General features: G+C 42.4%; 2 protein-coding genes across 3 annotated transcripts in view; one reads left to right on the top strand and one right to left on the bottom strand.

Annotated features, from left to right (window-relative positions):
• Positions 1 to 270, bottom strand: part of LOC145357580 (uncharacterized) — a 14,026-nt gene extending 13,756 nt beyond the window's left edge. Inside the window, exons 1-2 of the mRNA XM_080211056.1 lie at positions 192 to 270; positions 19 to 115 (exon numbers count right to left, since the gene is read on the bottom strand). Of these exons, the coding sequence (XP_080067182.1) occupies positions 19 to 115; positions 192 to 203 (109 nt within the window). The 5' untranslated portion in view covers positions 204 to 270. The remainder of the gene's footprint in view (positions 1 to 18; positions 116 to 191) is intronic.
• Positions 271 to 34,437: 34,167 nt separating this feature from the next.
• pimreg (PICALM interacting mitotic regulator) lies at positions 34,438 to 60,459 on the top strand. Of its 2 annotated transcripts, XM_080210640.1 has the most exons (5): positions 34,438 to 34,704; positions 42,399 to 42,694; positions 45,375 to 45,470; positions 57,259 to 57,305; positions 58,076 to 58,157. In XM_080210640.1, the coding sequence occupies exons 1-4, from the start codon at positions 34,438 to 34,440 to the stop codon at positions 57,287 to 57,289; spliced, it is 690 nt and encodes a 229-aa protein (XP_080066766.1). In that variant the 3' UTR covers positions 57,290 to 57,305; positions 58,076 to 58,157. The 2 variants fall into 2 exon arrangements, with proteins under 2 accessions (XP_080066766.1, XP_080066765.1); XM_080210639.1 differs by lacking the exon at positions 57,259 to 57,305 and having other exon boundaries at positions 58,076 to 60,459.
• Positions 60,460 to 61,097: the final 638 nt, after the last annotated feature.

The raw sequence follows: 61,097 nt of genomic DNA on the forward strand, positions 1-61,097 counted from the left end.
AAACATCACATCGCCTACCTTCAAGTAACCGAATGTCAATGGGCAGGTCAAACCGTATTGTACGTTTAGAAAAACCTGCACCTGAAGAATTCTCAAAGCCTTCCCGCTGATTGGTCTGGAAAGAAAGAAGTTAAATATATCTGGTTGAAAAATATAAATGTTTTCATGCAAAGTTTACAAACTATTTTTACCTGTTTTGGCATTGGAAGTGAAATGCAGCTCTTGCAACAAAGCTCATTTGAGATTTCAATCTAATGTGTCAACTTGGACGCAAGTCAAAGGTTGTGAACAATGGTTTAAGAATTTATTCCACCTGCTTGTTACTACTTGTTTAAATGATGTTGAGGCCACACCTTCAATGTAGTCTGAGAACAGAAATTACATGGGTGTTTTAAAATAACTAATTACACTTCCTTTATAATGTCACCAGTTCAAGTTAAAACCAATTGCAATTATCCTGTGATGAGGTGAAACTAAAATAGTGGAACTAATGGAAGTTGAAAAGAAAATTATTAATCATTTGCGCTTTTGATTAGGGATGGCATGGCTTTGTGGTAAATTGGGTTCCTGGCTGGGATTCTCTGATGTCGAATACCCCATCACTGCTGCCAGAATGTGGCACTCAAATTGGTCAACACATTTAGTCCATTCAGTGCATCGGGACCAGAAAATCCCAACTGCAATCGAGGTCAGAGAATTGTGGTCCCTATGTCAATACATTTAAAGAGGAGTAACATGCATTAAAAAGTGTAAAGCAAGTTTGTATTTTTATTGCATCTTCTCATATCTCTTTCAAATGACTTGTTCAGTGTACATTTGTCGGAATTGCTTTGAAATACAATCTGGGGTTTTTGCAGGGAAATGTGTTGACCAATTTGAGCAGAGCAAAGTTTGACAGAAGCCGTGGAAGTGAATGATGAGTTTTGAGAGAACCAGAGCACCAGAAGAACCTTGTAGTCTTGGAGTACTGCAATGGAAACTTTAATATTCACCAGAAACATCATTTAGATGCGGGTTTAATGTCCCAACAACAAGACAGTGCCTCAAAAACATAAGAAATCCAGTACTCCTTTAACACTGGCACAGTGGTTAGTGCTGCTGCCTCACAGTACAAGGGACCTGGGTTCAATTCCTGGCTGTCTACATGGAGTTAATATTTTCTCTCCATTCTGTGTGGGTTTCCTCTGGGTACTCTGGTTTCCTCCCACAGTCTGAAAAACATGCCGGGTAGGTTTATTGGCCATGCTAAATTTTCCCTCAGTGTACCCGAACAGGTGCCAGAGTGTGGTGACTAGGGGATTTTCACAATAACTTCATTGCAGTGTTAATATAAGTCTACTTCTGACACTAATAAATAAACTTTAAACACTGCACAAGAGTGTAAGACTTGCAGAGAGGTTAGCAAACCTTATTTTTGTGTGGGAGTGAAAGTCAGTCAGTGTCATTTTTTCACATTGATAACATACAAAAAGGACATAATGGTAATCTGTAAAGAGTTATGCTTTCAGGTTAGCAATTTGAAGACAAATAAAGTTCTGTCAAACATTTGACAAAGTGTTATTCTGACTTGTTAGAAACTCCAAGGGGAGATCAAATTCTTCCTGACAGTAACTTTATCAAGAACAACATCATGGCCTAGGTTTTTCCACGTAAGTGCACGGCCAAATTCTATCAAGCCAACTGAACAGAAACTTTCAAAAACAAGAAACAGGACATATATTACAAAGTGCCAGCCCTGGCTCAGTTGGTGGAACTCTTGCATCTGAGTCACAAGCTTCTCAGGTCAAATCCCATTCTAGGGTTTGAGCACAATAATCTAGACTTCAAGTGCAGTACTGAAGGAGTGCTGCACTGTTGGAGGTGCTGTCTTTCAGACAAGATGCTAATCCAGGGCCCCATCTGCTTCTAGGGTGGAGATGAACAATCCCATGGCTGCATCTTAAAGAAGAACAGGGGATTTATCGTGGGCTCTTGGTCAATATCCCTCAATCAACATCACAAAATAAATTGACTGGTTATTTTACATTCTGTTTATATATAAATTGCCTGATATATTTCCTACATTACAAGTGATGATATTTCAAAAGTACTTTGTTGGTTATTAAAGCACTTTAAGGTGTGCAGTGGTCATGTAAAGTGCTATATAAATACAGCTTTCTTTCTTTGAAAAGAAAATGTTTACAAAGCCAAGAGAAAAGAGCAGAGGAATGGGACTATTTGCATAATGCTTACAAAGAGCTGGAACAGGTATGATGGACCGAATGGCTTCCTTCCTGTGCTGCATTACTCTGCGAATCCCTGTCTCTAAATTGAACCCTACATATTTCTCCTGCACCACCAGTTCGATTCCTAGGTGTATATCTCTTTATCGTCCTCTTTATAAACCATGGCTCTGAAGGAAATCAGCTCATTGCCCTGTGGTTGCATTTGCTGAGTAGTTTAACCCAATGTGATGTTTAGAACGATAAGGTGATATTCAGTCTGCAGCAGTGGGATGAACAACAAAAACTAGAGAAGGAAAAACAGAGGATAGAAATCAGTTTTGGCCACCTCCCTCTCTCTTCTTCCATCCTCCAGCTTGCGAGTCGGAAATTCTTCTAAGATATTTGCAAGCAATTTTCTTAAATCAGTGGGTTGTGATTCATTTACACTGTTGTACCTGCCTTTTCAGAGGAGATTCTGGCTTTGCAGTGGCCTTCAGTAAACTGGAAATACTGCCAGAATCTCACCCAATATATACAGCGCAGACCAACCAGGAAAATGGATCAAGATGGGTGGCAGGGTAGCACAGTGGTTAGCACTGCTGCCTCACAGCATCAGGGACGTGGATTCAATTCCGGCCTCGGGTCACTGTCTGTGAAGAGTTTGCACTTTCTCCCCGTGTCTGCGTAGGTTTCCTCCCACAGTCCAAAGATGTGCGGGTTAGGTTGATTGGCCATGCTAAATTGACTCTAATGTCAGGGTGATTAGCAGGGTAAATATGTGGGGTTACGGGAATAGGGCCTGGGTGGGATTGTGGTCAATGCAGATTCGATGGGCCAAATGGCCTCCTTCTGCACTGTAGGGGATCTGTGGTGGGGGAGAGGGGGAGGAAGCTGGCAGGAAAAAAACATCATCCCCCATCTCTGACAGTGACAGCACCCAGTGGAACATCCAGCTCAAGTTGTGCTAATGTTATTAGCTGCATGTTCCCATCCTGTATATTTCTTCTTTCAACGAAGCATGATATTAATAAAACAGATGATTCGCTCAATTATAAAACTCTAATTACTGAATCAGTTGATACTGCATCTCAGTAAAACAAATTAGCTGTGATTAGTGATGTGACAGTGATTTTTACTTCATAAGCTAACAAGGAAGCATAGCTTATGAGCGTGGTAAGTACAAGTGGAGCATTTATTAATGTCGAGCCAACATGGATAGTCTGGAGGATAATTGAAGTTTGGGAGCAAAGGCCAGGCTTGTCAGTCTGCCCTCAGGTTGACGCGAAGCATTCATTATAAACTTAATAACAAATCCTTTTTGTAGCGGATTTCGGAGTATAAAAACAGCTTTATGAAGGTGGCATTTTTAAAACCCTTCAAAGACTCGCATTCCATTAACATCTTCAGAAGCTGCCATCAATAACAAAGAGGTTAGATCATTCTAATGTTACGATCATTAAATGTGATTCACTGCCAAAATGTGTCTACAAGGCAATGTTAAAATGCTGAAGATTTGAGGATTTTAACTCTGTTTCTTAATTTGTTTTCAAATGGCTATAGAATTAACACAACACCGTGTTAGTGTTATTTCTGCTGATTATCCGTAACACACCTCAGTTAACATTTGCTAATTTCTTTTCTCTTAGCGTCAGAATGAGTTTGATTGATAATACTTCGCAGATTTGTCATATGTTCAAACATCTGTGACTCCTTTTATCAATGTGTGTGAACTTTATATGAGACAGAAATAAACAGGAACACAAGGAACGTATATGACTTTGGAGCAGGAGTAGGCCATTCGGCCCTTCAAGCCCACTCTGTCATTCAACATGGTCGTGGCTGACCTGGTTGTGGTTTCAAATCCATTTTACTGTCTGTCCACCCTCCCCCCCCCAACCCCACCCTTCCTACCAGACCCCACCCCCTTGCCCCCGTCCCCGCCATCACACATGACTCCCTCCCTTTTCGATCAAAAATCTATCCAATTTTGCCTTGAATAAATTTGATGATCAAGTTGCTACACTCTGAGCATGACAATTACACATACCGATGACCCTCTGAGGGAAAATAATTCTCCTAATCCCTGATTTAGAAGGGAGACCTCTCATTCTTAAACTGAGTCCCCCTATAATTCTGGTCTCCAGGACTAGAAGCACAATCCTCCTCATATCCACCCTATCATGTCCCCTCAGGGGTCTCACATCTAGATCTTGCAATGTTTTAATAAGATCACCTCTCATTCTTTGGAACTTCAGCAGGTGTAGACCTAACCTGTTCAACCTTTCTTCATAAAGTAAGTCCTTCAACCTTGAAATGAGTTGAATGACTCTCCTCTGAACCGTTTCTAATGCAATTCTATCCTTTATATATATGAGTAGACGAAAACTGTACACCATGCTCTAGATGTTGTCTTACCTGTACAGTAAACCTTCTCTATTTTGATATTCCATGCCCCTTGCAATAAGCCCCAACATCCCATTTGCCTTCCTAATCACTTCTATATCTGTCAGCTAACTTTGTGATGTTAATGTACCCAGACACCCAGAATGCTCTATCCATACTAAGTTCTGCAATTACTCTCAAATTAAATAGTATACTATTTTTCTATTCTTCCTGCCAAAGTGGACAAGGTCACATTTTCCCACAATATACTTCATCTACCAATTTTTCTGTCCATTCGCTTAACCTGTCTATATCTCTTTGCAGACCCTCTCCCTTCTCTTGACAATTTCCTTTCCTATCTCTTTTGGGGCCATTAGATAATTTAGCTACTGTACATTCAGTTTCTTCACAACAAAAGTTTGATATAGATTGTAAGTAGTTGTAATAGCCTTTATGTAATCAGGTGATCTAAGTTTTGCAGCAAGAAGCTTAACCTTATGATGATGGCACAGTGGTTAGCTCTGCTGCCTCACAGTTCCAAGGACCCAGGTTTGAGTCCCGGCTTAGGTCACTGTCTGTGTAGAGTTTGCACGTTCTCCCCGTGTCTGTGTTGGTTTCCTCCGGGTGCTGCGATTTCCTCCCACAGTCCAAAGATGTGCAGGTGCATTAGCCATGCTAAATTCTCCCTCAGTGTCCCTGAACAGGTACCAGAGTGTGGCAACTAAGGGATTTTCACAGTAACTTCATCACAGTGTGAATGTACTCCTATTTGTGACTAATAAATAAACTTCACGTTACTGTAAAACAATCAGCTCCAGTCTAGGGAAAACAATGCTGACTTCTTTACATTGTGAAGATTTAAGTTTTTAAGTTCCTGGTTATTGGAAATTCCAGTTCTTGTGCATATTCACTTCCACCTTTTTGTTAAAATTCATTCATGGGATGTGAACTCGAGGCCAGCATTTACTGCCCACCACTATTTGCTCGTGAGAAGGCGGTGGTGAGCCACAACATTGGATACAATTGAATGATTTGCTAAGCCATTGCATAAGGCCACTAAAGTCAATAATATTGCTGTGGGTCTGGAGTAACATATAAACCAGATTGGGTAAGGATGGCAGAATTTTCTTCACTAAAGAATACTCGGCAATCAGTTGGACTTTTACACTGATTTAGCAATTTTATTGTCATAGCTTTTTTGATTTTAATTTTATGTAACTGGATTTAAATTGCAATTCTCCAATCTTCTGGTACCTCCCCTGAGTCTAGGGAAGGCTGAAAGATTATGGCCAGAGTACCTTTTATGATTTTAGGATATCTCAAAGCACCTCACAGCCAAGAAATATTTCTGAAGGACAGTCACTGTTGTAATGTAAAAATCGTAACAGTCATTTTGTCCACAGCAAGCTCCCACAAACTGCAATATGACAATGACCACCTAATCTTCAGATGAGTTTTGGATGTTGGGTGAGGAATAAATATTGGACAGGACACTGGAGAGAACTCCTCTGTTTTTGTTTTCAAAATACTTCAATAGGATATTTTTTAGTCCACTTGCAAGTCATAATGCACCTTTGATAGTCACAGAGTCCTACAGTGCAGAAGGAGGCACTTGGCCCTTTGAGTCTGCACCAACCACAGGCACTATCTCCATAATCCCATGCATTTTCCCTAGCTAGTTCCCCTGACAGTAAGAGGCAATTTAGCATGGCCTAACCTGCACATCTTTGGACTGTGGGAGGAAACTGGAGCACCTGGAGGAAACCTGCGCAGACACGGGAAAATATACAAACTCAACACAGACAGCGACACGAGCCTAGAATTGAACCTGGGTCCCTGGTGCAGTGAGGCAGTAGCGCTAACCATTGTACCACCGTACTTCAATCCTACACGAAATGTTGATAATTAAGTCTCAAAAACCATTCAAAAATTCTTTTGGTGAATTTGACATAGCAAAAATCCTGTAATGCTCTGCTGTAGATGGATACAAGAGCAAAGTGGATCCATTTCTGGACTAGTAATCCAGGAACCCTACACTAATGATCTGTAGGCATCAAATTGCCACTAAAATCAACACTGCCTGTGTTGAGTTTGTACATTCTCCCCATTTCTGCTCAGGTTTCCTCCAGGTGCTCCAGTTTCCTCCCACAGTCCAAAGATGTGCGGGTGAGGTGGAACGGTCATGCTAAATTGCCCCTCATCAACACCCTGTACAATTGCAACAAAACCTCTCTACTTTTAAACTCCAACCCCTTTGCTATAAAAGCCAAAATGCCATTTGCCTTCTTAACTACTTGTTTTTAAAGTTTATATAAAAGTGTCACAAGTAGGCTTACATTAACACTGCAATCAAGTTACTGTGAAAATCCCCTAGTCGCCACACTCCAACACCTGTTTGGGTACATTGTAGGAGAAGTTAGTATCTCCAATGCATATAACCAGCGCATCTTTTGGACTGTGAGAGGAAACCGGAGCACTTGGAGGAAACACATGCGGACCCAAGGAGAAGTGCAAACTCCGTACAAACAATGACCTAAGACGGGATCGAACCCGGATCCATGATCCTGTGAGACAGCAGTGCTGACCACTATGCCACCATGCCACCCAGGTTGGACCTGCCTGCTAACTTTTTGTGATTCATGCATTAAAATACCTAGATCCCTCTGTACTTCACTTACCTACAGTCTTTCTCCATTTAGATAATTATTTCCCTTTTGATTCCTCCTATCAAAGTTCATGACCTCACATTTACCCACATTAAACCCCATTTGCCAGATTTTTGCCTAGTCACCTGATCTATCTATATCCAAGAATGGCTCCAGGGATGAAAAACTTAAGTTATGAGGATGGACCCACAACTCCCACAAAATGCATTTAAACAAGAAAAATTTCCGCTTTCTAAATGTAGGTAAATCAGAATCTATAAAACAAAATTGGAACTGATTACAGGGCCTATATTGTCCACCATGGTGTAAAAGATTGGGTGACAAAAATTGGTTGGTCCAAATTTACTTTGGTATGGGGAGGCAATGGCATAGTGGTATTGTTGCTGGACTAGTAATCCAGAGACTCTGGTCAATGCTCTAAGTGCCCATATTCGAATCCTATTATAGCAGATGATGAAATTTGAATTCAGTAAAAAATTCAGAATTAAATGTCTAATAATGGCCACAAAACCATTGTTGATTGTCGTAAAAACTCATCTGGTTCACTGATGTCTTTTAGGGAAGGAAATCTATCGTCCTTACCTGGTCTGGCCTACATGTGACTCTGGACCCCCAGCAACATGGTTGATTCTTAATTGTCCTCAGGGGTGGGTCATAAATATTGGCCCAGCCAGGAATGCCCACATCCCATGAATGAATTTAAAAAATGTAAAATCTAGCAGTATCCTGAACATAGGAGTGGGAATTAATAATGGACAATGAAGACACAAGGTTTTGCATTATGATACTTCCAATGTGGGAAATCATGAAGGTTCCACACTATGTTTGAATGAAATGAGTGTTGCCTAGATCATTTTAGCCTGGATTTATCATCCATTTCTGCACTATTGTTCTTCATTCTGAATATGCGTGAGGTGTCAGTTTCTCATGTAAGCAACGTGCTATCAAAGTTTGAGATCGCACATCAACTGGCTCAAAAACAGCTTCTTCCCTGCTGCCAATAGACTTTTGAATGGACCTATATTATATTAAGTTATATTAAGTTGATCTTTCTGTGCACCCTATCTGTCACTGTAACTCCACACTCTGTACCCTCTCCTTTCCTTCTCCCCATCGTGCTCTATGAGCGGTATGCTTTGTCTGTACAGTAAGCAAGAGACAATACTTTTCACCCTATCTCAGTGCATGTGGCAATAATAAATCAAATCAAATCAAGCTTTAAAAATGCCAGTTTCTTGACGACAAAGAAATTGATTTTACCCTTTTTAGTTCTATCACTTCCAGCGGACTGGCAATATCTGTCACTGGCACGTCCTTGATGCTTTCTAAAAAGTCAGACAAAAAGGTACATTATGCAGATTCACTGGTGAAGCACAGAGGGAGCTGAGTTATTCCACTCCTGCAGACAATCTCCAAGCTTCTATGTAACAAAGTCACGTGTTAAATAGATATTTCTTGCAATGCAAAACATACTGCTAATTTTACTCTCTTCCGCTGTATAATCTGACATCAATCGGGAAAACTGTGTTAAAATATATATATATGTATACTTATTACTTCATGTTAGCCCATATAATTGCAGCATAAACAGCACTTTAATATACGTCACCAGTGATGTATGTAGCCCCCTCATCAACACTGCAGCTGGCCATCTCCGGAATATTAAAATTGAAGACCTTACCAGCTTCAAATTTTCTTTTATCAATGAGCCATACAAAGAGAAAAAAATTATGGAATACGTTTTAAATTTTTCCATTTATATGTTAAGAGATTTTGCTCTTGGCTGTTCAATTCCATATGGTGCGGCCATCAGTGAGGGCATGAATTCAGCAGACGTATAGCTGCAATAGTAAAGAGTGAGCAACGTAAAATAAGGAATCCATACATTTTGTGTTCAATCTGATCTGTAAATGTAATGCATGCTGAATAAAACACGGCTAAATATCCTAACTGTTCTCTTGATTCACAATGAGGGGGAGATAAAAGAGAATTGAGATGACATCTTTTTTTAACCACTGTATTGGAAAAGATTGACATTTAATCTTATTTGAGAGTTTTTAAAACATCATTTTAGCTGTCATAATGATGCATTTATCCCAATTAAAATTTCCCCACGATTTCCCCTCAGATGAATGTTATCTAAATGGGAAATTGGACAGTGAAAGATGGAAATTCTTTGGTGCCAATCACTTGCCAGTTATTCATTTATGATAATGTTCCATCCATTCCATGGGTCATTTTTCAGCATTCCCAGGCCTGTTTCAGTGTTCAAGCCATTAATTAATTTGTGGAGAAGTCTAATTAAACATCCAAGAGCTTGGGGAAATGTTATATTATGATGAGTTCTAGGATATTAGGCACTTGTGTCTGATTCTTCTTCCCAGAATAGTTTTTTCCTGAAATTTTGCGACTTCATAAAGTTTGGGTTAGTTTTTATTTTGTTTTTCAAAAGCAGGGATGAAGTTCAGGGACAAAAATAAATAAAAATTGGAATCAGACTGAATTCATTGAAATGCTACGGATGCCTATAAAAGTCCAATTTTAAAAGATGCATTTTGAGAGGTGAGGGCCGAATTCTCCGACCTCACCTTTGACTGGGGCTCTCTGGCCCCCCTGCAGTGAATGGAAAATTGGCTGAGCTCCAAATTCTCCACTCTTTCCAATAATGGTGAGTTATGAAGGATGAGGGGGGGATGGGCTGGAGGAGATCTCATTGAAGCTTACAGAATACTGAAAGGCCTAGATAGAATGGACATGGGGAAGATGTTTCCAGTAGTAGGAGAGACGAGGATCCGAGGGCACAGCCTCAGAGTAAAGGGATGACCCTTTAGAACGGAGATGAGGAGCAATTTCTTCAGCCAGAGGGTGGTGAATCTATGGGATTCATTGGCACAGAGGAGGCTAGGTCATTGAGTGTACTTAAGACAGAGATAGGGGTTCTTGATTGGTAAGGCAATCAAAGGTTATGGGGGAAAAGCAGGAGAATGGGATTGAGAAACTTATCAGCCATGGTGAATGACAAACCAGGCTCGATGGGCCGAATGGCCTAATTCTGCTCCAAAATCTTATTGTCTTATGGGGCGTGAACAGCCAGAGAATTCTGGCCCAATCTGAACTGAACGTCATCTGGCCCAAAATAAGCGCAATACTGCGGATGCTGGAAAATCTCAGCAGGTCTGGCAGCAACTGTAAGGAGGAATGGATCAAACGGGTCAACGTAACCTCACTACAAAAAATAACGCTTATGACCTTGTTACATATGCAGACTCCTTGGGAAGAACTAGAATAGAAATCCTTGCTTGATATAAGTCTGAATTGCTGTACAATTCCTAACGTACTGCACTGATCTAGATTTAATAATAGTTCAGTTCTACCTTTTTTAACCGTTATATTACCTTCAAGAGGGAACTTTTCTGAGCCATGTTTCAGCAGTAAGTTAGTAGGCAAGTGTCCAGCTTCACAAATATCTTGGAACAGCCAGTTATAGACATCCTGAACACACGAAAAAAGGAGTGTGACCTTCTTTCCAGCTGCAGTCACATTTCATTAATGTCCCACGACATCCTTTAAAATGGGTAATAAATCATTGAGAGTGAATCACATCAGTCAATTTTCCGACAGTGTAAGAAACCCAAAAATAGTGTTGAAATACTTAAGGACCTTAACGGTGGCCAGTCTAACAAGCAGTAATGGTGCCCTCTTATGGCAGATAGCTGAAATAGTCAACACTCATGAACACGTCAATGAAGCAACGGTTACAAATTTCACTTATTTTTTTAAATGAATTTTGCACTTTTGATGGAAATATTGTTTCATTTTACTTTGTGTAAGGAAGCCAATCTGAGAGACTTTGCATAACTTTTCAGTCTCATGACAAATTTCACCGTTTTATAAATATCATTGTCTCTGATGTTAAAATACAACCTCGTCCTCGTCCTCTGTGCTCTGTATCTTTATATTCACAATGTGGAGATGCCGGTATTGGACTGGGATGGGCACAGTAAAAAGTCTCACAATGTCAGGTTAAAATCCAACAGGTTTATTTGGAATCAGGAGCTTTGGGAACGCTGCCTGACGAAGGAGCAGCTCTCCAAAAGCTCCTGATTCCAAATGAACCTGTTGGACTTTAACCTGGTGTTGTGAGGCTTCCTTATATTCAATATCATACTTCGATATCCAATGTATTGCTCATTGTAGGCACAGTGGCACAATGGTTATACTGCTGCCTCAAAGCTCCAGGGACGGGGTTCAATTCCGGGTGACTCCCTCTCTGAAGTTTGCACATTTTCCCCGTGTCTGCATGGGTTTCCTCTGGGTGCTCCAGTTACCGCCCACAATCCAAAATGTGCAAGTTAGGTGGATTGGCCATGCTAAATTGTCCCTTAGAGTCCCAAGATAGGAAGGTTTGATGGGATTAGCCATGGGAAGTGTGTGGAATTTCAGAGATGGAGCAGGGGAGAGGGCCTGGGTAAGATGCTCTGTCAGAGGGTTGCTGCAGACTTGATGGGCCAAATGGCCTCATCTGCACTGTCGGGATTCAATGATTCTAGGATGGTGAGGTCGAAGGATGGGTTGTCTAATGCCATGTACAGTACAGCATAAGATACAGTTGATCAGCTATGAAAAAAGTTAGAAAGGAATTTGGGTGCCATTTCTAATTGTCTATCAGTAAATTAGAGAAATTTCTCATTCAAGAACATCTGCCGAGCGGTCAGACAGTTTCATGGAAGCCACAAAGACAAGTTGGACAGTGCACATTCATGACGGATGGACTTATTGGTGTCCTGTGCAGTAGCATTGAGCTGTCGACAAGAGCAATGTGTTACTCAGGATAAAAAGAACTGCCCCTTAATTGCTCAGAACAACTGAAATTCCAACAGGAAAACTCGCGGGTTAGGGTGATTGGCCATGCTAAATTGCCCCTTAGTGCCGGGGGTATTAGCAGTGTAAATATGTGGGGTTATGGGGATAGGGCTTGGGTAGGATTGTTATCAGTGCAGGCTTGATGGGCCAAATGGCTTCCTTCTGCACTGTAGGGAATCTGTGAAAACGCAAGTAAATATTGAAACAGTGAACGTAGTGACATTTCTCACCCACATCTTAGAATAAAGAGCAGGCCTCACCAGAAGTGAATTGTAACATGGATTCCCTAATTAGTTTGAGTAGGTTTTCTCTAAGAATTATGTATTTTATATTTTAGAACTTTAGTATTTAAACTTATGAAGTAAATACATGGGGTTATAGGTATAGATCAGAGCAGTGGGTCAGAGAGTCAGTGCAGACTTGATGGGCCGAAAGGCCTCTTTCTGCAGTGTGGGGATTCTATGGTTCTCTAAGGTTCAATGCTTCAAAAATTGTATTTTAAGCATTTTGATTGTTTAGTTTTGAGGTACTTGTTGGTTCAATAACGTTACCTTTGTAAAGAAAACTGAATAGCTTGGTTTTGTGGTGAAAGCTATTTACTGATTGGTGGCTCTCCCCACCTTTCCGGGATATGAACTCGGCTTTTGATTGGTTCATTTGCATCATGCGATTCTTGAGCCAAGCCTGATTTTCTCCCCCTTCTGAAACATGGGGAGGGATTTTCTAGCAGCACTCGCCCCAAAATCTGAAAATCCCACTCCAAGGTCAACAGACCTCTGTATGGTCTGCCCCCCCACCTCCCTTCTCACCCGCCCGCTACAATTCCCATGGTGAGCGGGATGGGAAAACTCACCCCCATGGTGCTGAATTTTACAGTCCTAGTGGGGTAGTGGGCTGGGAGGATGTATCACTGGGAACCATGCCATTGAAGTTGTGTCTGGTGCCTATCCACTCATCCTGCTGTTGCCTCACCTCCAATGTGATTTTCCCGGTAGAAGAAGGAGGTAATGAGAAACCCACTCACCTCTGGGTCAATTGAGGTCCTGAAGTGGCCAAGCCATTTCATAAAATCCAAACAGCGCAGAAGGAAGCCATTTGGCCCAATGAGCCTGCACCAACAATAATTCCACCCAGGCCCTATCCCCATCACTCCACATGTTTACCCTGCTAAATCCCCTGACGCTAAAAGGCAATTCAGCATGGCCAATCCACCTAACCCATACATCGTTGGACTGGAGGAAACCAGAGTGTCAGAGGAAACCCATGCAGACACAGGGAGAACGTGCAAACTCCACACAGGCAGTCACCCAAGCCGGGAATCGAACCCGAGTCCCTGGCACTGTGAGGCAGAAATGCTAACTACTGCACCTCAGCCCAATATCTCAAAGATTCTACCCATAGCATCAGGAGGCTGGCAACAGGTTTCCATTCTAGGAGGTGTCATTGAGTTGGTAATGGGTTGGGACGTCCCTCCTTTGCAACTCATGTATCTAGTGGAGCCTCCGCTATGGTTAACCAACTGTCATGTGCCACCTACCCCCCCATCTTTGGCTATCTGTACCCCAGCCCTTATCCCCCTTACAGGGGCCTACCATCCATGCCCCAGTAAGACCTGGCTTTAATTTAAAGTGCAGGCGCCATAGCAGCACACCTTCTTTGGGACTGGCTTTAATCCCAACAGCTGTTAAATGGTTGTGGACTGAGCTGGTCAGGCAGAGGCAGCCTCACTCCTGAATTTTACTCCTCCCTGCTAACCCAGGCTGGCCAGCAGCCATTTAACATTCCAAGGAGCAGGTAGTTGCTTGGTGGCAAGACTTCCAGCCCTCACTCTGGAGGACGTTCCACCTTGGAAGAGGTCCCTCCTCAGGGGTGCTAAATTAAATGGTAGCTCTTGTAGTGCCAGCTATGCAATTGGGAGTGATTGTCACTGCTGGAACTACAAGCCACCCTCAAGCTTGTAGGTTCCAGAACCAGGGTGGAGGCAAGTGTGGGAGGTCTCACAGTGGGTTGTGAGAGGAAATTCTTCTGGGTGGGAGTGGGATGTGAAGTGGAGGGAGGGTGGGAGTCTTGATGGGAGGCCAGGGAGGCGGGAGTACCTGTAGGGCAGGGAAGATCTTTAGAGTCTTGCCCAGTGTGGGAAGGGGCCCATTGAGGGAGTTTGCCTCGCTCTTCCTCTGAGGCCTGAGCCAGGACGACTTGGTGGGCCATCCCCCATTCCTGACCCTCTCCTGTCCACTTCAAAATTGAGACTGGGTTCAAACCAGCCTTTAAGAGGTCATTAATTGACCACCATAGGCCTCAGTTTCCCCCTGTAAATGTGGAGACAGGTCGAGGGCATTAGGAATTTTCCAGGCCCTCGCCTGCAAACCAGTCAGTGGTGAGGCTGCAAAATGCCACCCCATATCTTGGTAAGTATCTGAAAGATTTCCATCATTTTCTGCATCTGTTTTCAGCTCCTGCACTTTTTTAAAAATTTGTTCGTGGGACATGGGCGCTGCTGACTGGCCAGCATTTATTGCCCTGAGTTGCCCTTGTTCAGAGAGCAGTTGAAACTCAACCACATTGCTGTGGGTCTAGAGTCACATACAGTCCAAACTGGGTAAGGACAGCAGATTTCCTTCCCTAAAAGACATTATTGAACCAGATGGATTTTTACAACAATCGACTGATTTCATGGTCATCAGTAGATTCTTCATTTCAGATATCTTCTATCAAATTCAAATTCCACCAACTGCCGTGGCGGGATTTGAACCCGCCTCGACAGAACTTTAGCTGAGCAATAATACCACTAGGTCATTACCTTTCCTCTGAGTCAGTACTTTGAATACCATAAGAAGTGGGGGAAGATAGTCAAATAGTCTGTTCAAAAGGAAAAATCTGCCCTTACTATTGGATGTCATATTCCATATAGCTCTAGTTAAAGTTGAATTAATGCACAGTATCATAGGCGATTAACTCGTGTGTGGGAGAAAACATTGGAACGTAAGGAAATTTACAGATTCTAATTACTGTTAAAACTAACACTTTACACATCACACTGTACACACCAGTCTGTACCTCCAGAGTGTTACAATCCATAAAGACTTTGCTATACTCCTTGCCACTGAAATGAGCAATGATTTTCATTGTTCCTTTCTGGATTTCTTCGGGATCACTGTTGTTTCTCTTTGTTTGAAGTGCAATCTGTTTTCAAGTGGGTGAAAAGAAAAATAATCACATTCCGTTCACTCAATTCATCTTATAACCTGTTCAATGCAACATGACATCAAATCCTGGCCTGTACTGTGTGCTTGAATGTCAACCACCTTGTATGTTTTACAGTGACATTCTGAAGCATGATATTTTTGTACTTGTGGCTCTGGCTAATTGACAACATAGGTGCTGAATTAAGAGGGTACACAACTCCTTACCTTATTGAACCGAATCCTCAGCTTTGCCATCTTTTCAGCTATAGATCTGAAACCAGACAAAGGAATGCATATCAAGCAGAAACATACAAGCTGCTATTTTATTCTTCATCCCCAATAAATCTGACGCATTAGGGAAATCTAAAATGCTAATTCACACAGTAAGAAAATCGTGCTGAAATCTTTATGGTAGCATTCTTGATAATAAGGACATAAGAACACAAGAAGTAGGAGAAGGGATAAGCCATTCCCCCCATTTCTTATGGTACTTACAGTAGTGACCCAGGGGAGAGGCGATAGCCTAATGGTATTATCACTGGACTATTAGTCCAGAAACTCAGCTAATGTTTTGGGGACCTGGATTCAAATCTAGCCATGAAACATTGTCAATTGTCAGGAAAGCCCATCTGGTTCACTATGTTCTTTAGGAAAGGAAATCTGCCATCCTTACCTGGTCTGGCCCACATGTGACTCCAGAGCCGCAGCAATGTGGCTGACTCTTAACTTCCCTCCAAGGGCAACTAAGGATAGACAATAAATGCTATGACATGGAGGTGTCAGTGTTGGACTTGGGTAAGCACAGTAAGAAGCCTCACAACACTAGGTTATAGTCCAACACATTTATTTGGCAGCTTTTGCAGTCTCGCTCCTTCTTCATTACAAGATATCTTGTAAGTTGAGCTTGTGTCTGTATATGCCCTGTTTATACAAAGAACAAAGAACAATAACAGCCCGGGAAACAGGCCCTTCGGCCCAACGAGCCCGCGCCGCCATCTCAACACCACCAGTCCCCCTCTCCACCCACGACCCTTGTCTAATGTTTTATGGCCATCCAGATTGAGGGAAACTGATTTAGGGACAATTTATTACTGCCAATCAGCCTAACAGCACATCTTTGGGTGTGGGAGGAAACCGGAGCACCCGGAGAAAACCCACACAAGCGCGGGGAGAATGCGCAAACTCCCACAGACACCGGCCCAAATCCATGTGTCTGCACAGCAATCAGTGATAGTCACTGAGCTGTCATCTTGCCCAGTATCTGGTCCAGTTTAGGCACACACTAACGACATGAAGCACTAGGCCAATCTCGAACAACCAAGAGCAGCCCAAGTACGACCCATCGTGTGTATGCCCCTCGTTGGACACAAGGCAGACCGACTTAAAACCTGTGAATGAAAAGGGAAAAAAATTATTATTGTACCATATCCATTTACCTTACCAGGGATGCCCCAATGCTAATGACCCTTATTTAAAACAATCTTCTATATCCACCCATCTCCAACTCAGTCATGTGCCTGTCTAAGTTACTCTTAAATGACTCTAGCGTGTTTGCCTCCACCACCTTACTTGGCAGAGCATTCCATACCCCCACTACCCTCTGTGTGAAAAACCTCCCTCTGTTATCTGTGTTATACCTCTCCCCCCTCACCTTAAGCCCATGGCCCCTTGTCCTATGTGTGTCTATCATAGGAAATAGCTTACCTCTGTTTACTCTATCTATACCCGTCATAATCTTATATACCTCTATTAGATCCCCCCTCAGTCACCGTCTTTCAAGGGAAAAGAGCCCCAATTTCTTCAATCTATCCTCATACCACAGTCCTTCCATACCAGACAACATCCTGGTAAACCTCCTCTGCACTCTCTCCAGAGTCTCCACATCCTTCCGGTAGTAAGGCGACCAGAGTCGCCTTGGAGGGCAGAACACAAGTCCTCACTTTCCCGATGAAGGTGCGAGATTCCGAAAGCTTGTGCTGCCAGATAAAACTGTTGGACAATAAGTGCTAGCCAGCCAGGGGTGCCCATTTCCCATGAATGAATTTTTAAAAAACTGATGTGGCATGTTTGGAAGTATTTCTATGTAACCAACCATCCAATATATTGAAGATCTCAGAGTTTCTTCAGATTTTCTTTTCTTTCTTTGGAGTTAGATCTTAGCAGTTAAACAATTTGATTATTCACTCAGGATGGAATATGGGAATAGATGCAAGAGTATAGCTTGTATGGGGAGAAGCAACACAAATAAGGAGTGATGTGCAGTAGGTTTGACTTCCTAATTGACTCCCACTGACGACCAAATAATTATTATAAGACAACCCTTCAGAGTTTAATGAACACAAAGTAACCCTCCTACATAAGTAGGAAAAAGTGTGAAAGAGCACTGTTGCATTGGTGCACGTTTGTTTTTGGTTGTGGCAGAATGGGTATCCTTGCACCAGCTCCCAGCACCGCTAGGAACCAAGTCCCCATTATCCTGATGACATAACCCACTCACGGGACCATTTTGTCAGCAGTGATGATGCAGGAAGGCATTTCGCTTATCAAACTAAATGAATGCCAATGTGAAGGTACTTAAAAACATACCTGATTATTAAACAATTCATTGTGCAACTGTGGACATCAGGCGTAGCTGTGAGATTCCCATTGCGCAATAGGATTTGCCCCCATAGTAGGATAGAATTTCTCAATTTTGATATATGGGTTAAGAACCATTTGGTTGAAATAGCTGAGGGTGATCAGCAAGGAGAAACACGAGCAGTAGAAGAGAAATAAAACTGACATTTAAAGCTGGCACAAAAGAGTAAGACCTTCTATTGAATGTTCCGGTTTGATCACAATAAAATGTAACATTTACTTGTGAAGGAAAGGTCACATAATCATTACAGCAATGTGCACCTTTCAAAAAAAAACATAGATAACAAAGACACCTATGTCAGATTCCTGTTCATGAACTACTGCTCAGCCTTTAACACCATTATTCCTATGAGACTCATCTCCAAACTCCATGGCCTGGGACTCTACCCCTCCCTCTATAACTGGATCCTAGACTTACTAACCCACAGACCACAATCAGTAAGGATAGGCAACAATACCTCCTCCACAATCATCCTCAACACTGATGCTCTGCAAGGCTGTGTCCTCAGCTCCTTACTATACTGTTTATAGACCTATGACTGTGTGGCCAAATACCCCTTAAACTTGATTTTCAAGTTTGCTGATGGCCCCACTGTCTTGGGTCGGATCTCAAACAATGAGACAGAGTACAGGAAAGAGATAGAGAATCTTGTGAACTGGTATGATGACAATAATCTTCCCCTCAATGTCAACAAAACAAAGAAGATAGTTATCGACTTCAGGAAGCACAGTGGAGGACATGGCCCCTGTCTACATCAATAGGGATGAAGTAGAAATAGTCGAGAGCTCCAAGTTTTTAGGTGTCCAGTTCACTGACAACGTGTCCTTTTCCCTCCACGTGCACACAATACTTAAGAAAGCTCACCAACACCTCTACTTTCTCAGGAGACTAAGGAAATTTGGCATGTTCACTACAACTCTTCCCAACTTCTACAAATGCACCATAGAAAGTATTCTTTCTGGTTTTGTCACAGCTTGGTATGGCTCCTGTTCTGTCCAAGACCACAAAAAACTACAAAGGGTCGTGAATGAAGCCCGGTCCATCACTCAAACCAGCCTCCCAACCACTGATACTGTCTACACTTCTTGCTGCCTGGGAAAAGCAGCCAGCATAAAAGGACCCCATACACCCCGGACATTCTCTCTTCTATCTTTTTCTATAGGGAAAAAGATACAAAAGTCTGAGATCACATACCAACCAACTTAAATATAGCTTTTTCCCTGCTGCCATCAGACTTTTGAATGGACCTACCTTGCATTAATTTGATCTTTCCCTGCACCCTAGCTATGACTGTAACACTACATACTGCATTCTCTCCTTTCCTTGTCTATGTATGGTATGCTTTGGCTGTATAGCGTACAAGAAACAATACTTTTCGCTGTACATTAATACATGTGACAACAATAAATCAAATCAAATCAAATCAAAGTACTTCTTTAGCTGAAAAGTACTTTGGGATTCCCTAAGGTCAGGAAAGGTGCTATATAAATGCAGTTCTTTCATTTAGTTTCAGTACAGCTGGAATTGACAAATCTCAAAGTCCATTTTCACTCCGGCTATTGCAACCTCAATTTCAATTAATGATATGTAATGAGTGACCATTATAGAATTTAATAGCTGGACACAATCAAAAATGGCAACTTAAGAAGGGTAATAATTCTTCAGAGGCAGAAGTCCCTTCACCAAAATTCCTTTAATTACCATTCCAACAGCCGTACACAGAGCGCTATCAGTCAACGGTCTACCTTCAGGAGTGCCAGAGGAACTGACAGTCCCAGTTAGATACAAGGAAAAGGCTCCCTGATTGGCCCATCAATTGACTCTTTAATCAGGGACATCTTTTTGTGTCCAACCAAATAAACAAAATCAAATTAATCTGGGGACAACTCAAAAGGGGCAGTTCCCTAAAAGGAGAGGAACCACCTGAAACAAAAAACAAAGCAGAAAGGAAACTTAAAACATCAAAATAAAATGTGATTAAGGTTGGGGAGGGAGGTGGGTGTCAATAATACTGCCCAGTCCCTGTGGTGCTCAGTGGCACAGAAGGACTCCTTAACCAGGGAGTTCCTATTCCAACAGGCCAATCTCAATTGTCTGATTGAAATCATTACAAGAAGCTCACTCGTTTCAATTTTCTTGACTAACTCCTGGTAATTCCAAAACAAATCATGATTTTGTCTACAAAAAGAAGCAATTATCTTTTGATATGAGCAATGTGCAGAGATGTTAACGCAGATTTCATGACCTTTTTTAATGTTGCTCTGATAAAATCAATAGAACTACCAGATTAAAACCAGATGTTTGAGGGGACGTGGATTAGTTATTTAAAGCCTGCCAAATGTTGCTCTCAATCATTCTGCATCGAATTTTATAATATAGAAACAGGCCAAATGGCCCGACTGGTCCACACGTTAGTGCTTGTGCTCCATACAAATCTCTTCCACACTCCATTTCATCAAACCTTATCAGCATACCCTCCTAAATATTTCTGTCAACATCCTGAGGGTTACTGTTGACCAGAAACTGTACGTGATGAGTCATACAAATACTGTGGCTGCCAAAGCAGTTCAGAGGCTGAGAATTCTGTGGTAAGTATCTCACCTTCTGACTCCCCAAAGCCTGTCCACCATCGACAAGGCACAAGTCAGGAGTGCGATGTAATTGTTTTCCCTTGCCTGGATGGGTACATCTCCAACAACACTCAAGGAGATTGACGCCATCTGGGACAAAGCAGCCCATTTGAGGCACTCCATCCACAAACATTCACTTCCTCCACCAATGATGCACAGTAGCAGCAGTGTGTACCATCTACAAGATGCTCTTCAGGAACTCACCAAGGTTCCTTAGGCAGCACCTTCCAAACCCATGACCAGTACCATCTGGAAGGACAAGGGCAGCAAATACTTGGGAATGCCATCACCTGGAAATTCCCCTCCAAGTCACTCACCATCCTGAGTTGGAACAATATCATTTTCCCTTCACTATCGCTGTGTGGATCCAATCAGTTAGGGTGATTGGCCATGCTCAGTTGCCCCTTAGTGTCAGGGGGACTAGCAGGGTAAATACATGGGGTTACGGAGATAGGGCCTGGGTGGGATTGTTGTCAGTGCAAGCTTGTTAGACTGAATGGCCTCTTTCTGCACTGTAGAGATTCTATGATTATTTTATTCTATTGGTCAAAATCCTGGGATTTCCTCCCTCGCAGCAATGTGCATGTACCTACACAACATGAACTGCAACCGTTCGAGAAGGAAGCTCATCACCACCTTCTCAAGGGCAATTAGGAATGGGCAATAAATACTGACCTGGCTCGTGACTCCCACATCCCACAAGTGAATAAGATAGATATTTGTGAATAGTAGAATAAATAATGTGCAAAGTGGATAATAGTAAAAGCGGTAGGTTTAACAACAGCACCTGACCTTATCGATTTTCAGAAGTGCCTTTCGATAAGCCATATGAGAACTAACAGAAAGCCAGACCTTCCTCGTAACGTAGAATTCACACTTGACTCATTAAACAGTGTTCAAATCATGCTTTCCTTTTTGATTTACCTTGTGGCTGGGTCCATCTCCTCAACATCAGTGTTCTTCTCCATCTATCACACTGCAGCGAACAGACACAGAGTAGAATGCGGTGGAACATTACATTACACAATCTATTTACAAGGACATTGAGGAGTGCAACTAACACAGAGGTCTAATCTCACGTGTTACAATATATTAAGAGCATCATATGACTTTCACCTGCATTCTGGTTTGTAAGGTATTCCATTTATTACATCTTAATTATATGTATTTCATTACATCTAAAAGTATCTACCTTCATCAGCGAGGTTAAACAGGAATCTGTTTCATTAGAAGTTTTTTTAACTGGCCAGCCATGTGTCAGTGAGCAAAAGAACTCTGTATGTGGTACAGAAAGACAAAGAAGTGATTTATTTGTAAGACTCATGTAACTTTATTATTTTAGCATGTATGTAATTTCGTTATTTTAGTCCATATGTGATTGTTTAACGGTTAAGCCATAAGTTTTACAACCTTTGAGTTATGCGAGGTAGATAATTGCATGTTTCAAGTTGCCTATTGAAATTTACAGTGAAATCTTTACCATATGCAATAGCCATAGAAACATGAAGTTACAGCATAGACGTACAACATAAGGAGACTGAGCTGATTACAGCTCTGCAATGGCAGCTAGTTCCAGCTTAATATCCCATCTCCTTCTATGTTCTTCAGTTGTAAATATTAGCAGGGCTGTAGCGTCAGCATGGGGCGACCGGGATAGGTTGTTGGTGATCCAGACACCTAAAAGCTTGAAGCTCTCGACCAGTTCTACTTCATCCCTTGATGCAGACAGGTCATATTCTCCACTCCTTCCTGAAGTCGATAACAATCTCCTTCATTTTGTTGATATTTATCTAATTCCCTGGTAACAGAATCCCCAAAACTTCCTCTCACTGAAATTAATAGAAGTAAAGCCCAGCAGGTTCCCAGCAGATCCTCCTTCACCCCTTCTGCCACCCAGGGAGTGAAGACCTAACTCTACACAGCAACTCTTACTATTACAGCAGACAAGCATAGAACTTTTAGTCAACTGCCCTTTACCACAAGATAGAATCAAATGAGGTGTCAACCTTTCAAATATTAATTAAATTAATTAATTTAGTTAATTACTTTTAGGTCCCACATCTAAGGAGGGATGGGCTGGCCTTACAGAGAACAGTAAGAAGTCTCACAACACCCGATTAAAGTCCGACAGGTTTATCTGGTAGCACAAGCTTTCGGAGCATTGCTCCTTCTTCAGCTGAGTGAAGTATTGTGTTCACAAACTGACCTTGGGTTACATTAGATTGGTCAGATTGAGATTGACTAGGTCATTCCCTTGTGAAAATGGCCTCTTTTTCCACAATATAATATGTTCCTATATTGGCCATAAACAGGCCTTTTCCAATCACCAAATTTAGACCCAACCTCTACATTCCCCATAACTGTCATGTATTTCCAAAATGAAGGCCCCTCATGTCTCCAAGCCACCTCCTCCGCCTTGGTGAAAGTATCCACTGAACCTTCTGATTTCTATTACCCCACTTTAAAAATGATTTTATGAAGGATTGATTTCGCTCTGTGATTTGCATCCTCGAAATCAAAATCAAATCCTTCCGGGGCTGCTGGGAGCAGTGGCTGTCAGTGACCTATCCGAGGTTTTAGCCACTGATTCACTGTGGGACATCACTCAGTTTGGTCATACCTCACTAGCCCTGACTCACGTACCTTAAGGCAGTGTGTTATGGCTATTGAAAAACATGGAGTCATACAGAGAAATATTGAAATTTAAAGAGGACTACAGTTGTATTTTTTTTAGAAATAGACAAGGGACACCGAATATGGCTGATGAATGCATCATTAACCATTGACACGAGTAGCTGCAGGGGTTCTCCATGGAATAACAGGATAACTTTGCTGTGCTCCCAGACAATTTAAGGTACTTGTAAAACATATTCTGAGGCTGATTACCATCTCTGGAAGACATAATAACTATCTCATCTGAAGATCCCTGCCTATAATGACTAGTAAATACCGAGTGGAATACACAACTGGGGTTTAAAAGCTGGGCTGCCCGTTTGCTGAGGGTAGGTTCTTCTGGTTTTCTTCTGAACCTTTCTCTCTCTCGCTGGGTGGGTGGTGGGTTGGGTGAGGTAGGGAGGGGAGGGGGAGTTGCCAGTGTGCATGTATATTTATGGACGAGCTTGTATACGTGTGCTGAGGAACAGCAGTTTGAAGCTACTACACACACTGAAGGCAATATAATTACTGGGAAAAGGAACTGAAATCTCGATTGGATTTCGGAACAGTTGAATTGCAGAATTAACTATTCATCTGCAGAAGCCAACTTTACAGAAAAAAAATTCCATTGACTGCAACTCACCTTCATCCACTCCTCACAACTCAAGAACTTCTGTATGTAACTTTTTCTTTACATTTATTTTTAATCACATGAATATAGATGCATGTGTTTTACCATTCTCTCCTTATCTTTATTTTGGTAGTTAATAACTTACTCTATCTTAACTCAAGAAAGCGTGGTTAAATTGACTCCTGTTTAAAGAAAACTATTCTGCCTGGAAAAGGTATCCAAGGGAAAAGAGCCTTGTAAAATTAAATCTTTGTTGCTATCAGCAGAGGGTGGGCTAAACAACAACAGTGCCAGTCATCCCCCGGTCACCCAGGATTGTGATAAGTAGGCGGGATATCCCAGTCAAACACACATCGAAGGGTCTTACTCAGGTCAATAACTTCTGGGGAATCCCACCTGAGACTGATCGTAACCCCACAAATGGACAATGTAGACAAAGAGAGTTCTCATCTGGCAAGGTAGGAGCATAGGAATTAGGAGCAGAAGTAGGCAAATTCAGCCATTCAAGCCTTTGCCACCACACAATCAGATCATGGCTGATCTCTCCCTGCTCTCAAATCCACCTCCCTACTGTTCGCCATATCCCTATAACCCATTTTTTAATAGAAAATGCTGAATGTTGTCCTCGGGGATCAGAATGCGCACTTCTCATCTTTTTGGTCTACATTAATTATTGGAAATATGTACACAGGGAATAATGTCAAACTTTGCAGATGACATGAAACTTGGGAATAGCAAATGGGACAGGAACATGGGAACATGGGAATTAGGAGTAGCAGTAGGCAAATTCAGCCCTTCAAGCCTGCTCCACATTCGATCAGATCATGATTGATCTCTTCCTGGTCTCAAATCCATCTCCCTACCTGTTCCCCATATCCCTTGAATCTGCTTTTTTTTTACCAGAAATATATCTATCCTTTTTGAAACCATTTAATGAATCAGACTCCACCGCGCTATGGGGCAGCAAGTTCCACAAATTCACCATCCTCTGCAAGAAGTAGTTCCTCCTCATTGCAGTGTTAGATCTATTGCCTTTCAACCTATACCTGTGACCTCTTGTTCTAAATTGTCCCTTAAGAGGAAACATTTGATCTACGTTTATTCCATTAATCCCTTTTAGTATTTTATAAACCTCAATCAGATCCCCTCTCATTTAGTCAATGTCTCAATTAGATTCCCTTGTTGAACTCCAGGGCTTACAGAATCTCTGTCATCAATAGTCCCAATGCCAATCACTTGATGGGATGTTGCTCATGGTGGTCCCAATGTGCAAATTAGAAACCTCGCCTCCTTAGGTCCATCCAGATTGTCACACATGGCTGAGCTTGATATCATTGAAATATTTTATAACATTCCCCTTCCTATCAAATGCAGGTGTATTTGGTGCAATATTTTGCAGCCCTTGGGAGTATCAGGTACCAGGACTCAAGAGCCAGGTGATTATTAATGGTGTTTGAATCTGTGGCATATTTTTCCTCTTTCATCGGGCATATTTCCCTGCCCATTCCCTGGTTTTTATTCTGCTGTTTGGTGCTAGGGCTGGAACTTGCAAACCACTGTGCCACCCTGCATCTATCGAGAAAACAAGTAAGTAGATAATTAGCCTTAATCTACAAAGCACTATAGATATTGTGTGACTGTCCTTTGTGGAGTCTCAAGTAGGTTTGGAACAGGATTCCAGATGTAACAGGAATGAGTGACAATGCGAGGTAATAGTAAAAAATAATGGAAAAATGATCATTATAACAAGGATCTAACAATTAAAATTGATTATACAAAAAGAAAGAAGCAAAAAGAAAGAATAACTTTATTGAAAAATATCACATTCTATACAATATATTTGCAGAGAAAAAAAGACAAATTAAGAAAAAACCACAACAGCTCCCTGAAATGGAAAATGCCAAATTAGCTGTTCCAAAGCAGGAGCCTAAATTGCTGAAAATCCTCTCTAGTACATACATTAGCAACTGTGAATAACCTTACACGGGGTAGGGTTGGGTAGGGGGGACATGGTGGCAGGACCCTTTGGTCAGTTATGTTCATGTCTCTTCCTCCATAGTCTTCAATGGTCGATCAATCCATTCCATCTGCAGCAGTTTCCTGGAAGTGGTGTCCCTTCATGCCAAATTTCTGGGTCCGTTCCAGTCCTTCGAGACTTCCCAAAAATATACATCTGAACAACCATGAGTGTTTATCAACCAGAAAGGTGTGAGGTTTGGAAGGAGTAATATGACAAGGAAGTATTCAATGAATGGTAGGACGCTAGGAAGTCCTGTGGAACAAAGGGACCTTGGCATGTTTGTCCACAGATCTCTGAAGGCAGAAGACCATGTTAGTTGGGTGGTGAAAAACGCATATGGAATGCTTGCCTTTATCAATCAAGGCATAGATTACAAAAGCAGAGAGATCATGTTGGAGTTGTATAGAACTTTGGTGAGGCCACAGCTATAGCACTGTGCATAGTTCCAGTCATCACATTACAAGAAGGATGTGCTTGCATTGGAAGGGGTGCAGAAGAGATTCACCAGGATGCTGCCTGGGATGGAACATTTCAGTTGTGAAGAGAGGTTGGATAGATTTGGATTGTTTTTTGTTGGAGCAGGGAAGACTGTGGGGTGACCTGATTGAGGTGTACAAGATTATGAGGGACATGGACAGAGTGGATAAGGAGCAGTTATTCCTCTTGGTTGAAGGGTCAGTCATGAGGGGCATAGGTTCAAGATGAGGTGCAGGAGGTTTAGTGAAGGGGTGAGAGGAAAATGTTTTATTCAGAGAGTGGTGATGGTCTGGAATGTGCTGCCAGGGAGGGTGGTGGAGGCGGGATGTCTCACATCCTTTAAAAAGCACCTGGATGAGCACTTGGCACATCATAACATTCAAGGCTATGGGCCAAATGCTGGTAAATGGGACTGGATGGAAAGTCAATTGTTTCATCCATGTAGTACAGTCTCAATGAGGACTGTATGATTCTATGATTTTTTTTCTCACAGTCTGCAGACTTCACAGAGCCTTGCATGTATACTGTCCATCAGTCAATTTCCATCACCTTGACCACACCAAGTGCAAGGCCATCTGTTGTCCTGGCCTTTTGTGCAAGGGTCACTAGGGTTAATACAGTTAGAACAGTGCCTCTTTATTTAAGAACATAAGAAATAGGAGCAGGAGTAGGCCATCTAGCCCTTCGAGCCTGCCCCGCCATTCAATAAGATCATGGCTGATCTGTCTTGGCTCAGTTCCACATTCCCGCCCTCTCCCCATAACCCTTAATCCCCTCTCTTATCAAAAACCCATCGACCCACATCTTAAAAATATTTAGCGAGGTAGCCTCCACCACTTCAACGGGCAGAGAATTCCAGAGATTCACCACCCTTTGAGTGAAGAAGTTCTTCCTCAACTCCATTCTAAACCGCCCCCCCTTTATCTTGAGGCTGTGCCCTCTAGTCCTACTGTCCTTTCTGAGCGGGAAGAGTCTCTCCACCTCTATCCTATCCATCCCATTCATCATCTTATACGTCTGGTGTAGCTAGAAATAAAAGCAAATTTCAGTCAAAACAGCAGCTGTGAAGAGGATGCACAAGAAAAATCCTTGGGAAAAGATCCAAGTCCACAGTTAATAATATTACTGTTTATATAATTGATTGCTCAGCAGAGCACAATCACACCTAGTCTTAAATCAATGTCTACAAAGTAAAATTCCATAATATTTTCACAAAAATGGAGCAGAAATAAAATTACAGAAAGTAGTGAATGTGCCTGTAAGCTTACAGCACCTCCCTCCGTTAGAGAAAGATATAACCTGAGGGTCACCAACTTGCTGTGGCTCAGGTTGCTGTGCTTTCTTTGTCATTGCTCCATCTGGTGCCCATGTTCGGCATAACTATTCCTATTCTTTTCCAGTTTTTGGGGTAGGATTTTCAGAGAATCATAAAATCACTATAGTGTAGAAGGAGGCCATTTGGCCCATCATGTCTGTACCTACTACAATCCCACCAAATCTCTATTCCCACAACCCACATATTTACCCTACTAATCCCCCTGACACCAGGGCCAACTTATCATGACAAATCAACCCAACCTGCACATTTTTGGACTGTAAGAGGAAACTGGCGTACCCTGAACAAACCCATGCAGACACGAGAGAGTGTGCAAACTCCACACGGACGGTGACCCGAGGCCGGAATTGAACCCAGGCAGTGCTATCCAATGTGCCACTGTGCCTTTGGCCACATTTGCCCTGAAACCAGAAAATCCCCACCCGAGGTCAATGGACTTTTCCATGGTCCGCCCCTCACCCACTCCGATTCTCATGGCAGGCGGAACAGAAAAATTTGCCCCTTGATCTTTTGCAGCAACCTGTGATTGGTAATACAACACATATCTTCAAACAAAATGAGTACATCTTTCTTCCAGCTTCTTTTCTTTCCCCCTTTTACACTCCAAGGCCCTTCTCTGACTCAAAGCTCACCACCACCTTCTCAAGAACAACTAGGGATGGACAATAAACACTGGCCAGCCAATGACACACATGGCCCAGGAATGGATTAAAATCAAATTCTGCATTATTTCCCCTTTTCCTTTTTCCCAGCTCTTGGTTTCATTCCGAACTTGATCCAAGACTGTTAATAATTAAACTGATATTAAAAACAAAAAAAATGCTGCAAAAACTCAGCAGGTCTGTGGAGAAAGAAACAGAGTTAATGTTCCATATCCGTATGATTCTTCTGCAGTGTTGAAATGAGATGGAAATGTGATGGGTTTTATACTGTTGAAGAGAAAGGGTGCAGCGGGCATAGTAAAATAGAATGTCAGGAATGTGAGAGGGGGGCACTCGGGCGAGAATTGACAAAGATGTCATGGACACAAGACAAAGGGAGTGGTAATAAGAACATAAGAACATAAGAAATAGGAGCAGGAGTAGGCCGTCTAGCCCTTCGAGCCTGCCCCGCCATTCAATAAGATCATGGCTGACCTGTCGTGGCTCAGTTCCACATTCCCGCCCTCTCCCCATAACCCTTAATCCCCTCTCTTATCAAAAACCCATCAACCCGCGTCTTAAAAATATTTAGCGAGGTAGCCTCCACCACTTCAACGGGCAGAGAATTCCAGAGATTCACCACCCTTTGAGTGAAGAAGTTCCTCCTCAACTCCGTTCTAAACCGCCCCCACTTTATCTTGAGGCTGTGCCCCCTAGTCCTACTGTCATTTCTGAGCGGGAAGAGTCTGTCCACCGCTATCCTATCCATCCCATTCATCATCTTATACGTCTCCCCTCATTCTTCTAAATTCTAACGAGTACAAGCCTAGTTTATTCAGCCTCTCCTCATAGCTCAACCCCATCAACTCCGGCATCAGCCTAGTAAACCTCCTCTGCAGTCCCTCCAAGGCCAAAATATCCTTGCGTAAGTGCGGCGACCAAAACTGCACACAGTACTCCAGCTGCGGCCTCACCAATGCCCTATACAGTCGCAGCAAGACCTCCCTACTTTTATATTCAATCCCCCTCGCTATGAAGGCCAGCATCCCATTTGCCTTCCTGACCACCTGCCGCACCTGCAGGCTGGGTTTTTGCAACTCATGCACAAGGACCCCGAGGTCCCTCTGCACCATCGCCTGCTGCAGTTTTTCGCCACGTAAGAAATAGTCCTTCCTACCATTATTCCTACCAAAGTGGACCACCTCGCACTTGCCAACATTAAATTCCATTTGCCAGTTCCTGGCCCATTCGCCCAGCCTATCTAGATCCTTCTGCAGACTCTCCACACCCTCCGCACAATTTGCCATTCCCCCAATCTTGGTGTCATCAGCAAATTTCGACACCATACGCTCAGTTCCCTCCTCCAGATCATCTATATAAATGGTAAATAGCTGAGGCCCCAGCACCGACCCCTGGGGCACTCCACTAGTCACCAACCGCCAATCCAAATAGCACCCATTAACCCCCACTCTCTGCCTCCTATTGTGTTAAAGACTAAAACAGGTGTTAACAGTGGCATAGAGGTCAGATAGCAGAACGCATTAATAGCAGAACAAGTATCAGCGCTCTGTCAAAACAAAATATGAGAACAAGTTACAGACAATCCCTGTGGGGAGAGAGAGTTAGGAAAACAAAAGATGTGTCAAAATGGAGAATTATTAGTCAAAAGTTGTTGAACTATTGTTTAAACTGCCTAGGTCTGCCTGTCCTTGCGTTTCTTCTCCTGTTTCATCTCCCTGAACTGAACCTCACAAGATTCAAAAGAGTTTGCATCCTCCACGGGCTCAATTTGGCAGTTTGACCCTAATGTCCCCTGTATGGCAGATTCTATTACAAACTCCTTGGTCTTATGTCTTAAAGCTAGTCACTACCTTCAGGCTCCTAATTGTTCTTTCCCATCATGGGAGTTTACAGTCATGGGAATTTGGACTTATCCAATATTTCCACAACTGTTAATAACCCCTATGGGGAGATGGTAGCACAGTGGTATTGTTACTGGACTAGTAATCCAGAGTCCAGGGTAAAGCTTTGGTGACCCAAGTTCAAAATTTCATGCTGGAATTTGAATTCAATTTAAAAAAAACTGGAATTAAAAGTCTAATGATGACCATGAAATCATTGTCGCAAAAACCTGGTTCACTAATGCCCTTTAGAGAGGACATCTGCTGTCCTTACCTGGTGTGGCTTATGTGCGACTCCAGACCCGCAGCAATGCGGTTGATCTTATAATGGGTCTTCTGAAAAAGCCCAGCAAGTCACTCAGTTCAGGGGCTATTAGGGATGGGCAATGAATGCTGGCCTTGACAGCAATGGCCACATCCCATGAAAGAATAAAATTAATCACTATTTTAGATGTATTGATCAAAAGCTTAAAAGCTTCTTTGTGTGCTGTGACTATATTATGATTCTAAATAGAAGCTAGTGTTAGGTGCTCGATTGATCGCATTACTCTTACAACATTTTACAGAAAGAGATATTTATAACCTTAGTCTGAAGTGAACTGAAAAGTCAGAATGATCAAAATGTTCTGTTTCAGGAAACTGGAGTTGATTTACTGTTGACATCTTCTTTGGTTCTTTTCTACTCCATCTCTTGGAGAGTCTCCTTCTTTCACTTCCAAATGGCTGGTTTTAAACCATCTGTTGTTATGAGCATTCCTCCTCATTTTCTCAAAGTTTAAAACAATCACTTTGTTGTGCTTTCGTCTCTCTCATCATCCTATGGAAGTGTGGCATATTTTAAACAAAGGCTGCAGGCACCAAATGGGCCGGAATTCTCCCATCTTGACTGTGTCTTGTGGCAGGGGTGTCAATGGGGAGTGCTTCCTGCTGTGTAAGTCAATGGGAAACCATGCCATACCTTCTGGTCCTAGCTCAGTAATTATGCACTCATGGGTTTAGTGTCATGTTTCATCGCAGGGCAGGCATGATGGCAGTGCCATATTGAAAATGTTTCTCCTCACTGGCATCACTGACCCACCTTTGAAGAAAGAATATGACCCTCCTGAATTAGAAGATGGATCTCCAGGAACATTCTGAGGCTGGAAGATGGATCTCTTGGGTGACATTGAATCTGGGAGATTCATTTTGTACATGTTACGCCCACTCACTGTTGTGGTTTTCCGGGGCACCGGGTTGTTGGCAGCCTCCAACCCAAACTCCAGGGGCAACCCCAGGCGTTATTTGGGTAAGTCCTGACATCTACAAGTCACACTATTCTAAATGTGTTCTGGACCGGCTTCCCACTGACATCAAGGAGAATCAGGTCTTCTTTTGCACCCCATTAACGGGATGCCAATCGGTTTTATGGAGGCCTCCAGTGGGATTCCTGATTTGTCATGGCAAGAACCAGTGGAAGACCCTATGGGAAATTCACCCTGGTGTAAATGTGATTATTGGATTCCTGCTGAATTCTTCCTCCCGCCACCAGCCCACCTGCCTTTGCACCCCCGCCCGAGCAATGGGAGAGTTCTACCCAAATGGCCTTCCAGTTTGGACAATTCCCAACTCTGCAAACTTATCCAGGAAGAAGTGCACCAGAAAGCTCTGATATTCAGCCTAGGGGGCCAGGTGAAAATGGGAGCTATGAAAGACACCCCGGAATGAGTTTGGATGCTGCCACATGCAGCGAGGTAAGCTGGATAGAAGGTCTGTCTCAGTGTTCTGGCATTTTATTGAAAAATGAATTCAACAAAAAACAGCCCTCCATCCCATTATCCCTTTCACCCCCCCACCCGCCCCTCCATCCCAAATGTGGTTGTCGTTGGCTGGGCCAGTATTTTTCATCCATCTCTAGTTGCCCTTCAGAAGATGGTGGTGAACTACACTCCTGAACTGTTGCAGTCCATGTGGTGCAAATATACACACGTGCTGTGGGAGAGAGAATTCCAGGATTTTTACCCCATCCTTAAAGTTACGATGTTACAGAGTGGACCAGGCAAACCCAAATCCATTCCTTGCTTGCTCCAAAAACCAAATTGACAGTCCAGTTGAGTCTGATTCATTGTCCCCACAAGAAAGACAAATAAGATCCAAACTGAGAAGATAAGACAATGCATCTGATGTTGGGTTTGATCCAACACTTGATCTTCGCCAAAAGGCCAAGGTGGTTCTACACAGTTTGCAGGATATGCACCAGCAGAACTATACATTATAATGTGTAATATGACTCACATGATGTAGTATTACAATATGCTCCTCCAACAATTACTAGGTGATTTTATGAGCAAGTAACATAATCAATAATTAGTATGATAGAGTGGGCTTGATTAAATCACTTATTTTGATGTTATTTGCTGGTTTGCAGCTTTAGTAGATGCACAAATTTGATTTGCTTCAAATGCACAAATTTGCAAAATTGTTGCACAGATAGGAACAGAATGTGAAATTTCGGGGAAAAGTGCTATGTGGAAATTAACATATAGGCCAGTGTCGGTGGGCATATTTCAGTAGTTTTAAATGTTCACTGCCACTATTGAAACATGTTTGTTTACTTAGGTAGTTCCATAAATAGTTCATTCAGTTTTTTGCCCTCCCCACACCCCTCAAACGTTGCTACTCTGGTTGACTGCCTAGTGGTTGCAATGACTCAGCCTGTTTATATCAAGGATTTGCTTCCCAGGTTTAAAGTTAAGGGTATCAGTGTTTTACTTTGCTTGTAAGAACTGTGGCACTGGTCTCTGATCATCAGATGAATTTGATTTGATTCATTATTGTCACATGTATCAGGATACAGTGAAAAGTATTGTTTTTTGTGCGCTATACAGTCAAAACATCCCATTCATAGAGTACATAGGAGAGGAGGAAAGGAGGGGGTGCAGAATATAGCGTTACAGTCACAGCTAGTGTTTAGAGAAAGATCAGGGCGTCACAATGGCACTGCTCCTTCACAGCGCCAAGGATCTGGGTTTGATTCCCAGCTTGGGTTACTGTCTGTGAGGAATTTGCACATTCTCCCCATGTCTGTGTGGCTTGTTCCGGTTTCCTCCCACAGTCCAAAGATGTGCGGGTTAGGTTGATTAGCCATGCTAAATGACCCCTTAGTGTCCTGGGATGTGTAAGTTAGAGGGATTAGTGGGGTAAATGTGTGGTATTGTGGTGGTAAGACCTATGTGGAATTGTCATTGGTGCAGACTCAATGGGCCAAATGGCCTCCTTCTGCACCGCAGTGTTTCTATGATTCTATGATCAGCTTAAATATGGGCAGCACAGTGGTTACCACTGCTGCCTCACAGTACTAAGGACCCCTGTGTTCAATTCCATCCTCGGGTCACTGTCTGTGTAGAATTTATATGTTCTCCCCATGTCTGTGTGAGTTTCCTCCTGATGCTTCAGTTCCCTCCCACAGTCCAAAGATGTGCAGATTAGGTAGATTGGTTATGCTAAATTGCCCCATAGTGGCAGGGGGACTAGCAGGATAAATACGTGGGGTTATGGGAGAAGGGACTGGGTGGGATTGTGGTTGGTTCAGACTTGATGGGCCAAATGACCTCATTCTGCACTGGAGGAATTCTATGATATTGGGACTTGACCTGAAGAAGGAGCTGCACTCTGAAAGCTTGCAATTTCAAGTAATGCTGCCCGACTATATCCTAGTGTTGTGTGACCCCTCATCTTGCCCAACACAGGCATCTCCACATCATGATATATGGGCAGGTCCACTTAAAAGCCTGATGGCTGCAAAGGAAGAAGCTGTTCTTGAGTCGGTTGGTTCTCAGATTCTTGTATCTATTTTCTGGGAATTCACCAGAGGGCGCTGATCTCGCAGGAATGAAAGGATAATTCCCATCAGTAAGAAATTGACTTTTTTTTGTTGTTGCTGCTAACATTAACTGTGTTTTATCGTTGCAGGAACGAAACGCAGATGAGCAAAGGCTTTGAAAGGCAATAGTTTGGAGTTCATTCATTCCCCCCAGCCAGAGTAACAATACCCGGGGAGTGATGTAACCAGCAGCCAATCAGTGCGTGGCATAGCGCGTCATCATGTCAGTTTCACCAATCAGCTGGCGGGAACTCCTCCCGGCTACGAAGTTGCGCCAAATTCAAACACAAGAAAGGAAAGTTTTGGGGCCAGAGGCAGAGACAGCAGTAGCAGTATCTGTATCAGGGTGATGGAGGTGAGAGGCTGGAGAAAAGCGCACCAGGTCCTGCGGGAGGAAGCCGACAGCCCGGCCGCCGATGCATTCAGGGAGCTGCCCTCTTCCAGCTCCCTCAACGCCATCCGCATGTCCCTGAGGAAGCGGCTGCCCCTCCGGCAGGTGGACTTTAACATCGACCACACTCCGACCTGGGAGAGCCTGGAGGGGATCGGTAAGAAACCCAACCCTTTGCAGAGTCTGGGTCGGACTGCGAGGAACACTTGGGGAAACGTCTCCCAGGTAAGTGGCGACAGTGGTTAGCTATCCGTCCCTTTATTTCAGATTTTAATTAAACCCCCACCAAGATTTCGTAATTTAGAACATTTTATTTATGATAATTACATATTATTATAATGTATAATAGTGTCAGAGCAGCTGGGAAAGCAATAGTATCGCTCGCAGCTTAAGTGGCAAACCTTTCCCAGAGTTAGAAGGAATGTAATGGGAACTGGGCCGTTGTTATTTTCACTGCGCTCCCAGCCTAACTGTCCATAAACACGCACCACTGCTTTCACTGGAGCGAGCTGTGTGGCGATCTGCTGCAGCCAGTGAGTACTCCCCGTTTTGCAGATGGTGTCACGTTGGTTTTGCTGGGTTATCTCTCTTCGCCACTCTCACTTGACGAAGTCCCTCGACAGGCTGGAGCAAAAGATTAGATCTCATGGGATCAGCTAGAAGGGTTCAGAACTGGCTTGACTATAGAGGGTAGAGGTAGAAGGGTGTTTTTTTTTCCTCAGAATGGAGGTCTGTACCTAGTAGTGCTCCGCAGGGATCAGTACTGGGACCTCTGCTGTTTGTAATAATATAAATGACTTGAAAGAAAACGTAGCTGGTTTGATTAGCAAGTTTGAGGATGATACTAAGATTTGGCAGAGTTGAGGACAGTGATGAAGATTTCAGAGAGTACAGCAGGATATAGATAGACTGGAAAATTGGATGGGGGAATGGCAGATGGAATTTAAATACAAGGTGATGCATTTTGGTAGATGTAATTCAGGTGGAAGCTATAAAATAAATGGTAGAACAATCAGGAGCATAGACACAGATTTGGGTGTGCAGTTCCTTAAAGGTGTCAGCACAGGTGGAAAAAGTGATGAAGAACACATGGCATGCTTGCCTTCATCGGGTGGGGCATCGACTATAAAAGTTGGCAAATTCTGTTACAGTTGTATAAAATGTTGAGTCAGTCACATTTGGAATATCCAATTCTGGTCACCACACTACCAGAAGGACTTGGAGGCTTTGGAGAGAGTACAGACAAGGTTTACCAGGATCCTGGTATGGAGGATATTAGCTATGAGGAGAGATTGAATAAACTGGGATTGTTCTCCCTGGAAAGATGGAGGCTGAGGGGTGAGCTTTTGGAAGTTTGTAAAATTGAGATGTATAGATAGGGTGAACAGCTGGAAGCTTTTTCCCAGGGCAGAAATGACAATTACAAGGGGGCATAAATTCAGGTTGGGGGGAGGGGGGAGGTTCAGTGGAGATGTGCGGGGAGAATTTTTTTATACAGAGGGTGGTGAGGGCCTGGAATGCACTGCTAAGTGAGGTGGTTGAGGCTATTACGTTAGCCACGTTTAAGATCTATCTTGATAGACATATGAACAAATGAGGAATAGAGGGACATAAGTTGTTGGGCTTGATAGATAAACGTGATCAGCTAAGGACCTGTTCCTGTGCTGTACTGTTCTTTGTTGTCACAGTAATAAACAAAACTTTAAAAACAGTGAACCCCAAAATGCTTTAGCTGATTCCTCTGTACTCAGAATTTATTTTTAAGGGGAGGAGTAGAGTGAGGGGATGGGGCAAGGTGTAGGACAGAGTGGGGGTGTGGGTGTGAACGAGGGAAGAGGATGGGGGGGCGGGATTTGAATTATGTACAAAAATTTGTGTTCCAATTATCAGGGCAGGAAATGTTTAAATCCACACAAGAATCAATTTGCTGCTAGTTTAAGAGATGGATTTTAGCAACACAAATGATGAGAGCTGTCTTGCACTCACTGTTTTCTTTTAAAATCTGAATTAAAACGCTAATTGCTATGAAATGTAATCATTTCAAGGGTGGAAGAACTGGTCAAGCAAGTGCTGGAACTCTGAAATCAGAAGACATGCACTAGGAACAGTTTATTGAATTGATTTGCCGGTTGGAGCGGGACTGAATCACTGGAAGTTAACTTGGAAGGAGATGTGCAGGGTTGGGCTGTTTGTGGTGTTCCCTTTGAGTAGCTGAGCTTAAACAAAAGGCTGAGGGTTAGCATCTGCTGAAGCCAACATAACCGGAGCAAAACATGATCCAGAGGTCAGGAAAACAGTGTTAATCTTTTCTTGCCTATTCATGTCATTTTCATGTGGTTTTTCAATTTGCCTGAATTAATTATCTTCCACAATCCAGATTCTTTTATACGGTTTTTTTTAGCCTGTTTTATCATCTTGGTATGTTAAGGTTGCTGGGTGGGATATGACGCCACAGAAAAATCAGTCAGTTTAACCATGGTAGTAGGAAGTGAATTAGAAACAATCTGGAATAAAGCAAGTTCAGCTGTGGATTAATGCAGGCAAGTGAACACATTTGTGAATGGCAAATCATATTTAACTAAATTGATTGAGTTTTTTTTGATTAGTGTGAGGAAATTTTTTTTAGTCTGTCTCTACCTGAAACTGCGGCTAGATTTCTGAGAGGAGTGTCTGAATTGGGTTTCCTGGCTGTGTCGCCTGACTTCACAGGTCTGAGCCTCTGGTAGGTTGCTAGGGAAACTGAAGCTAATTGAGAAATCGAATTTCAGCCTATGGTGTCAGAACAGATATAGGTGGCCTTTGGTGAAGCATGGTGCATGAGGCAGTTGAAGGCACTGAAATCTTAAAAAAAAAACTGTCAGCCATCCAAGCCTGATGAAGAGCTGGGTGGATTTTACCAGAATCCAACATATCATATATCAGGGTATTATTGAGTGGCTAAATGAAGGAGATGCTTGGTAAGCTCTCAGGACTGTCATGAACTGATTGAAAATATTTGCACAGAAGTGTGCATCGTAGCTAACAGTCATACCATTTATGAGTGTGACTTTTAAGGGGCATCTTCACTAATAAATGAATAGGATGGGAATAGAGGGATATGGTTCCCAGAAGGATGGGGAGTTCAGATGGGCAGTATGGGCGGTGCAAGCTTGGAGGGCTGAAGGGCCTGTTCCTGTGCTGTATTTTCTTTGTATAACCTGTGAACCTTGGTTTGAATAAAGTGAATGTTGGAGGCTGCTTGATGAAGAGTGGTTGAAGTGTACTGGAGGAGGATAGAGTTGTGAGAGATATTAACTGGTGCCACATACGTGCTCCTCTTATGGGATAATGTAGAACTAGTGGGCCGTTGTTTAAAAATAAGCAGTCACCCATTTAAAATCCAGATAAGGAGAAATATTTTTCTCCTGTGGGTCATAAGTTTTTGGAACACTTTCTTCCTGAAAAGTCTTTGAGTATTTTTAAAGCAGAGGTAGATAGATCCTTGATAAGAAATGGGATTATAGGTTTAGGCAGGATGCAGATTTGTGGTTACTATCAGATATAGTTTCTATTTGTAAAGCATTGGAGTGAATGAGATCAAAGGTTATGGGAAGAAAGCAGGCTTAGGCTATTGAGTTGGATGATCAGCCATGATCATGATGAATGGCAGTGCAAGCTTGAAGGGCCAAATGGCCTTCTGCTGCTCCTATCTTCTATGTTTCACTATGTTCTTATCAAATGGCGGCACAGGCTTGAGGTGCTGAGTGGCCCATTCCTCTTATTTCAAGTGTAATTTATAGTTTCTACTAAATACAACTTGCTTATTAGTTCATGTTTAGTGTTTGATTAACCTTGCAGCTATTTGTGGAATTCACAAATTTCAATGTTTGAGGATCAGTCAATACCTAAAGACTGGCATTTATCAAGTTCCTGTCTCCATGTTTCATGTTGGCAAAGTGACAGTCAAATCTTAATGGCCACTATCCATTTTCCACTATCATGATAGCCATCCCCATCCAAACTCGTCCAAGTGGGCCTTAGTCAAGGATAGTCAGCATGGTGGTGTCAGGGGGTGATCAAGTCTCACAATGTTGAATTTTTTGAGAAGATGAAGGCAGTGCAGTTGATGTAGTCTACATGGGTTTCAGTAAGGCTTTTGACAAGGTCTCATGGGAGACTGATAAGCTAAGAGCCAAGGGATCTGGGGCAATTTGGCAAATTGGAGCCAAAATTGGCAGGAGGCCAGAAGGTTGATCGAAGGCTGTTTTTGTGGTTGGAAGCCAGTCTGTAGCAATGTGCCGCAGGGATTCGTGCTGGGACTCTTGTAGTGTACGTGATCTAGACGTGAATGTGCGTGGTACGATCAGTAAGTTTGCAGATGACAGGAAATTGTGGTTAAATAGCAAGGAGAAAAACTTTACATTACAGGATGGTCTGGTCAGATGGGCAGAACAGTGGCAAATGGAATTTAACTCTGAAAAGTATGAGGTGATGCATTTTGGGAGAACTAACAAAGCAAGGGAATACACAATGAACTGTCAGACCCTTAGAAGCGCAGAAGACCGGAGGGACCTTGGGATGCATGTCCAAAGATACCTGAAGAGAAAGGTAGGTAGGGTGGTTAAGCAGGCATATGGGGTATTACCTTTATTAGCTAAGGCATAGATTACAAGTGTAGGGCAGTTATGATGGAGCTGCACAAAAGGCTTGATGGGCCACAGCTAGAGTACTGCATTTCTGATTGTCACGTTTATAGGAAAGCTGTGATTGCACTAGAAAGGGTGCAGAGAAGATTCACCAGGATGCTGCCTGGCCTGGAGCAATTCAGCTATGAAGAGGCTGGCTAGGCTGGGGAAGTGATGGGGGTCCTGGTTGAGGCGTACTAAATTAATAGGGTAGATGGGAAGAAATCTTTCCCTCTTATTGGAGTGATCAATGACCAGGGTCCATGGATTTAAAGTAAGGGGCAAGAGGTTTAGAGGGGATCTGAGGGAAAACTTTATCACCCAAAGATTGAGAGTCTGGAACTCTCTGCCTGGAAGGATGGTGGAGGCAGAGGCACCCCATAACATGTAAGAAGTATTTAGGTGTGCAGTTGTGATGCCAAGGGAAACAAGGTCATGGAACAAGCTGGAAAATGGGATATGAATAGTTGGGTGGTTTATCTTTGACTGGCACAGAATCGATGGGCTGAAGAGCCTTTTTTTTTGCTGTATACTCCTATGGCTCTGTACCTAATAGGTCAATAACTGGGGGCCTCTTAGTTATGGTAAGGTGCAAGAAGTGTGGAGGGGATTTGAGGAAAAACTTTGCCATCCAGAAGGTGGTAGGAATCTGGAACAAACTGCTTGAAAGGGTGGGATCCCTCAAAACATTCAAGAAACGTTTAGATGAGCACTTGAAACACCATAGCGTATAAAGCTAAAGATCAAATGCTGGAAGATGGGATAAATGCTTGATGGCTGGCACAAACATGATGGACTAAAGGGCCTCTTGCTGTGCTGTAAATCTCTATAAACTCACCTGATGAAGGGGCAATGCTCTAAAAGCTCGTGCTACCAAATAAACCTGTTGGACTTTAACCTGGTGTTGAGACTCCTTACTGTGCCTACTGCAGTCCAACACAGGCAACTCGACATCCTGTAAACCTCTAACCTCAGAAGTGTTAACCCTGCAGTCAGATGATTGACATTAGATTCAGGAGCACTGCACTTGAAGAAGGATGTGAGGCTTTTAGATTTGGGGAGTATGCAGCACAGATTTAAAATAATGTTTCCACGGATGAGAGATTTAGTTTCTTGAACAGACTGGAGAGGCTGCAATCTTCCCTTGAAGAGAAGTTTGAAAAGTGATATGGTAGGTATGCTTAAAATTGTAAGGGTTATTGTCTCCAAATTTGCAAATGACACTAAGCTGGGTGGAAGTGTGTGCTTTGAGAAGGATGCTAAGAGACTGCAGGTTGACTGGGACAGGCTGACTGAGTGGGCAAATACTTAGCAAATGCAATATAATGTGGATAAACATGAGATTATTCACTTTACTGGCAATAACAGGTAGAAAGATTATCTGAATGATGACAATTTAGGAAAAGGGGAAGTGCAACATGACCTGAGTTTCATGGTGGAACAGTTGCTGAAGGTTGGCATGCAGGTACAGCAGACAGTGAGGAAAGCTAATGGTATGCTGGCCTTTGAGGGGACTCCCTCTTTGTCAGGTGACGAAGAGGGAGTCCCCTCGAAAGCTTGAGTTTACTATCCAATAAATCGGTTGGACTAAAACCTGGTGTTGTCAGACTTTTTACTGTGTTTACCCCAGTCCAACGCTGGCACATCCACATCATGTTGGCCTTCACAGCAAGAGGATTTGAGTATAGGAACAGAGATGTTTTGCTGCAGTTAGAGGGCCTTGGTGAGGCTGCACCTTGAACATTGTGAGCAGTTTTGGTCCTCTAGTCTAAGGAAGGCCATTCATGATAGAGGGAGTCTGGTGAAGTATCACCAGACTGATTACGGCAGGACTGACATGAGAAGAGACTGGATCGACGAGCTTGTACCCACTGGAATTTAGAAGAATGAGGGGGGGAGGAATCTCATAGAAGCATATAAAATCCTGATAGGGCTGGACAGGCTAGATGTGGGAAGCATGTCCCAGATATCAGTGAAGTCCAGAACGAGGAGTCACAGTCTAAGAATAAGAGGTAAACCATTCAGGATTGAGATGAGGAAGGATGACTTCAGTCAGAGTTGTGAACCTGTGGAATTCTCTACAGGGGCAGTTTGTTAGATATGTTCAAGAGGGAGCTGGACATGGCCCTTGCAGCTAAAGGGGTCAAGAGGTATGGAGAGAAAGCGGGAATGGAATACCAAAACTGCAGGATCAGCCATGATCATGTTGAATGGTAGTGCAAACTTGAAGGGCTAAATGGCCTACTCTTGCAACTATTTTCTATGAACCTAGACGGAGCAGATAGAAACCTTGCATTGGCAGAAGGGTGGAAACCCAGAAGACCTATATTTAAAGCAATTGGAAAAAGAAGCAGAGGCAACATGAGGGAAAACTAAACTTTGTTAGATGGGTAATGGTTAGGTTCTGGTATGAACATGTAATAGAGGCAGATTTGATCTTGGTTTTTAAAATTGAATTGGATGAGTACCTAAAATATTTATAGACCTTGTGGTGGGAGGGCGTGGAACTAGCTGAAATTGTCTAGCAGAGAGTTGGCATGAACTGAATGAGCTTAATGGTGTCCTTCTGTTCTGTGATCATGGTGTGATTCTACATTGCCAAGTTGGGTGCATTTATACTGGGGAGAGAGAGGAGATAAATGGATGTGGAAGAAGGTTTTAAGAGCAAAAGTGGCCAGGTAAAATTTCAAGTACTTGAAGCTATCAATAAATAGCCTACATAAAATGACCAAACTACAGTGTAATATAGGTTAATTAAAGGTGTAACTGATCAAATATCCACTTGTATATACTTGGTAATGCAGCCAAGGTAAATTCATTGTGACTTGGTAACCTGTCATTTCCCTCGGTTGCCACACTGACATATCAGTCAGAATTTAGTCAAGTGTGGATGTGTGAAGTTTTCGCACCAGCTCGTGTGTGGAAAGAAAACACCCAGTTGTACAAATTGGCCACTGAAATGTATTTGGACAGATGATGAAGTTATTGTCTGAGACACTGTGGGGAAATACTGGTCCCTGCAAATCTGACTCGCGGCAACATTGAGGTGATTGTGTCAGCAGAAGAAGAATTTGGGGGGCAGTGATTCTTTTTTAATAATATGCTGTTTTAAACCAACTAGAGACATCGCTGCTCATTCTGCCTGCTGTCTTGAGGGAGAGGATGGAGGAAGGTCAAGGAGAGGACGATTCCAATGCTTTCCAGACAACATGCAGATTATAATGATTTTATTATTTCTTTTTCTTTCCCCGGTAGAAACTCCAGAAGAGGCGACAGAGTCGTAGTGACTGCCTGGTTGTCACTCCTTCAAAGTCCCAAACCCCTCAGAGACGCAGGAGTGGCTCAGCGTCAAAGAAAAGCACTCCCCCGAGAACCCCTGTTAGCAGGGAGAGGAAGAACCGCTGCACCCCCTCCAGTGTGAATCGCACACCCAAATGGAGGGAAGCTGCTCACTTACCTGGCAAGGACGGCCTTCCTCTAAGAAGATCGGTTAGGTCTGCTTCATTGAAGAGTCCCTATGCCTCACCCACAACAGCAATTAGTCGGAGGAGGTACAGAAAGCTGAACAATTTCATAGCAGTTTGGCCAAGGACCACTGTGTCAGGGGCTGACGTGTGTGTGTGTGTGTGTGTGTGTGTGTGTGTGTGTCTGTCTGTGTGGTGGGAGGCAAGAATTATATTGGCTTTTATTCATAAATTATCAAGCTAGGTGGATCTGAAGGAAATGGATTTCTACAACCTGTCAAACCCCCAAAACAACTTGCTTTGGTGTGGGATAAATTCGTTAGGTGGCTTGAAATGCAGAGGGACAAGTCAACTGAGGAAGAGTCTGCTCAGTATATCATTTTGTAGTGTTGCTAGAGTAAATCAATTTTGAATTCAGGTTTTATTAAGCAGCCTAGAGGAATGCATATTCTCCATCAGTCAAGGAGTCAAACTTGTATGCAATATTAAACTGTAGGATTTGGGTTGGATCATCTCGCTTCTATCTTAGTTATAGGAGAGCTCCTTATCCTTGTTTACTTCAATATCCTCGATCACCTGAGTGAATTTTCATGAGCGTAGGGCTGCCAGTATGTTTCCTATCCAGCTGCCTCTCTTTACAGCTATAACGGTGGTTCTGTTGTGAAGCTCTGTATTAGCTGATAAGACCTTTACTCATCTGACCACCACCCACCAACACCCCCCCCCCCCCTACCCTGTGCGCACGTACACACACACACACACACACACACACACGATTGGGGCCACTCTGTTCAGAGGCACGTGGTTCAGTAATCCCATCAGCAGCCTCTGCTGTGATCTCTCCTAATGGGGTGCTGGAGGTAAGCACACATCGTTTTAGTACTTACGCTCTGGGGCAAAGAAGTAGCAATCAAGAGAATTTTTGACTGGCTGTCTTCGCGTTTCTGGATGGTGAGCATTTTAGAGTCCTACTAACATGTAGGAGTACTGTGAGCAATCAGGTCACTTATATCTCCTGCTTATCACATTGACAGCAGTGCCTCAGTCATTGTTCCTTGAAAGAATTGGGGTAAATGGATGCCTAGAGAATGAGCATTAGTGTAAGTCGGAGAGTGATATGGAGTGAGAAACCAAAACCCTCGATTCTCTTCCTTTTATGTCCTTATCAGTGTTGTTTATGATGTGGAGATGTCGGTGTTGGACTGGGGTGGGTACAGTAAGAAGTCTCTCAACACTAGGTTAAAGTCCAACAGGTTTATTTGGAATCACTGCTGCTTCATCAGTTGAGCAGCTGCGCGATCTTCTTGAGATCCTCTCCACTCACCTGATGACACAGCACTGCTCCAAAAGCTCGTGATTTGAAATAAACCTATTGGACTTTAACCTGGTGTCATTCATGTTCATGTGTTTCTAAACCCCTGTTAGCGATATGTCAAATTGGTTAGTGAGTGGTCAATTAAACCCACAAAAGTGTGCTGCTCTATGTTAAGAAAATTATTATTCACACACTCACTCACTCCAAAAGATCTAAAATGCTTTTCCTGTCACACACCGCACACTTCAGAAAGTTACAATTAAAGAAGACAGTGCTTTACTACACATCTTAAGCCTAAGAATGATTAACAGTTCATAAGTCTTTGAATCCAGTTGAAGAACAAAGCCTCTGCCCATTCTTGAATTGTAGTTCCAGTACATTCTCATGGCTGGGTTTGGGACCAAGATTACTGCAGGAATTCTTTTCAGACAAACGTTTGTGGCATCAAGAACCTGTGACTGCTTTATCATTGAGTCCAATTTCTTTCCAGGTGGAATCAGCAATCACTCCAGAATTTAGAATCAGGCTGGGGGGCTTTTTAAAAAGACTGCGTATGCACAGAGGCCTGGAACTGTCAGACTCTGGTGTGAATGGACCTTGACCCCCCCATTCCACCACCTCCCCCTCTCCTCCACCCGCCCCCCCCCCCCCCCCCCCCCCAAAACTTTTAATGATAGTCACAATTGTGACCTCTGCATTGCACAAGAGTGTGGGAGATTTAAGTCTGATCTCCTGTTGAAGAAACAATCGTGAATTACATTATTTTTCCCACCAATTCAACACTTCAGTTTTTTTGGGAGAATCGGGCCCTTTATCTCCTAAAGGGCAAAAATGGCACAGCTGTTCTTTGTAGCTGTTGCCTTGTCGATATTATTCTGCAGACTGCGGGTGTGTGGAAAAGGCAGGAGAATGGCACTAAGTCATAATGCTCATATGGAGAGCCAGTGCAAACATCATGGGCTGCATGGCTGCCTCCCGTAACAATTCTAGGAAGTAGTAATCAGAAGGAAAGGAGATATTGCTGCCTGCTTCCTTCTAAAAATATCTTGCCTGGGCTGTAATTGCGAATTGTCTGCATCTCCTGAAGTAAGCAAATAGAAAATGCTATCAGCAGAGAATGCTCTTCCAGTCAGTTCTACTTTCTATCGACATTCCTGCTGTGAGATCCAGGTCAATGGGTGAATTCCAGGAGACACATAGCAGGAATTCTCCCTCCTGTATTGAAGTCTATTTGAAGGTTGTTTCAGTGAATCTGGGGAGGGAGGTGCTGTCAGCAAGGAAAGTGAATCTTCCTTAAGAATTTGATCTGTTGGGTGTCTATAAATTAACCCATCTTCTATTCCCTTAATGTTCTGCCAGTGTATGGTGACCAATTAAGATATAGGAAAATATTCTCTTTTTGCTCCACATACATCTGGATGTGGTCTGAGTGTTCACTGTGTTTGTTGACAGGCAGTTTGCCCGGGATCTGGAGACCGTGTCATTTGGAATTGGACAGTTAAAGCGCATGTCTCAGGTATTCGATGAAGCAATCACCAGGGAAGAAAGGTATTGCACGATTAACGTAAATATTTCTCTTCTGCCCACTCTGGAAGCCAGTTCGCTACATTAGCCTACAAGAGCTTGGGACTTGTATGTTCATAAGATGCAGGAGCAGAATTCGGCCATTTGGCCCATCGAGTCTGCTCCGCCATTCGATCATGGCGGAAATGCTCCTCATCTCCACTTTCTAACCCTTCAACCATTACCAATTTAAAAATCTGTCTGACTCCTCAAATTTACTCACTGTCCCAGCATCCACCACACTTTGGGGTAGCAAATTCCACAGATTCTCAACCCTTTTGGGAGAAGTAGTTTCTCCTCAACTCTGTTTAAATTTACTACCCCTTTTGTCCTAAGACTATGACTCTTTTCCTAGAATGTCCCACCATTGGAAGTGTCTACTTTATCCATACTTCTTATCTTGAATACCTCAATTTGATCTTCCCTCATTCTTCCTAAATTCCAGAGAGTATAGGCCTAAACTGTTCAATCTCTCTTCATGCGACAAACCCCTCATCTCTGGAATCAATCTAGTGAACCGCCTCTGAACTGCTTCCAATGCCATTACATTTTTCCTCACATATGTATGTATTAAATCATTCCACTCAGCAGGACTTGTCAGGGTTTAGGCAACAAAATGGGCACTGGGCTGTCCTACCGCTAACAGGGAGGTGAAACAATATAGCGTTTAATTGGGAGAATTTCAATTTTCTTTTCCTTTAGCGATGATTTAACCTGTGTTCACTCCAGAACTGTTGAAGCTGGAACTAAGTGCCAGTGATTAATTGGCCGAATAAAACCGATAACTTTATTGTGCCACAATCTTTTGAAATTGAGGCAAGAATTCGGCTGAAGTTGGTGAGGAAATTCAAAGTTGTAGCCAGGGCATTATCCAGGGGTAACTTCCTGTCATGTCGGACATTCATTTTGAAAGGGCTACTAAAAATCATAATTTCTCCCAAATGAATTATTTTTCTCTCCTGCCTGTTCTTGTCCTCTCTGCGAGTGAGAATTTGACTGGAGGGTGTAAATGTTCTGCTTGGGTTTCCAAGCCAAGAAAATATCACTGCAGCTTAGCTCCATTCTGTTTGAGTTTTGCATGTTTTTCAGTCGACTGGTTATAATCCCTTTCCTGGACAGCTGCCATTGTAAATCGAATTTCATGACTTCAAGAAGCTATAACCTCAGGGCCTGGAGGCTTTGTTAAATTCTGATGCCTAGTGTGTTTCCGATAGTGGGAGGACAGTTTTTGTTTCAATCAGTAACTGTCATTTTATTTCCAATGATTTGATTAAAAGGGCCTTTTTTAAAAAGCTGAAGTGGGTGCAAATTATCTAACTTGTATACCTGATGCAGCAGTTGTGTTGTCAACTTTCCTTTACGTGGCCACTTGTGTTTAAAATATATAAGCAGGAGATGGAGTCCTCCAGGGTCATGCTCCCAAACCAAATGAAAACTTTATTGAATTACATCCTCTTTTGTGATGGGTTTTTGAGTCTGGAAAAAGAGAATGGTAATTTTTCCTTTTTTAAACTTGTTAATTGGGCTTCTGTCACATGTGTAACATGATACATTTATTCATAGAATTCCTACAGTGCAGAAGGAGGCTATTTGGCCCATCAAGTCGGTACCGACAACAATCCTACCCAGGCCCGTAATCCCATGTATTTACCCTGCTAATTCCCCGTGACACTAAGGGGCAATTTAGCATGGCCAATCAGCCTAACCCGCACATCTTTTGATTGTGGGAGGAAAGCGGAACACCACACAGACACAGGGAGAATGTGCAAACTCCATATAGACAGTGACCCATGGCCGGAATTGAAATCGGGTTCCCTGGCACTGTGAAGCACCCTTAAAGTAATGGCCTCCCCTTCTGACTCAATGTACTGGATCTCAAAGATCCCTGCTCTGTACTGAGTTAGTGGATCTTTGGCAGGGGGACTGAGAAGGGAAGATAGGGATGAGGCAGCAGATGCGCAGGTTATGTGCATTCCTTCTGTGTGAAAGATTTGAAAACCCCCTCGTTATGGGGCACCTCCTTCACGTGCAACTGGAAACAAAAGCTTTCTCCGTCGTTGAGTGCAATAGGAGATGTACAGAGAGGTTGCCCCATAACCAACTGCTTCATTCACTTTCCATTTACCAACGCACAGAAATTAAACTGAGCTGAATCCATTCTGTGATGGTCCTTGAACAATTTTCTCTCCAATCTCAAGGTTACAAGTCTAACGTACTATTAAATTATTCTGGGAAAAGCTGAAGTTCAGAGTCATTGTGAAGCATTTAAAGGCTAGAGGAATTGTCTTTATAATAGACGAAGTCTTATGCTATTGATTGTCTCTAAAAACAGCCTTGAACATCTTGTACGTATTGCCTCACATACTCAATTCATACTACTTCATTCAGAAGAGGGCATTTGATTGAATTTTCTGTTGAATGCACATTCTGTATAACTTTGCATTTCAATGATTTAGCAAGGGCTTTTGAAATAAGGTATTTTTTGGCTCATCTTGCCTGTGAAAAGAAGCAAAAGCAAGACATTCTTTCCCCAAAGATAGGGGAGTCTAAAAACTAGAGGGCATAGGTTTAAGGTGAGAGGGGAGAGATACAAAAGGGTCCAGAAGGGCAGCTTTTTCAGAGGGTGGTGAGTGTCTGGATCAAGCTGCCAGAGGTAGTAGTAGAGGCGGGTACAATTTTATCTTATAAAAAGCATTTAGATAGTTACATGGCTATGATGTGTATAGAGGGAAATGGGCCAAATGCAGGCAATTGGGATTAGCTTAGGGGTTTTAAAAAAAAAACTAAGGGTGGCTTGGGCAAGTTGGGCCGAAAGGCCTGTTTCCATGCTGTAAGCCTCTATGACTCTATGACCCAAGGGTAAGCATAGTGGCACAGTGGTTAGCACTGCTACTTCACAGCTCCAGGGAGATGGGTTCGATTCCTGGCTCGGGTCACTGTCTGTGTGGAGTTTGCACGTTCTCCTCGTGTCTGTGTGGGTTTCCTCCCACAGTCCAAAGATGTGTGGGTTAGGTTGATTAGCCATCCTAAAAAAATTGCCATTTAGTGTCCTGAGATGTGTAGATTGGAGGGATTGGTGGGTAAAATATGTAAGGATAAGGGGGTAGGGCGTGGGTGGGATTGTGTTTGGTGCAGACTCGATGGGCTGAAGGGCCTCTTCCATTGCTATGGATTTTGACTTCAGTGCATTCCAGATAATGGGTGGGATTTTCTGGCTGTCCGCCACAAGACTGGAAAATCTAGCCCGAGGTCAATGGACATTTGCATGGACCGCCCCTGCCCGCTCCAATTCTCGTGGTAGGTGGGACAGGAAAACTCCGCCCAATAGGTCTAAACTAATCATGCCTTTTTGCTCTTGTGTAAATATCTTGCCTCCTTTTGTACACTTCTCTCCTTCATTGCCTAGTGGCTTATACAAAACAAGAAAATTGTACGAAACCGGGCCGATTCCTGTTCAAACCCTGACTCGTTCCATAATATAAAAGCAAAATTTACTTAAACACAAGAACCTTGCCTCTCTGAGGTGAGAGTGTCTCCAACTTAGCCAAAGCTGATGCTCAATTCTGCTTTTCCTGCTGTAGGGCAGCACAGTGGTTAGCACTGCTGCTTCACAGTGCCAGGGACCCGCATTCAATTCTGGCCTCGGGTGACTGTCTGTGTGGAGTTTACACGTTCTCCCTGTGTCTGCGTGGATTTCCTCCGGATGCTCCAGTTTCCTCCTATAGTCCAAAGATGTGCAGGTTAGGTTGATTTGGTTATACTAAATTGCCCTTTAGTGTCAGAGGGATTTGTAGGATAGATAAGTGGGGTTAGGGCCGGAATGGGATTGTGGTCGGTGTAGACTTGATGGACCGAATGGCCTCCTTCTGCACTGTAGGGATTCTATGAAAATACTGCAGATGCCACAAATCTGAAATAAAAATATCTCACTGTTATTTGTGGGAGTTTGCTGGCTGCAAAATGGCTACCACATTTCCTAGATCACAGTTAGAAGAAGTACTTCATTTGGCTGCAAAGTGCTTTGGGAGTTTGTGGGGTTGTGACAGGTGATTATATAAATACAAGTTCTCTTTCATACATTCAACCAATACACATGTTCAAAGAAATATTGAAAATGTTTATTCCTTTGACTTTGAAGTGACTATCTCTAAATGTATGAGTCAGCCCTGAAAGTCCCCACAGATGCAGCCTATAACGGAAGTTGAATTTCCTGTCTCTTGGTTGCAGTGATTTAATAAAATGAGAATGCTTTTCTTGCATTATTTTCAAATAGGAAAAATGATGTGTAGGAATTGAATTTCTTTTTGTTTTTTACCCGCTTGCATGTATTGGAAAAATGACTATTTTAGCAGCTTCAGATTCATGTGACCTTAACTTTCTCCCCATTTTTCATTGTCCAACACCTTTTTCCCCACAGAAATGATTGCCCCATCCTAGTTTACTTTGAATAAAGACATTTTGCACTTCCGCAACACATTTTCTCCCTATAGGGTGGGGGGATGGCGAAAAAGCATATCGGTGAAACGTTGTACAGACAGATTGTGGAGAATGGTCAAGGATATGGTTGCTTTAATAAAGTGAAGGACTGACTGTTTCGTTTAAAAAAAAAAAGTACAATTGTTTTTTGATTCAGATCCATGGGCTGCACAGTGCAGGGACCCAGGTTCAATTCCGGCCTTGGATGACTAGAAACTCCGCATAAATATCCTCCTGCATGGGTTTCCTCTGGTGCTCCGGTTTCCTCCTGCAGTCCAATGATGTGCAGTCTAGTTGGATTGGCCTTGCTAGCTGCATGGGGTTGTGGGGAGGTGGGCCTGGGTAGAATGCTTTTTCAGCAATTTGTATCATACAGTCCCTAAAGTACAAAAGACTATTTGGTCCCTTGTGTCTGTACTGACTCTTCAGCATCGCACCCTATCCCAGTAACCCCACATATATTTACCACTCTAATCCCCCTAACCTACACAGTTTAGCATGACCAATTCACCTAACCTGCACATCTTTGGAGTGTGGGAGGAAACTGGAGCACCTGAAAGAAATCCACGCAGATATGGGGAAAACATGTAGATGCCACATGGTGACAGAAGGTTGGAATCAAATCCAGGTCCCTGCTTGCCACTGTGCTGATCCTTGGTGTAGACTTGATGGGCTGAATGACAACCATCTGCACTGTCAGGCTTCTATGTTACCAGATCTTTCCTTCATTTTTCTTCCTTACTTAGCTATTTAACCAAGTGTGTTGTCCATCCAATATGGTGTGAAATAACGTGTAGATGCAGCTTAGGCAACAGGCTTCTACCTTTTTTGAGTTGCTTCGCATGCTGCCTTATAAAGGACTGGTTTCGCTGCCTGTTGAGTTAAAGTCTTCGTTTTGGCTGAAATTTCATCTTCCTAAATCTGGTGCAAGTATGTTAATTTAGTCTTCAGAGTAACGACTTTGAAAATGCTTTCAGCAAGCAACTTGCTCTGACACGATAGTGGGAAATGAATAAATGAGTCAGAGCACCGATCGGAGAAGATTGCATTGGGAGTGGACTGGAGCAGGTTACTGAAGGCTAAGAACGATATATAACAGGTCAGAAACTGAGAGTGGCTCTGAAACTTTAATGTTGGGGGGGCCCCAGCTCTGGCCCAAACCCAAGAGGAGTTGGATGTTATATGGCTATAATGAAAGATTTTTGCAAAATACCTGATTTTTTACACACAAGATAAGCCTTTACCTGGACCATTGGCAGGTTTTGATGTTTTTTTCTAAGTGGTAGTTTTTAAAATTTGTTTCCCTGAAATTTAAAAGAGAGACTGAGTTCCAGATTTTTTTTGCCATTTGTCAGATTTTTGTTGCATCCTTGGTTATTGAGTTGTGATTTGTTGAATATAAAACTAGAGAGAATCAAAGAATGGAGCAGAGCTCTGAGATAACGGAGCAGAGCTCTGAGATAACGGCACGTCAACAATGGGTTGCAGTCATAAAGCGTTCCACAGCTCTTCACAAAATTGCTACCAGTCAAAATTTTGACACTGAGCCCCATAAAGGGGATATTGGGATAAGTGACCACCAACTTGTTCAAGAGGTAGATTTTAAGGAATGTCTTACAGGAAGAGATGGAGAAGAAGTTTGAAGAGGGAATTCCAGTGCTTGGGGCTCAAACAACTGAAGGCTACCAATGGTGGGATAAAGAAAATTAGGAATGCACAAGAGGCCATTTCAGAGAATAGAATTCTTAAGTTTAAGTTTACTTATTAGTGTCACAAGTAGGCTTACATTAACACTGCAATAAAGTGAGAATCCCCTAGCCTCAGCAATGTGGCACCTGTTTGGGTACAGAGGGAGAATTTACAATAGCCAATGCACCTAATCAGCACGCCTTTTGGACTAAGAGGGGAAACTGGACCACCCAGAGGAAACCCAGACAGACACAGGGAGAATGTGCGGAGTCTGCACAGACTGACCCAAGACCGGGAATCGAACCTGGGTCCCTAGTGCTGTGAGGCAGCAGTGACTAACCACTGTGGCACCATGTTACCCTTGGAGGGCCCTTGTGCTGGAGATGGGGAGGAGTGAAGTCATGGACAGATTTGAAAATGAACATAATGGTTTTATGTTTTGAGGTATTGTTGGGCCAGGGAACTTTCTCGAATCAGCAAGCACAAGCTTGGTGAGAGGGTCTTTGAATTGAGATATAAGCAGCAGAGTTCGGGTGAACTCAGGTTTGCAGAGGATGGAAAGTATTAGAATAGTCTGATCTGGAGAGAACAAGGGTCTCAGCAATAGATAGGCATCATCATTGTACACAAAATTATGAAGAAAGTCCAGGTCAGAAATAGGTGTTGACCAGAATGGGTCTTTGGGGTAAACGGTAAACATAATGGCTTGGAAGCAACAAGAGTAGCCATTATAGATTCTTTGGCTACGGTGGTCAGAGTATGGTGTCGTTCACTGTGTCAAAGATTGAAGACAGGTCACGTTGACTAGAGGAGGGTTAATGAACCACAGCAATCATGGTGCCAATTGTAACTTTGAGGAATGTTTCTACGCTGAAAAAGCGCAGAAACCTAACTGGAGGTATTCGAAGAAGGAGTTATAGGAGTATAGGACATGGATTTAAGAGAGAATTTTAGGTATGAACCACCAATCCATCTGGTTTTCTGCAGAAATCTGGTAAGCCATTTCAGAGGGTGGTTGTAGGCCAGACCAGGTAAGGATAGCAAATTTCCTGCCCTAAAGAGCTTGAGTGAATCAGATGTGTTTTACAACAATCCAATAGTTGTCATGTTCACTACGACTGAGACTTCATTCCAGATTTTCTTTCATTAATTGAATTGACTTCAAGTTCTTCCAGCTGCTGTGGTAGCATTTGAACCTGCATCCCCAGAGCATTAGCCTAGCCCTCTGGATTACTAGTGTAGCGATATTACGACCAAGCCATAACCTTCCCTGTGGCGATCATGCATTCAAAACCTTTGGAGAAGGAAGGGAGATGGTCAGTGGTTAATAAGTTTACATGTACAGAGGGGTCAAGAATGCAGTGGTGACAATAGATAGAAAGGGGAGGGCAAACAGTGTTCTAGCAGAAAAACAAAGTTCCATTAGTATAGACACTTTTATATCAGTATTTTGAAGTTATAAAGCTGAGGGAACTATGGCTGCCAGTTAGCACATAAATGTTTGTGGGGTTCTGCTATGATAATATAACTGATCAGGTGATCTGTAACATGTAGTGATGTTAGTTGAGGGGTACATGTTGTCATAACAAGGCCTCAATCTATCTTCATATAGTTGGATAGACCTTTTGCATCCACTTGAGGACAAATAAGGATCTCAGTTTGACAACTGTACCTTCAACAGTACTGCTTGTGTGCCAGACTGGGATATTTGATGGCATCTCCGCAGTGGGGTTTGAACCTATGACATTCTTGTTAAAATATAATATAAATTTTCAGCAGATTTCTCTCAGTATTGATCAGGATCACTTGATGAAGAAAATTCATATATTCGTGGAAAAAACTTCATTTAGGCCAAAAATTGTACAGTTGGATTGTGTGTCAAAATAGTGACTAGAACCTCATTGAAATATATACCTCGTCATGCATACAATATTATCAATGTAATGTTTAAAGCAGTATTTAATTTTACTGAATAAAATGAGAAAGGAAAAACAAACATTTCGATTTGAAAATTGCTGAGAATAGAACCTGGTGTAGCGTGGACACGGAGATTAGGCTGTTGGCTTTATCAGCACAAGACAGCAACGGGCAAAGTAGCAAGATGGACATTTGTGACGAATGCGTTGAGACAATTTGTGTGAACAGAGGGCAAATGGTGTGGGTGGCGGAATGCAATTGAAGTGATTCAGGTCATTTTGTTTTAAATTTTAACAGATTGTTGATGCAGGACTAGGCCCCATCAGAAATATTAATCCACGTATATAGGGTGGTTCTGAGTGTAAGTGTTTGGGGGGAGGGGGCACATTGCATTGTTTACAGTCTGCTTTCAGCTGGTATGTTTTCGTAGTGGGGGGAGGGTTTTCAATACAGTGGCTGAGGCTTGGAGTTATTTGAATTATTCTGTTTTAATCTGCTGTTGACGTTTGAGTTGATGTTTCCATATATGGTTATCACTGGATAGACGAGGTCCTTCCTGTGTTCCTCTTTTTAGTTTTAAATGTTGCTTACCCCATTCCTCTTTTTGATTTTGTTACTGTTTGGCTTGAATTTCATATTCGCAAATTGAGAAATGTGCAAGTTAAACAGAACAACTTATTTTTGTTGCATATTGAAAGTATTCCAAAAATTGGAGAATTCAAACGCTACCAATTGGATTAGGGAACGTTGTGGTTGCATAGTGATGGCGTGTTTAATTTTATAAAACAGACAAACTGCTGTTTCCCATGTCTGAAAATAAGTAACAGAAGTAAATCTCTACAGGCTACTTACAGACCCTCAGTGCCGGAGGCTAAGTGCAGACAAGGAATGCATTATCTCAAAATTCAAGCTCATTCCTGGAATTCTTGAAGGCACTTCCTCTGGGATTGGGTAGAACCGTTATGAAGTATTCAACTGTGGTCTGTTTAAGGACGGGTGGGGTTAATGAACAGTCAACATGTTTCCGGTCACGTCTACTGTATCTAACGCTTTGTAGTCATTTCAACGTTTTAGCTATCAAGAAAGAAACGTTCGGCCTTTTCTTACCATACCTTCTAACTAAAATCGTCATCAAATGATTATCATGGGAATTCCTGTCCCTCACTTCTCCTTGTTTGAGGCACAAGTGTCAGAGAGCCACAGAATTTTTAAATTTTTGCTGTGTGGAAAAACCACAGACTTTTTGAGATTTTCAAAATTTGGCTTCTTCTGAATCTCCAATTGGAGTTTCCTTTTTGGTAGTTTCTAATCTACAATGGGAAATGGATTATTAACCACGTCCCGTGCGAACAATTCAATTATCTTTGAATATGTTCGAGTTCCTGTTGGCCCTTCACTTGGAGGCTTCCCTTGGGTACAATTCTGCTCACGTTATGACAAAATATTTAATTTTTCACTTCATTTCTTGTCCTTCATCAATTCTGCTTAAACATTAAAGCTAACTCATAATTTACAAGTAGTCTAACTAAAGCACTGTTTGTAATATACTTATATAGCAGGAATTGACAATTTGGAAGAGTGCCAGGCTATTATTGTATCCAGTACTTCCTAAATATAATTACACTAAGTGATTCCAGTGAACATGTTTACATTTGTATTTAGACAGCTCCATTCACATTAAAACATTTTGCTGCGTTAGTGATTTGTTTTAGAAACATAGAAAACAGGAGAAGGCCATTCAGCCCTTCAAGCCTGCTCTGCCATTCATTTTGATGATGGCCAGTCTTATTCAATATCTTGATCCCTTTAACACCAAGAGCTATATTTAATTTCTTTGTGAAATTACATAACGTTTTGGCTTCAACCACTTTCCGTGGTAGTGAATCGCACACATTCGCGACTCATTGGGTGAAGAAATTTCTCATCTCAGTCCTAAAAGGTTTACTCCTGATTCTCAAGCTATGACCCCCAGTTCTGGACACCCCCAGCATCGAGAACATTCTTTCTGAATCTACCACCTAATCCTTTTAGAATTTTAAGTATCCCTGAGATCCCCTCTCACTCTTCTAAACTCCAATGAATATATTCCTAATCTCTTCTTGTATGACAGATCTGTAAAGTAGGTTACCATAAGCACACATTAAAAGAACTGAACTATCCTGTGGCAGTAAGTTTGTGTTCTCAGCACAGGATCCAATGGAATGATATATGTTAAACCTGGGGCATGGCTGATTGGAGATGCCAGTGCTGGATAGGAAAGGCAAAGCTATAAGCCAGGAGCCAAAGCCTTTAATGTTATGCTTATTATGTGTGGGTTGTAGGTTAAGAATAGTCATCTAGCCAGAGTGTATCAGTTACTGTGGCTATGCCAGCCACATTCTCCTGTTTATCTCATGAGAGTTGCACAGAACGTACAATGTGCAGTTTTGGTCTCCTAGTCTGAGGAAGGACATTCTTGCTATTGAGGGACTGTAGCAAAGCTTCACCAGACTGATTCCCAGAATGGCAGCACTGACAGATTACGAAAAACTGGATCAACTGGGCTTGTACTCACTGGAATTTAGAAGAATGAGAGGAGATCTCGTAGAAAGATAAAATTCTGATGGGACTGGGCAGGCTAGATGCAGGAAGAGTGTTCCGATGTCGGGGTAGCCCAGATCTAGGGGTCACAGTCTGAGAATGAGGGGTAAACCATTCAGGGCTAAAATGAAGAAGAACATCTTTACTCAGGTGTGAACCTGTGGGATTCTCTACCACACAAAGACATTGAGGCCAGTTTGTTAGATATGTTCAAGAGGGAGTTGGACATGGCCTTTGCAGCTAAAAGGATCAAGAAGTCTGGAGAGAAAGCGGGAGTGGGATACTGAAAGTGCGTAATGATAGTGAATGGTGGTGCAGGCTCGAAGGGCCTTCTCCTACACCTATTTCTATGTTTCTAAATCGAGGAAGGGACTACTCTATGCAACAGGTGGATTCAGGAACAAAAACAGAAAATTGCTGCCTGACAACATCTGTGGAGTGAGAATAGAGCTAACATTTTGCGGGGGGAGCTTTCCTGTCCTGCCCACCACGAGAATCATAGTGGGGGGCGGGTGGGGGGAAATAGTGGTGGTGGTGGGGGGAAACCATGCAAAGGCCTTTTGACCTTGGACAAGGCAGGCTGGAAAATTCTGAGGTACGATTCTGAATGACCCTTCACCAGAGCTGAAGACAATAGAAAACAGGATGAGATTCATACTGTTAGGGTAAGAAGGGGATGTGGGATTTACCAATAAAATCTCATTTCTGGAACTGGGTAAACCAACTGGATCATCTAATTCTGGACCAATGGTTCTTTTTCTGTGCTGTACATTCTTTGGTGACACATGAGTCCATCTGCAGCCTTTTTGTTTGTTTGGTTTTCTCTATACAGCAGTTATGGAGAGCTTCCATCAACTGTAGTAGAGAACAATTTTTTTAACATGTATTTTAAGAAAAACTGTTCAATGCACTTAATATTCTTCAAATATAAAGGAAGCTCTTCCGTTCACAGTATCAGAAATAAACTCCTGTGTGTAACTGCTGTCTGGCTTCGGTTAGAAGAGCTGTATAAGTTGTGAAGTGAACAATTAAAACCCCGCTCTCTCCACTTAGTTTTGAAATTCTGTCTTCATGCTGCTAATTCATTATCCATCTTTTTATTCATCATCAGTGACATGACTGTCTCTCTAATTGATGACTGAAGAAAATGCAAGTGAGGTAAAGTTTGCACGTCGCAAGCCAGTGTGTACTATTCAAAAGGATATTGATGGTGAATGGCTGGATGGCCAAGTGCGGTGGGAATATTGAATAAGGTGACTGCAATGGTTACAGAATGAAACCTGATATATCAAAGCTTTGTTGACTAAATAGACACTTTACTTTTTGGAATCCTGAATTTTTTATAATCCTGAAAGCATATGACTATTTGAGACAAATTCTTGTGGTATCACCACGGATTCACTATCCCACTGTAATATTGAAACAGTTTGTTTGATTTTTTTTAAAAAAAAATCATTTTTAATAATTGCAGTCGTCTTTGAATGCTCACTGTTCTAACCGGAAGGCTTTGCAAGAAGCAACATCCTGTTGCCTATGATAAAATGGGAGCAGCTGTGATTTTTGTCAAGCCAAGTCAGTGGAGCTGTCTTCATTTATAGTTGCGAATGTTTGCATATTGTATGGTTCTCGCAGGCCAGCCTTTTTTAGAAAGAAAACACATGTTTAGCTTCAATGCACCTTTTCCTTTCAAACCCAAGTGTTAAGAAAGTACCTTACAATGCATATGCATGTTTGCTTAAAAATGCTCACTGCACTAATATTTGTTATCCTTGTCACCAAGATATGCTGTTGATGACACCTTTGTTATCATGCTTCAACCTGACCATGTTTTGTGCTGCAATGTTTAAAAACATGCTTAAATTCCACCCCCCACTCCCGCCCTCCAGCCATCTCCAAGTAATCTATTTCTTCTGCTCCTTCCTTTCCAGAGAGCAGGCGATCGAAAATTACCATCACATCATGTCGGAAAACATGCGTTTGTCTAAGATTCAGGCTCAAAAATTGTTGGCTTCATCCGTTCGAAGAAAAGCTAAAAGGCTTTGCTGCGCTGTGAGCAGCTGGCCGATGAAGCTTTGGCAAGTGTTGCAGAGCGGGGAAAAGATTTGAACTGAGCAAAGATTATCTTCGATCTACCTAGAGGTTTTACCAAAAAAAAATGACCTATTCTGCCTCGCTGCCTGCTTTTGTATTTTTTCTTTCATCCTATTATTCTAAGCATGAATATATTTTATAGTATTACACAGACTGACTATTTTTATAATGATACTCACTATTGCTCTCACCTGCAAGTGCATTGCATTGAATTGGGTTGCAAAGTAAGGTATCAATGCTCAAAGGTATTTGAGTAAAGCTGGTTTTGTGTTCTCCTTGCCTATTGTATGTGTATATTACTGTCCAGCTGAATCATAATTATTCACTCCATCCAGCATCAAATGTTTAGCGAAGATTCTGCTGATGGAGATTGGCGAGGGATAGTAACAGCAGATTACAAACCAGCTACTGCTGTCCCAGTGGCAATTAGTGTGGACGGGGGTGGGGGAATCGTGTGTTCTAATTATCCTCCTGGCCCCTTTTCTGACATTCATTTCCAAAGACAATATTGCAAAATGCAGTTTCTCAGCTGCTTGGAAAATCAGATCCAAAAAAAACTAGTGTAAACTTGACTTGAGGAGTAGTAAGAGTTACAAAAAAAAACTTGTGATTGGTGCACTCTGGAAACTGATCACAAAGGGAAAGATTTTATTTCTGGCATATATGTACTCTGAAATTTTTAACTAATTGTGGAGCACAACTTCAAATATGATCATTAAAATTGCAGACCGAGGAATTCATTTGAGTACATTTAAGGAATTACCATTTTAGGTGTTGGTAATTAATAAGGTGGCCAACCCTCCAGGATTGGCCTGGAGCCTTTGGGATTTGAAGATCATTTTCCAGGACACTGTTCTGTGCAGTCTCGGAGAAATATGATCTGGATAGTCATGTTTTTCCTTGTCCCTACCTTTTTGAGCTTTTTAATCAGAAAATATTGAAAAGGAGATAAAGGGCTGTCTGGTTGATGGTCAAGCATCATGCAATTGGGTAATGAGTCTTTGTTTTCCAATTGACCTTAGGAAGGCAGTACATCACAAGAATGGATGTGCTGATCGACTAATGACTGGTGCATTAGGGCAAGTCATATAACGGAGCCTCGGGTTGCCAATCACAGTTGCAGCCCGAGTATAGAACTTTGTGTTACTAAGCCCTAGTTTAGAATTTTATATTTCCGAGGACAACATTTCCATTGATCTAAGATTATGGATCAAATTTCTTTAACCAAATATAAGCACTGTGTTTAGCTGCATTTTGGCATGCTGCTTAAATGGGCACAATTGATACTTTTATCCATTTGAGCTGCTGCATGCAGCATAGCAGGGTGCAGAGGATAGGTAGGTAGACTGGTATTGTGTTAAAAGTGAGTCATTGAATTTAATGCCCATAATCAGCTGCAGTTCTTGTAATACTCTGAGTCTGTGCAGTGACATTTTTCGGTTCTAAGCTTATTTTTGTATCTAATGTTGACTTTGAATACACTGGAACCACTGCCTACAAAAATTAATCGGAAGATTGGGAGCATGTCGCTGGCTCCAGTAATACTGACTTCTTAAAGGGCCAGCCTGGTTTTTCTTTAAGGAAAAATAGAATAGAATTTTGAGTTTTGGGTAGAGATGGATTGCATGTTATTTACTGCTGCGCGGCTTGTCCTGGCTTGAGGGAACATGGGGTTAATGGGATGGAAATTCATCAATTTCCGAAAGGTCCTTGACGAGACTCTCTGGCCTCCCTGCCAGCAGGAGGTGGCTCATTGTTTGCTAGCAGTGGGATTCTCTGCTCCTGCCACTGTTAATGGGAATTCCCACTGCCCACCCCACACTGGTGGGAAACCCATGGGCTGGGAATGGTTAGAGAATTCTAGCCCACATCTTTGGACCTCAACCTGTTTCATGTAGCTTTTCATTTGCTCACTCACACTGTTGATTTTATTTTTTTTGATGTATTTTAGAGTTTTAGGGCAGGGTAAGGCACTCAAACCAGCAGCATAACTCAAGTATGTTGTGTGTATTCTCATTACATAATGTATGTATTAATTCATATGAAGGAATTTAATATGTATTTTTTTAATTGACATGAGCTATGCAATGTAATGGTTCTATTAATGGCTAGACTATTAATACATGGCTTAAGGCAAGTTGTATTAAGGACTGACAGCTTACTAATTTAGCTTTTGTTTTTACACAACATTGCTGTCTTCTATGATAGAGTAGCTTGTAGGAAATTTAAATCATTCTTGTATCTGTAGCAAGTGTTTTTTTTTAACAGTATTAAAATCTTAAGTGTAAAATGCAAGATTTTTCTTTTTGGATTCGAACAAAAAAAAAATCAACTTTGAGCTTTTGCCAAATGTTCGAAGAACTTCAAATATGGATTTGCCGTCTGATGTTCCTTTTATTATTCCATGAGATTTCAGAGTGTTGCTTATTTTAGGGATCACAAATGGCTTTGCCTACTACACAAAAGCTTGCTGTTCCCTCCGATCATTGTTCCATGATGACTAATGGGTTTATGAAGCTGTGCTCCCAACATGAAAAGTAATGGTCTGAAAGTACATAAAGAATCGGTGATGTGGCGATGCCAGCGTTGGATGGGGGTGGCACCCAGTAAAAAGTCTCAACACCAGGTTAAAATGTTTATTTGGAATCGCGAGCTGTTGGAGCACTGCTCCTTCATCAGGTGACTCACCTGATTCCAAATACACCTGTTGGCCTGTAATGAATCAAGAAATAGACTGTCCTTGTAAAAGTAGGTTCCAGACCTTTAAATATAGCATTGTTTCTATGCAATAGATCATATCCTACCTAGATACTTCAGGTATTAGTATTCACTTTGAAAGCAATGTTTATTCCCAAAAGT

The sequence above is a fragment of the Carcharhinus amblyrhynchos genome, chromosome 23 (assembly GCF_965287045.1).
Source record: "Carcharhinus amblyrhynchos chromosome 23, sCarAmb.v2.hapA, whole genome shotgun sequence".
Classification (NCBI taxonomy): domain Eukaryota; kingdom Metazoa; phylum Chordata; class Chondrichthyes; order Carcharhiniformes; family Carcharhinidae; genus Carcharhinus; species Carcharhinus amblyrhynchos.

Bases quoted from the DNA above. Each gene is read 5' to 3' on its own strand.
- pimreg (XM_080210639.1), top strand. From the start codon at position 34,438: ATGGAGGTGAGAGGCTGGAGAAAAGCGCACCAGGTCCTGCGGGAGGAA. The intron at 34,705-42,398 runs GTAAGTGGCGAC...TTTCCCCGGTAG, and splicing joins CTTGGGGAAACGTCTCCCAG to AAACTCCAGAAGAGGCGACA. The intron at 42,695-45,374 runs GTACAGAAAGCT...GTTTGTTGACAG, and splicing joins ACAGCAATTAGTCGGAGGAG to GCAGTTTGCCCGGGATCTGG.